The sequence below is a fragment of the Gossypium raimondii genome, chromosome 12 (genome assembly GCF_025698545.1).
Source record: "Gossypium raimondii isolate GPD5lz chromosome 12, ASM2569854v1, whole genome shotgun sequence".
Taxonomy (NCBI): Eukaryota; Viridiplantae; Streptophyta; class Magnoliopsida; order Malvales; family Malvaceae; genus Gossypium; species Gossypium raimondii.
In genome coordinates this window covers 41,756,024-41,828,112 of record NC_068576.1, presented here as the reverse complement: position 1 = coordinate 41,828,112, position 72,089 = coordinate 41,756,024, and the positions used below count along the sequence as shown (strand labels likewise).

The following is a 72,089-nucleotide window of genomic DNA, read 5'->3' as shown; positions in this document are numbered from 1 at the left end:
AAAGAGTGGTTTTAATGAAATTATATTGTAATCCCTTATAAAATCTTCTACTTTATAACATCATAGATATTTTATCTTTACAAAAGTACTGATGAACAATAATGGTAAACGCTATAAAAATTTTTAAAATTTCAATCTCAATGATGGACTGGCATTTAGTGACATTAAGTGTATTTTACCTAATTTTTTATTTATTAATTTATTGATTCTATTATAATTATAACAGACGAAGGTTTTTTTTAATTACAATTTGAAATCGACATCAAATATAAACTTGGAAAAAGAAAATCCATTTGAACCCCTATCAAATGTATCGAACAGATACTTGTTTTTGTTTAAAAATCCAATAAATTGAATAATATGAATATCAAAACCCAGAAGGTTGAATTCCAAATGATTTTAAACTCAAAACCACTTGAAATAAAGTGATTTAACTTAATTTGTTTCGTCCATTGAATTATAAGGGACCGTCAAATAATTTTCTAAAAGTTTTTACTTCATCGATTTCAAGTTCTGTTCTCGGAATAATTTTACCTTCTACCTTTTATAAAAGCAACCTCAAATGATTTCATTAAATTGGTTTTGCTAATGAGGTCTTGAGGTTATGGGAAAGTACCGAGGTCTTAAGTGATGGAGTATTCAAGTTCGAGTTTTTGGGTAAAGCTAAGAAATTGTTTAGGGAAGTCAAAAATGAATAAAAATTTTGGAGGATCAAAGTGTAATTTTATCATTATATTTACTTGTGATTTTTTAAAAACTAAAAGAGCTATATAAACAATTACTATGTGTGGGTCCCCAATCTCACCACGCATAGTTGCCGTGAGTGGGTTTTGTCTTATCATATTCTGATTCCTCATTAGGTTGTACTTTGTATTAATTTGATTTTATTTTGTTATTGCACAAACATATATTTGTAATTGTATTAGATTTGCACTTATAAGCTCTAAAAAAATTAGAATGGTTTTAATACGAATCGATCGACAATGAAAACTATTAAATTTCTATACTAAATCTCTCTATGGGAAAAAATTCTAACTCGAGTTCTCAATAAAAATAGAATTTACTTAAAAAGGAAATCTCTTTGAATTTCTTCAAAATAACTACTCTCAACAATAGTATGGTTACCTAACTCATAGTCTCTATTTATAGGAAAATTACAAGAGCTTTAGTTGAACAAGATGTAATAAAATACTAATATTTTAACAACAAAGGATTATAAGATAGGTGGCGTACACTTCTTTTCTAAAACTAATGTGTCACCCATCACATGATAAATGAGCTCATTTGTGTATTGAGTACAATTATATGCGTTATCTACACTTAAACTAACTAATATAATTTATTCAACCTAATAATCAAATTTCTATTTTCCAAATATTATTTATTTAATTAATTCACTCAATTAAATCATTTTCTCAACAAAATTTTAATTTCGTTAAAGTCATGTCAACTTTATTGTACTAGAATCTATAAGTAAATTATAAATTTAATTGTCTTGTTCAATAAAATCTATGGCGACTAATTAATTTAATTTTCACATTGAACTTTAATGATTTAATAACAATCAATTAAACAATAATTCAAAGAAATTAATTTAATCTCTAAGTCGACTCTTATTTTTAGCGAGAATATACATTTATTGTGGATAGTGTGTGGAAGTATGCCTCACATTTCAATCAAGCAGCATGTGATGTTGCAACGAGGAGAAACTCTTCGTCCCAACGAGTAGCAAACATAACGACAAGAAGAAAGTTCTCGTCCTAATGATGCGATCCTTCTTCGTCACAATAACCAAACTCCAAATCACGACGTGACAACGTGCACCTCAAGTTTCTCAGCTTTCTTCTCTTAGTTAAACTCTATTTCAGATTTCCACTTAAACTCTGATTAACCTAGGGATATTCTAGTCATATATGCTACGAATTTTAGCCTATAAATAAGCCTTAGTTACTCTAGGTTTTATATAACATAAATATTTAGATTGAGATAATTTTGTCCTTTGTTTTGAAGGGTTTTTCTTTCGGGGCTTTGGGTTTTCTTTTGATTCTCTCCATCTTTTGTACTCTTTTTTTATTATAGTGAAATCTCCTTTTTTGTAGCGATTTTTATCCTCTTTTGAGGAGTTTTTCCACGTAAATTTCATGTGTTTGATCTTTTCGATTTCTACTTTATTTATTTATTTATTTATTTCCCCATACAGTGATACATGTGATCTGTTTCTTTATTCATCATTTTCATTCATTCAACGTATCAGTTCACATGCAATTTGTAAAGGATTGTGTTGAAGTAGTGGAGAGGCCGATTGAACATAAATAATTATGGCTCAAACAATTTGTAATTAAGTTCTGACTCTTCATATATTAATTACAATATTATTTAATTATTGGGTCAATCCACTAAAAATACCATGACTTCACTCTCCCTTATTATATACTATTAAAAAAACAACTTAATTTATGTTCATCTAATGACATTGTCACATGTGCGTTACCATCATAGGGTATCTTTTATCTCTTTGGGTCAAATTCGTTCACCCAATATGATTATATTTTATCCCATGGTAACCATTATATCTTCTTTCATGAAAAATTTAATTACTAACACATAGTAATTACCTTATTAATCTTAGACAAATTACCTATGGCCACGTTACTTTTCCATTAATCATGTAGTGCTGATGAGAGGATATTACTTACCCTTTATTGGACTATGTATTCCATTGTTGTAAATGAATTCATGACATGCAGAAGTTGTATACCCAACATACCAACTTTCAACTTTATTACTAATTGAACTTAGACTTTCAGTATATCAAAGTATACGAGTCACACATGCATGGTCAGTCACTTACTCAGTATTGAGGTAAGTCACACCATGAACATCACAAGCAATAACTCCATAAACAAATCTAGGAAATATTCAACTTGAATCCCGTCTTGTAACAGCCCAATTTTGACCCTAATTGGAACGGTGGTTTCAGAGCCACGAATCCGAGTCCAAAGAACATTTTTAAAATTATTTTCTGTGTTTATTATGTGTGAATTTGTTTGTGCTAAATTTTCATTTAAAAATTTAATCGTTTGGATGCCGATTTAATAAAAAGAGCTTAATCGTGTAAAATAAAAATTTGATAGTTAAATGTGTGAATGCCTAATTGAACTTGTCTTTATAATACGATGCAGTTATATTGAAATTATGCCATAGCTAATATTAGTGGACGACATTGGCATTAATGTATAATAGTTATATATTGTTTTATAAGGTTAAAATAGTAAAACATGAAATAACTTATGTTAAATAAAATAAAAACAAAATGTTCATGCATGAAACTTTGTTCTTGCCGAAATAGAAAGATAAAAGAAAAAGAAGCTAGGGTTCGGCTTTGTGTTTCTTCAATTGAGGTATGTTTTTGCTTCAGTTTTTGATAAATTTTATGTTTTTGTGATCGTTGTTTTGAGTACTACAAAGCCCATGTCTTATTTTTTTTTAATTTGATGATTATTTTGTGAATTGCCATTGATTATAGCTTGTTGTTTTAGTGGTTGATGATGAAATATTAAAGATATGTGAAAGCTTATAATGTTTTGTTTTTGAATTTTTGATGAATTTGATTATTTTGGGTTAAATTGTAAAAAAAATAAATTGAGAGACTAAAATGTGAAATAAATGACATGCATGGACTTATATGAGTCTATGGAATATTCGGCCAAGCTATAGTGTGGTCAAATTTGGAATATTTTGTATTTTGTGAAATAGAGACTAATTTGTGAAAAATGCGAAATGTCAGGGGCAAGAGTGAAATTTACTTATTTATGCATTTTTGAACTGAATTGAATGAAATTATGTTTGAATGAGTTTAATTTGAATATGTTTAGATCAAGAATTAAAGAAATTGGACTTGGATCTGGGGAAAACAAAAGTCGTCGATTAATCATTTCGTTTCGGTTTATCGCTGTCCGAGGTAAGTTTATAAGCAAATAGATGTTATAAATTCTAAATAAATATTAGATATATATGCTGAAATGAAAATATGCAAATATATATATATATATATATATATATATATGTAGCTGAATATGTTAAAGTTCGGGAAGCAGAAATAGACATGGATGTGATTTATCGATATTTAGCACTGAGTGTGCGAGTATGGAATAGCTAAGGCTATAGGAATGACACTAAGTGTGCGAAACTAAAATGACGATGTTGAATAACGGGCACTAAGTGTGCGAAATTAAAATGACAATGTTGAATAATAGGCACTAGGTGTGCGATACCGAGATCAATTTGGTTAAATGAGAGAGAGAGCACTAATTGTGCAACTTTATTATGGCCTCGACAAATTATTTAGCACAAATTATGCGGATTCAATGAATGGTAAATGTGACATATAAGTTCATGATAGTACAAGTATTTAATAATTGAATAATATATGATATCAAGGTAAGTTGGTTACTTCAATTGTAATACAAATTATTTGATGCAAATGAAAGTATGTGTGTGTGTGAAAAGCTTATATTCGGCCAAAGGGTAAGTGTATGTGAAATCATAATTATGTTTTATATGCTTTTATATATGAATGAATACATTTGTTAAATAATGTGTTTATGACTTAAAGGTGAAAATAACTATAATGTTATTTACTTATACGTTGGATATTTACATTTTGCAAGCTCAACTGTATATATATATATATATATGAATATGAATTGAATAATTCGGTTATGTGATATTGAATTATTAATGACATTGAATTGTTTACTTGCTTATAACTTACTAAGCTTTGATGGCTTACCGTGCATATGTGTTTGCCTCGATTTTATAGATTTTGGAAGCTAGTTACGGGCTCGGGGATCGTCAACGAAATCAATCACACTATCATCCATTATCGGTATCCATAATAGTCAAATTTAAACCTATGGCATGTATAGACGATACCACCTTTTTGAATATATTTTGAATGATGTATATATATAATAAGCAATGCGAAAATGGCTTGTTTATTTTGATATGATATGATATTTTTGTGAGCTAAGTTTGAGATCATGGGTGGATATATATTTACATTCGGTAATTGAGATTGATTGTGGATTATCATTTGAGATGCGAAAGTTATATAATGATTTTCCATGAATATATGATAGTTGGAATTGGTAATTTGCATAATGAGTCTTGTTTATGTAATGGGTCTTATAGATGATATTTGACATTGAGGATAAATAGTATTAGTATATATATATATATATATATACAGGATCGACTTTTGGTATGTTATGCATGAAAATGTTGAGTATTAATGAATTTGACATTGGTTAAAGCATAATTGTATTCGACTAAAGCTTGAGAAATTGACCATATGAATAGTAACTTTATTTATAAGATGAATAAATATTTGTATGCAATTTTGATAAATGGTTTTAGTATTTGATTACTAGTGAGTGAATATACCATGAAGGTATACAAATGCTTATGACATATTCGACCCAATGTTTATAATTGTTTGTATTTATAAGGTTTGGTATATGTACATATGTTAAAATATAATGGTTACATGTAAAATAGGTAAATTTTAAATGTGAGTTTTATATACATATTTGTATCATTGTTGTTTATATTTGGTTTGTTAGTCGATTAGGCGAAATGAGGTATGACCGAATGTGGTGTTTGAATTATTTGCCTAAAAACAATGATGATATTCTGGATATTTTTATTTATGAGTTATGTGATTACGAATATGTTCGATGTATGATATGAAATGACTCGTAATAAGTTTATATTATTTTATTTATTTTTTTCCTTTTGATTTAAGACTTGGTTGGTTTAGTAGTTTGAACATGCGTATATCTATGATTGTTCGAATTTAAGTTTGGTCCGGTAATACCTCGTATCCCTATTCCGACGACGGTTACGGGTTAGGGGTGTTACAAGTCTGATGTATTTTTAGTCTAGACAATCACACCTATGTCTATCTTCTAGAAGTCATCCGCTTTGATATCTGAGACAATGTATCTCCCTAATTGGACTTGATAGATGACATAATAGTCCATTAAATTGATGTACTCAAATTTGATTCTTTAGATTATGTATCATTTAGATTACCTACTAATATAAGTTATCTTCTCGCATCATGATCCGACCACATGATGAACTTGATATTAATTAAACATAAGGTAACTAGTGAGCTAATATTTGCTTATACATTTTGTTTGTGTGCAAAAACCATTGAGGACAAATACAAAAGTTAATCATAAAATTATATTAAATCAAACTGTTTGAAAAATTACAAACATATATGATGAAAAGCCTACACTAAGGGCATTAGATCCCAACAAGATGATGGTGATCTTCTATGACATTGGAAAGTAGTCCTCATGGTATGTTAGCTTTACTATGAAAGAGGATGTGATGTTGAATCTAAAGTTGCTCATGGGCATTGGTTAGTGTTGATGCAAGGTGTGTGGTGGAATTATGCCAGTACAAAGGTGATGTTGAAGAACTTTCAAGGGCATTGGTTAGATTTTTAGACATTAATTTTGCTACGTAAAAGTGTGAGTTAGAAATTGAATCAATAAAATTTCTAATTAGAATTAGGAGATGTATTAAATTGTAAAATAAGTTATAAATTTTATATAATAAGGACCAAAATTGCAAGAATTCCGAAATTAGGAATTTATGATAAAAATTAGATAGTTAAGTTGTTTAGTTGAAATTGAGTAGAAATGAGGTATGAATTGAGATAGAAAAATAAATGAATCTATTTAGGGATTAAATTGAAATTGGGATGAAAGTAAAATAGAAATTCAAGTATGAGATGAAAAATTTATATTGTATTAATGATTATGGAAATTATCTTAATTTTTCGTAGCTAATATCGCACCCGAGGCATCCACGAAGAAAGGAAAAGAAAACAGTGGACAAGGAGTAGACACGAGAAGCACAGCTTATATTATTATAATTCAAATTATTTATTATTAAATGCTATATTTAAATTTATATGCATGGTAAGTGAAATATAAGGTAAATATTATTATTAAGTTGAAAGAAATTCAATCGAATGATGAATATATGTCTGGAATTGAATTGAATATAATGACTTGAAAAATGGAAAAGTGAATTTTGAATTGAATTGTGATTGAAAGTGAAAAAGTGAAATTGAATTGAAATGTGAATTTGGAGACCCTATTAACTAGTCGGGTTGAGTCGGATATAGTTGGCATGCTATAGGAATGGAAGAGTTAAGGGATACTTCGACCTCGAGTCGATGAGACACTGGGTGTCACTATATTTCTTCGGATAGATTCGATGAGGTACTGGGTACTAACTTTCTTCGGCTTTGCCAATGAGACACTGGGTGTCAACTATTGCTTCGAACTATCCGATGAGGCACTGGGTGCCATACTGGAGTGTTTGATTGGATCCGTGTATCCGTCAAAGTCTAAGTTTTGTTAATAGGGTAAATAATGAAATGATAAACCGAATGAGTTGATCAATAAAGCTACTAAAATGAGAAGAAAAAGTTAAATTTTGAATTGAAATGTGATATGAGATTGAGGAATGAACCTAAGGTTCATGATGTGTCCAAGTTCAAATTGTGGATATATGATATTAATTGATGATTTGTTATTGTTGAAATATGAAATATGAAATTTGAATTTAAATTTATATGTATGATTTTTTCATTACATGTTTATTATTGTTATAATTTGAATTATGGTAATACCACTGAGTATAAAATACTCAGCGTATAGTTGTTTCCGTGCGCAGGTCAGTAGAAGTTATGAGTCCCAGTCCAGCATCCGAACGATCCCGACTCCAACATAAAGATTTTGGTGATGTTTTGTTCCTTTAAATGAAAGTGGCATGTACATAGGGATTATAATGGTTATTTTGGTAAGTTATATAATTTTGTTGTAAAGAAAGATATTTGGTGTTTTGATGACATTAGTAAAATGGTAGAAATTGTTTATGGCATTGGTATTGAATTGGAATGGCTTGAATAGCTTATGAACTAATTAGAAATGATAATAGGGTTTTCATTAATTAAGTTTTTAAGTCAACATGTCAAGTATTATTTAAGTATATTTGAGTATATAAATGCATTGGTTGAAATACTGGAATTGGTTAGGTTGCGATTTGAAATTTGCAGGGAAGGTTCAATATGAAGCCAATTAGTATAAATTTGTATGAATTTATGATTCTTTTATATATGTTCGTTATTTATCTAAGAATTATTTGTAAATTGTCCGAGATCTTCGGTAATGTCTCGTAACCCTGTTTCAACGACGGTTTGGGGTTAGGGGATGTTACACTATTTAAGTAAAAATTTGTCCCTCACATTGTCAAAGAAATTGGCGAGCTTTAAAAACGAAAGCCGCAATATTAAACCAAGCAAAATGTTAGAATATCGAAGGTCACGATCTTAAATCAAGTCAACCGAAAAAATGACAGTTGCGATGTTAAATCAATCGAACTGTTAGAATATCAAACATCGCGATCTTAAATCAATTGAACCGTAAAAATGACAGTCGCGATTTTAAATCTAGCGAGTGTTTGGAGTAGCAATAATAAATCAGTTGAGGATTAATGAGAAAATATACGACACACCACATGAACCACTAGAGATCCAAAACCAACAATAGAGCTATAATAGAACATGCAAAGTCAACCGTGAAATTACCAGTGGTGTATAATGGCACTAAATGTGTTAAAAAACCACTCGTAACAACCACCCAACGTGTGTGTAGTCGTAGAACAAGCAACTTCGCTTTTTCTAGAGTATTATAATCTGAACCATTTATATTTTTCACTGGTGCAAGCTCTTCATCTTGCAATACCTCAAAAAAAGCAGTTGAAGGAGCATAGAGAAATGCATCAAATATGAACTGCTCTAGTTTCAAACCCATTTTCTATTGGGGCCAGAGGAACCTTTGGAGGAATAGGATATTTAATCATATGATATTGATGCTTAAGAAAATGTTTGAATAAAAGGATTTGCTTCTTTAACTTCAGCCTTATATAATAGACCTTGAAAAGAATTAGCATTTTCCTCTTCCAGCTTTTGCCATACTAAAGTTGTGAATCTAAGGTCTATCCTTGCTCAAGTTAAGAGGGTTTTGACAACCTCATCTCTGTTCATATGGAGTTGTAAACATCGTTCAATTAAATTTTGGACAAGTTCTATATCTTGGTGTGAAACTTTTTTGTCATCATTGCTTGAAGTAGATAAAGCCAAAACCTGCTAAGGGGCCATCTGTTGTTTGATTGTTTTGTGGTTCTGTTTTTGGTTCATGTGAAACTTGAGTTGAGGGTTTTTTTTATCTTGTGTGCTATGTATGTTCTTCATTACTACTAAAAACCAACTGTCTGTATCTATTTGCTCAGCGCAGAGCTTCACACTCTCCATCAAAGGTCACATAATTCACCAATATCAAATGTTGGAATCTGAGAATGTCATATCCTACTTAAAAGGGATTAAAACTGGAAAACCATAAAACCATAAAATTGCATTCGATGTACGTCTTTTCTGCTGATGCCACTCGCTTCCTTTCGACATCCCCCATCACCAATAAGTACTGCTGCTTCTCAGCTACTATTTTTGAACCAGAGCTGGAGAACCCAAAGAGTTTACCAGTATTGGAGAAGATGATGACAGGAACTTTAGTATCATAGAGAACGACGAACTCTTTTGGCAGGTTCATTCCACACTCACCGCATTATTGTTGATACACAGTATCAACGGTAGTAATTGATAAAGGGAAAAGGGTGCTCTAGTGATAGACTAAAGGAGAAGAAATAATAAAAATGGGGAATCTGAAGTCCTGTCCCCAAAGAGGGTCTTTAGAATTTTATTATATAGGGAAGTTAACCGAGTCGGACCTCGGGTTGGATTATTATATATTTTATTATAATTGTATAACATGTAGCACACTATATCCATGTTATCATAACTTGATACTCAACCAAATAATGCAAGATTGGAGGAGACACCAACATAGGCCTTCAGGCGCTGATGGGGGAAGGGTTACTAGCAAACAACACCTTCACAAATTCCCACCCATCACATTTGATACATCAATCAATTTACTTTTGTCTGAATTAGAAAAAAATATAAAATTATTTACTTTTAAATAGATTTTAAGAATTAAAAATTTAAAAGCAAAATTGGTTCTCTTAAACGAAATTCTAGGACATAAAATTAGCTTCATCAACAAATTTTATTTCGAACAAAATAATTACATATTGATACTTTTTTATTTGTTATTGTTTAAACCTAGTTTCATGGGCCACAGATCAAAGCCCATGACTATTGCATACAAAAATCCTATAGAAGTCAACTTATTAAATGGGGCTCATTTGACCCACATGAACCGGCCTGATTTAGGGAACCCATAGAGAAACTTATTTACTTGAAGCATTTGTGGCCCAGTGAAGCACTCTAGCAAAATACTTGGTTTGCACTATTTTTCTGTGGCTTTTTGTTCTCTCGTAGCTTTTTTTTCTCTTTTGAGTTTGCTTCCGTTTTGCCTCGGTGCCTTAGAGAATTTTTGCAAAAATTCTTATTTTCGAGAGTAGATCCACAGATGCGAGACGAGGTAGTACTGCAATTGAGACTTGGGAGGAGTTCCTTCCTGTAGTATGTCGAGGAGGCTCGGGTTAAGTTGTGTCGACTTACACAACACAATACTGTTCTGGAGTATGTTAAAGACTTTAGTGGATTGATACTTCAAATCTCTAACCTGAGTGAGAAATAATCTTTCTATTGGTTCAAAGACGAGTTGAAGCCTTGGGTGAAGCAATAGTTGTGTCGACAAGGTATCACTGAGCTTACTTTAGCTATGGTTTAGGTGAAATCATTTATCGAGCTTGGTTTGAGGGGAGACAAGTTTAAGTCTTCCGAGCTTAAAGAGATGAATAATGGTGGGGGAGACCATGAGGAAAATGGAGATGGCAACGGTGGAAATGGTAAGAATGGTGGAAATAGAAGACCGCATAATGGGAAAGAGATGCCCAACAATAGACCGAAAGGGCTAGTGAAATGCTTCCTTTGTGATGGTTCGTATGTGGTGAAGAACTATCCAAAAAAAATTGTGTCTTATGCTATCGAAGGAGACGATGAGTCAAATAGAGCATTGTTGAGAATTGATTCGATTGTTGTAGTTCGCATAAGATGCGAGACTGTTTAGAGTGATCTAAGCTGTCCGCGAGCAGTGAAGAAATTGAAGCAAAGCCAAAAAAAAGAGGCTTTAAAGCTTATTGGTTAATGTATGTAGAAATCAACATCGTAGGTCAGATGAAGAGTGCTCTTATTGGTTAGGGGGCATCAAATCTATTCATATCAGAAAAAACCATGAGTAAACTTGGTTTTTTAGTTAGCGAATTAACCAAGAAGATCAAGACTGTTAATTCCAAATAGGTCTCAACTGTGGGAGTAGCACAATGAGTTGAGCTGCAGATCGATTAATGGAAAAGAAAGGAAGACTTTGAGGTACTTCACTTAGATGATTATGACTTCATGCTTGTCTTGAATTCTCTTGACAAGGTTGATGTTTTTATTATTCCTTTTGCCGACTGTATATGCATCATGAATACTCGACAACAACAATGTGTTGTGCCGGTAGGTCGAGACATAAAGGGTGAAACAAAAGTATTGTCGGTAATCCAACTAGCCAATGATATTCCTTATGAGAGGAATATTGACTTGGTAGATGAGAGTGACATGTGGACTCCCTTAGAAATGCTAGAGGGGCGAGAAATTGATATGAAGGTTGTTGAGTTATCAGTGGGGCTACCACCTAAGAGAGAGGTGGGTTGTGCATTAGACTTCAGAGGAAAATTAGTGATGCAAATTGGACAATTGAAGTGAGTAAATGCTACGAGCAAAGTACATCGCAAACACTTTGGTAGTGTTTTACATTTTGACTTACCATTGGCTCGACAAATACATAAGGGCTATTTTATAGTTTGAAACGGGCAAGTTGAGGGGCTTACAAACTAGAATTAGTGGTAAGAGTCAAGGTTAACCCGATGTTCAATGTGAGCGTGTCGAAGTCTATTTGTGTGAATCAAGAAGATCCTGATTGAGGCAAGTCAAAATAGGGGCAAGTAAGAGTGGTGGCCTCTTACGATCGAGATGTGCAAGAGGGAAATGCAGTGCAAGTTAGGCGACGACAGAGATATAAGCCAAAGCAAATGTTCTGAGAGGCGAGACGACCCGAGAGAGAGAGAAGTTGGGAATCAGTCGAGGTATCGAGATCGTTTTGAGACGAGTTAAACTACTGCCCTTCTAAAGATGCGACGAGGGTGTCGCGAGATTGGGTGAGGGAGAATGTCACAGGCCGCGTCAAAGCCCATGACCATTGCACACAAAACGCCCCATAGAGGTCAATTTGTTAAATGAGACTTATTTGACCCACATGAACTGCCTGATTGGGGAAACCAATAAAGAAGCCCATCTACTTGAAGCTGTGGTGGTCTAATGAAGCACTCAAGTAAAACTAGAGTTACTAGGGTAAATCCTAAAGGAATACAATTTTATAGAGTTTAAATCCCTTAGGACTTTTAATTGTAGATAAATTCTAATATCAACCATTGGTGTAACTCAGCCTGTACCATTGGTTTTAGGGAAGCTCAACTATAAATAAAGGCCTCCCCCCTCATTTGTATTCACTCAGTTGTAATCCTTCATAGTAATTGAATACTATTGAGAGCATTTACTCAAACATTTGGTGTGTACTATTTTTCTGTGGCTTTTTGTTCGTTCATAGCTTCTTTTGTCTTTCGAGTTTGCTTCTGCTTTGCCTCAATGCCTTAGAGAATTTCTGCAAAATTTCTCATTTTCCGAGAGTAGATTGACTTAAGCAGGATTTGAACCCAAAAAATCACCTAAGGCCGCACAAAAAATCACCTAAGCAGGATTTGCCAGACTAAAGATCTAGCCCCGTGACAACCTAGAATGATGTTGACTGACATGTGAAATAAAATCATTTTTTTTGTTTTTGTTAAATTAATTTCTCTCTCCTCATATTAAATTTATATTGATTTAGTAAATAATGTAAAAGGTGTATTTTTTTTTGTATTATTGGGATAAATAACTTCAAGAGGACGAATATGCATGTATAATTATTTATGATTTGATTGATTATATGTATATGATAGGATATGCAAATCTAATTTTAAGAAATAACAAGAATTTGGCTTGGAGTGCAATTGTTTGTTCTCCTTAACTTCATAATAGTAATACAAGACAAAGATGAAAGTGATGGAGAGGAGTGGTGGACCGCCTGAATGGTTTCCCTTGTGGTGATGGAAGTCTCGGGTAGGTGTCTGTCAACCAGGACCACCAACTTTGTACTACTGTTTCATGTTTCACGCCAAACCAACCCAATTATTGTACAAATTACGGCTCAACCAATTAATACTCCAAAGTCTATTTCATGCCACACACCCTGCCCTCATTTCCGTTTAAAAATTAACCCAACCAAATATATGTTGCCAGTATAAAATTCATTTTAAAAATTTAAAAATATATCAAAACTAACAAATCATAAAAAACCCAAAAATCTAAAATCTAAAATTGTTAAAAAATTTAAAAATCATAATCTAATTTTAAAATTATATATATATATTAAAATGTTTAAGTATGCACAATTTCAAGAATTAAGAAAATCATAAAATTTGTTTGTTTGGAATTTTAGGTTTTTTTACAAAATTTATAATTTTATGAAACCTTTTAATAATTTTATAGTATTTTACTAGAAAATAAAAATTTGTTAAAATATTTAAAAATCATAAAAATTTAAAAATAAAACCATTAAATTCTTAAATTTTTTAGTAAAATTCTAAAATTTTCTAACAACCTTAAATTCGGAACAAACTAATTTTTAAAAATTTATGAAATTCTTTTTCAAAGTTTCATATACTTATAATTTTAAAATATATTTTTTTAATTTTCAAATATAGATTATGATTTTTAAAATTTTATAAAGTTCATTTTTATTATTTAAGTATTTTCAACACGTGGTAGGTGTTATTAATTGATTTAATTTTTGACAAAAATTGGATTAAGGTAACGAGCTATACAAAAAGAAAGTACAAGGGCTAAACTGATAAAAACATAGTATATGTACCAAAGTGATAATTTAGTTATAGTATCGGGGCCAAAAGAAGTATTAAGCCAAATTTTAAAGATTAAAAATAAAGATGATAATTAAAAAAAGTAACTTTTTATATGAAAAATAAAATAAAACTCCCAAAGATAATTTATATATATATATATATATATATACCAAAACCCAAAATATTACATGTACATTCTCGTGGTTATTTGTCTTTGGGCACTTTTTTTATGTTGACTTTTATGTGATTCCTTCATAGCTTAGGAACGCCAAAGTTATCGATTTGGATCGCATATTGGCAGGGTGAATGGCGATTTTGGTAACATTGATCAAGCTTTCTTGCCATCGGTACGCCGTCAATCTTGCTAGAGAAATAGCATAAATTGGATCACCGACTTTGCCTTCAATATTCCAACATGCTTTTGCAATAATGCTTCTAAGAGGAAGACTATTTGCACATATTTTCCACTGAAAGAGTATGGTTTCATTAGGGACTCGGAGTTTCCAAAGTATGCTCCAGAACTTCTCGAGTCTCACGTCAGAAAAAAAGGGGAAAATTAAACAAGAAAAATAAAATAATGTTACTAAAATATGATGGTTTTGAAGCCTATAAAATATTTTTCTTAAGATTTTAATGTCTTCTAATTATAGTAAAATTCTCAGCATTATAAGTATAATAGTGACAATGACTAATAGAAAAGCTCTATATTTCTAATAGGCGTATCTTTTCGTAAGACATCATTTCATAAATTTGTGTTGCTTTACATGACAACTTTACATAAATTTGTATCTTTAAACAAATATCATGCATACAAGTTGATATCTCTCGATTTGAACCACCAATTAGCGGATATTTCATACTTCTAATGAAATTTTTGGTGTCCGAAGATTGAACCACAACTCTAAGTATTAGAAGTGGAAATATATTACACATAATATTTATTTATATTTCTATCTATGGTTCTTTACTTTTAGCACTATTATGGTTATATGCGTATGTTGTTCATAATCAACATTAAAAGAGAGACTCCACCTCTACTTGTTAAGTTTATATAGGTAGAGTTCCTTTAATGTTTCCATTGCTTTAGACATTTAAACATTAGACTATAAATTTCAATAACAAGCAAGATCGATTTACTAGAATTGAATAAGGTTGTAATGGAATAAGGCTGTAATAGGACTATAATGAAATGAAATAGAGTCCAAATATTACATAGTTTGGTTGAATAGAATAATAACAATGAATAGATCAGGAATATATCACAAATGACAACTTTACCTGGAAAATTAAAAATAGTTTATTTATATTATCAATATATAATAAAATTATTTAAATTAAATTAAATAATTTCTAATAAAAATATATTAACCACCGTTCATCATATCTCAATGAACAGGTCAGAATTACTGTTTATTTTTCCAGAAAACCACCGGTTCTTGAAGCATTTTTTTAAGTTTTTCTAAAATTATTGTTCATCATTTATATTATTTATAAAGTTTTCTTTTAAGTTTTCGTTTCTACGTTATTTGATTCTACAATTCCAAAATTTTCAGATCTATTTTTCTTGAAGCTTTTTTTATGGAAATTTTGAATTTGTCTTTTTTGAAAATTCTCTAGAAATCAGAAACTTCCCTAAAAAATGCATGCCAGTTTGATTTGAAAGGAGGTATTTTTTATTGAAAAAAAAGAATGTTATCTACAAGAACAGGTTGTGGGTTCCCTGTCCATTTTGGTCATCCTCCTCCCTAATTTTGGATCTTTAAATCTCAATATAATAGCTTGACCCAAAATTGAGATAGAAAATGTTGTCTTTTCTTTAAGCTATTGTTGCAAATTTTGAGATTTTTCTCTTTTTTTTCTTTTTGTCAAAAAAATCTAACCATATTGTTCTTGGAACCATTGGAGATCATCTGTATTATTGTTAAATTCAATTTGACACAAAATTCATTAAGAAGAAGAACTGTAAAAAAAACGATGGACATAATTGGGAATGAAAAAGTTGCTATTACTAGCGTTGCTGAATTGTCTATTCCTATCCCTGTCCACCGAATATGGATTCAACAAATTTATTGAATAAACAAGGAATGGCATTCCATGAAATGGCTCATTCAGTTAACTATACTAGTGTTTTATTGTTCATTAAAAAATAATTCTATTCCCTCAAACCAAACGTGCTATAAGAGTATTCAAACTTATTTTCTATACACAATGGATTGTACTAATTTTCATTAAACTTATTTTAGGCTCTGTTTGTTTGGCATGAAAACATTTTTCGGAAAATTTTTTTAGCCTTTTCCAGTGTTTGTTTGGCTGAAAATAATTTCCTAACATAAAATGAATTACAAAATACGGGAAAGGATGTCTTACCGTTTTTATTTTGGTAAGACATTTTCAGGAAAAGAAGCCAAGAACTCTCAACACCCCGATCTTCCCTTTCTCTTCCCCTTCCCCTTCCCTTTCCCCTTCCCCTTCCCCCATCCTTAACATCCCAATCTTCTGCTTGCCGTCAGCCAACAATGATTCTCAACACCAGATGCTGGCGTTCATCTTTAATTTTCCTCATCTTCGCCTTTTGTTGTCAAAATCTGCACTGTACCACCAGTCGGCATATATACTTGGAGTCACCCTCCCTATCTGCATCCATCTTTTCCATTTCACTGAAAATTAAACCCTAGAATTTTGATTTGAATCACTCCTAGACAGCCAAGGTGATAATCTTAACTCGTTTTAATCTTTTTTTTGTTCTTTTTAACTTGGTTTAGATTTGTATTTGACTTAAATTAGGCGTCGTTCACTTCGAAAGGCTCACTTAATCTGTTTCAATTCTTCTTTGATTTTTTTTGTTGTTTTAATTTGCTGTGAATTTGATTCGGAATTGAAGTTGCATTCCTTTTTTTTCAATGTTTGTGTGGTTGTTATTATAGATTATAAATTTGAGAAAACCTTTTTGTTGTGGTTAGTACTACCTGATACAAGTTTTAATGAAAAAATTTCAGTTTAGGTCTTTTTCCAATTGCAGTTAGTTTTGAAATTAGAATTGCTAGTTGCTTAAGACTTTGCATTTCTGTGAGAAGCAATGTTCAATGCTTGACTATCTTGTGGATGTTGATAACGAAAATTTATGGTTCTATAATTTATAAATCGAGAGGCTTCTAGAGATGTCCATGGGCGGGGCGGCCCAGCCCGGCCCGACGACCCGTCCGAAATATGGGAGGGTTCGGGTAAAAATATAGGCCCGAAATATGGGTTTGGGCAAAAAATAAGGCCCGTTTAGAAAACGGGCCGGGCCTCTGGCAAAATTTTTTTGGCCCAAGCCCGGCCCAACCCGAAAATATATTAAATATATATATTTTTATTTTAAAAATATACTAGTTTTAGTTTTATTTTAAGTTTTAAGTTACAAAATGTTAGATTTTGTTACAACAATTAATACAATTAACAATTAATAATTTTACTAACAAAATGTTAGTAACAATTAATAATTAATAATTTGATATAATTTGATAATTTTAGTAACAATTATTACAATTAACAATTAATAATTTTACTAACAAAATGTTAGATTTTACAAAATGTTGACTAGTACAAAAAAAATATAATTTGATAGAATTTTAATAACAATTAATTTTGATAACAATTAATTTTAATAACAATTAGTTTTAATTTTAATAAAAATATAATTTTAATTATAATTAAAAACGGGCCGGGCCGGGCTCTGGTTCCATATTTTTCCCGGGCCGGGCCCAAGCCTAGGAAGCGGCTGAAAAAAATTTTGGGCCCGGCCTGGCCCGGCCCATGGACAGCTCTAGAGGCTTATGTTATTGTGTGTTTTAAGGGGGCAGATTGATGGTGCTTGTTTATAAGGCAGGCTCATTTTATTGCATCCGTAGTGATATAACCCGGGGTAGAACCGGGCAGAATGTGGCTTTTGGTGTGGTAAACAATGTTGAGGCTTCTATAATGAGGGAAAAATGGGTCAATTTTACTTCTTTAACATGCAAAAATGCCAGGGTAGCGCAGTTCTTTCCTCTAGAAACTATGGGATTTCGAAGCAAAAGAAGGAATAGTGTGATTGTTGCAGCAACCCCTCCCACAGAGGATGCTTTGATTGCTACAGAACCATTGACGAAACAGGATCTTATTGGATACCTTGCATCTGGATGTAAGTCTAAGGAAAAATGGAGGAAAGAGTTCCCCTTCTTTGTTTTGTTTAGATTAAAGTGCATTTTATCTTGTCCATTTTATGTTTTTTGACTTGTATAATATATTACTAGTCTCACACGTGATATTTTAAAAACCTTTCGTTGCATTTATAATTTCTTGATGTCAATAGCTTGCCATATCTGGTCCTTGATGTGTATTTTATATGCATTTTTGTGTGGATGCATATTAACAGATGCATTGTAGTGTCAGGAATTCAGTTTTGTTCTTGCTTTTATTTCTTGGAGGTTCTTTTAGAGTTTTCTCATCAGGCTATCGGCTTGAAGGATAAAAACTTTAGGGTAACTAGCAATGATAGGGGTGGAAAAAGTTTTAACAGTAAAATTTTGGATCAAGCTGGAACTCTGAAATTCATTGACTTGAGATTGTAGCTGGGCTGCGAATTTTACATTTATACAATGCGAGAATCATAAAGGTCCCAATAATGAATATTTGAAGGTACTAATCATGTGCATCCTACTTTTTTTAAAATTTATGTCTTAGAGTATTCATTGCCAATGCTTAAATATTCCAAAACTTTGTTTCCTTCATTTTACCCCACTTATTTTGCCTTCGTCCTTTATAAGCAATCTGGCTTTTCTACCTTTCCATCTTCCATCCCTTTCGTTAAGAAAATATCTTCTATTTTAGGAGAAATTCAATGTAATAGAAACCAAGATATTTTATTGTGAAATTATGACGTTTGAAGTCCTGAACAAACAAAAAACTGTTTGAAAATGAAAAAGAAAATCTATTTTTACTCCAAAATATGTAATGAGTTACCGATGCTTTGGTGGTGAATTTCTTTCACAGTGATTTCAATATCCTTTCAATGTCTTATGGAGCACTTTTTCTTGTTTCTAGGAAAATTTTTAAATTTGATGTATGGTTTTGTTTCACCTTCATCTTACGTATGACATTGACTAACAGCATGATTTTCAATGATGTCATTGATGTTAATCCCCCTTTCCTGAAAAAAAATAATCGATGCTAATTGTGCTGCAAATGCTACTGAACACAAATATAGTGATTCTATTTAAATTATGATCTAACTGGACATTGATTAATGCATTGCTTCTGAAGTCCAAAACTATTGATTTGGTTCTTACACACAAGTTATAAATTTGCTCTTTCAGATTGCATATTCCACTGCTGAGGTTGACATAGTAAAAATTTGTCAGTGAAGAATGGTTGGATTCGATGAAACCTTGGTTAGTATGTCTGGATTAATTGAAGGTCTTCCAGATGCTGTTGCCCTTAGATGCCTAGCACCTACCTATATCCTAAGTTGGAGCTTGTTTCCCTTTCATGGAGAGCTGCCATTCATGGCTCTGAGCTGTTCAAAGCTCGACAGGAGGTTGACCCAGCAGATCAGGAACTTCTTTGTGTGTGTGCATACGATCCTTGTTTCTAGTATAATTTGGATAATATTATTAATTTCTAGTATTAATTGTGGTTTGAAAGCTAATTTATAATTATTCAACCCTTGTTTTTTGTTTTTTATAACACTATTAGAAATAATTTATTTGACTTTGATTTAATTTATGACGGTTAATATTTTAGCTTAATAATTAAGAATTATTATATATTTAATTTGATTTATAATTAAATCATTGCAATATATGTAAAATAATTTAAAATATAAATTTATTAATATATATATATATAATAAACTCAATTAAACAATGAAAAGATAATAAATTCTTAAATATATATTTGTTTAATTTAAAACCGCTTTTATGAAATATTTTAGGAAATCGCCAAACAATGAAAAATATTTTACATGATTCATACAAACACCAGAAAAATAAATCATTTCTAGAAAAGTAAATCATTTTCCGAAATTATTTTCCGGAAAATATTTTACTAGCAAATAAACGGAGCCTTAGATAGAATTTCACTAGAGCATCACAAACATACAACAACTTGTTTTTACCAATTGAACATTAAAATTAGAGGTTACTAATTAAAAGTTGGGTTCCCATTATCACTGTGTAATAATAAGGCTGAAACTCATTCTAATTATAATTCTACTAGTCAAGAAAAATTATTTGCTCTCACATTCATTACCTTAAATTAGAGATGAATATCTAATTTTTACTAAATTCATAGGTTAACATATCCAAACTTCTATTTTACAACATGTTTTTGGACATTGTTTCTTTTTCCAGGAAATAGTTAGTATTGATTGTGACCACAATTCTAATTCTCATTAAATTAAATTTTAACATTTCTATTTCCATAACTTTAATTTAGACTTGACCATGGATCGAATTCAGGTCAAGCCAATGCAAAATCTTGAAACCCTATGTCGAAACCATTTTTATTTTTGGAAAAAACAAAAATTAGTTGTCAATGAAAATTTGGAGTCGCCACCAATCTTTTATTAAGTTGTGATTGGACCACCTAAAAACGACTTTGGTCTACGAGTTTTAGAAAAACAATAATGGCATAGAAATAATGTAAACATATAAATAAACGAAACTAACATACATAAAAGAAATAACCAACGACATGCAAGAATATCAAATAAATGAACAAAATATAAATAAAAACATAAGTCAATAAACAAATGAAAGAAATAATAAAGAATAAACAACACATAATATATACATTGAAATTAAAAGATATTCACATAACCTACATATGAAATTTTGGGTTAAAATTTATAGAAACAAAATATAAGGCATTTGTGAAAATAAAGGAAAAAAATTATACATTATAAAGTATGTAAAAAAATAAAACATGCATTCGCGTTTTAAAAAATAAATATATCCATATATATATAAATATATAAAAAATTGGTTAAAAATATTAATATGTATACATACATATATATATACAAGAATAAATATATATACATAGATAGATTATAAAATAATTACATAAAATAAAAATAATTACATTACATTAAAAATAAATATGCGTATGTATATATAAATATGTACAAAAAATACATATATACATAAATTTAAATAAAATAATTAAATATGAAAAATAAAAAAATACAAAATGAAAATGAAAATTAATAAATAAATAAAAGACTAATTTGAACTGTAAATAAAAAATCTGGGGCAAATCTGCAAATAATTGAAGGTAAAAGGACTAAATTGAACGCGCGAATTCCATAGAGGGGCTGGAAGGGAAATTTTCCCTTCTCCTCTAAAACGGTATCGTTCAAGTAGGGTTAAATTGAAATTCTAAATAAATTAAAGGGCGAAATTAAACAATAAAATAAACCAAATTGTAAAATATTAAAAAGGCGGAGGGGCTAAAAGCGCAATTTTCCCCTCCGCTCAAAAACACGCGGATCCTAGGCCGGGTCGGGTCGGAGTCGGGTCAGCCTCCCCAAAACGACGCCGTTTTGGCATCTGGGGAGACTTGGTGAAACGACGTCGTTTCACTAGGCTATTTAAGCCAAAAATCAATTTAAAAAATCCATTTTTTCATTCTTTAAAAAAAACTTCAAAAAACTTCAAAAAAGCTCTCCCCTTCCTCAATCCTCCGGCCAGGGTCTGGTCATCGGATGGTCATTGGCCACACACACGGCCACGATCTTTGGCACGGCACCACCGTCTGCATGTGGTAGGAAAGGAAAAACCCTTACTCTCTCTTTTAAACTCCTCTAAGTCCGAATCTGGGCTTAAAATCTTCAAAAAATAAACAACATGCCCCAAATACTCAAGAAACTCTTCGGCTTCCGATTGTCATTCCTCGGAGACGAGCCTCGACCGCTTCAACAGTGTTTCAGAAGTGAATAAAGATAAGTTTTTTTTTACCTTTTATTTTGTTTTATTTTAATAACAAAAAATAAAAGAAAGAAAATAACAAAACAGAACAAAAAACCAACCTTTTAATCTTGTTTGATCTTTGCTTTTTGATATTCTGCTCTTTTTTTTGCTGTAAAAGTATTTGTTTTTTGTACAGACCCAATTTTACCCGGGCCTAATGCCAAAAATATTAACCCGGGGCCCAATTACAAAAACAAATACCTAATAGCCCAAGGCCCAAAATCTAAAACGGCCCATTGGGGCCCAAAATTAAACAACCTGAGGAACCCTAGGGTTGCTCGCCTTGCTCTCATGCCATTGCTCCCATGTGCATTGTCAAGACGCCCACCGCCCGAGGTCTGTTCTTCCTGTACGGCCTTGCACCAATGCAACAAGTTGACTTTGCCGAACACGCAACACAAGAAAAGCAGCAAGGACAAACAGAGCAAAAAGCAACAAAGAAGAAATAAGAAAAAAGCAGATAGGACCTTGTAGTTTCGGCTATAAAGCCATTTCTCCAAAACGATTGTAAAGGGGGGATTTTTGTAAAAAAAAAAACACATTAGCAGAAAGAAATAAAAGCAAAAACTGATTCAATGTTGTTTTTTACATCGAATTCGCATTTTCTTTTTTTATTTTCTTTATTTTGTAAATCAAATAGAAAATAAAAAGGGAGGGAGGGCTCACCGGACGCTCTACGACCACGTCGTCGGAGGGATCCTCCGTCTTGGCCGTCGAATCCGCGCGAAGGCCGGGGTTCTCCTTTGTTTTGGCCGTCTGGGGGGTTCGTCCCTCAACGGCGCTGCGCGATAAGGGCCGAGTAGCCCATTTCCCTCGCCGTCGGCCTAGGGCCACGATGGCGGTGCGCCAGAGGCCGAAAAGGGCCTTAATGGCCGGAGTTTTGAGAGAAGGGAGGGGAGGGGTCGTCGTTTTTTTAAAAAAAATAGAGAAAAAAATTGTTTTGAAAACTTTTTTTATCTTCAACTGAAAAAATGAATTTTTGAAAAAAAAAATTAGTTTTAATGAGTTAACAAAACGGCGCCGTTTTGAGACCCCTTTACCCGCGCGGTGACCAGGCCCAGGGGGAAGGATCCGCGCGTTTTGCCTTAGGGGGATATTTGCGCCATAGGTCCTCCCTCCTTTGCGGCGTATTCAATGCGGTTTTTTTTATATTTGCAATTTTGGCCATGAAATTTCTCGTCTGTTTCGTTTCGGTCCCTCGACCATGTGCGTGCGTTTCACTGGAACGGCGTCGTTTGGTCAGCGAGGGAATATTTCCATTTTGGTCCCTCCTCTTTCCACGCGTGTCACAATTTAGTCATTTTAGTCTTTTTCTTATTTCGAATCTGCCCAGTATTTTTTATTTTACTTCGATTAGTCCTCTTTTTAGTACTTTTGCTATTTTGTTCGTTATTTTAGTATTATGATAATTTTTATTATTGTCATTATTATTATTATTATTACTATTAAATATTATCAGTTTATTTTCCTTATACGTATTCGTTACTATTTTGTTTGTTAATTAGTCGCATATTATTAGCTTTATTTTATTCTCTATATATACCTATACATGCACATATACATGATGCATTTACATGTCTTTATAGTAACTTATTTTATATACATACGAACATATATATAAATATTTTTATATTCTATAATTTATATACATATATATTTGCACACCTATATATACCTATACACATTTAAAAAAAAATACATGTATATAAAATATGCTTTCATACACCTTTATAATATATATATATACTTACTTATACTTCATACTTTCAAAATATATATTTTGTTTATATACTTTATATTTTATAATATATTTTATACATAGGTATTATATATATATATATTATAATTCACATATGCATACATATTTTAATTTATATCTATATACATATATATCCCTTTATATTTTTAATTGTATTCACCTTTTATTTATTTCATTTTCATTATTATCTTGAATGAATGTTTTAATTTTATTCATTTATATACGTTGTTATTTGGTATGATGTAAATTTGATCTTTTATTTATCTTATATTGTGCTATTGCTCGTATCATTTTTATACTTTCGTATTCATTATGGTTCTACCATGCATAACAATAATGTAATTTGTTTTCACATTCTTTACTATGACTTCGTGTTTTGTTTCCCTCGATATAACCAAATTTGTTTTAAAAAATAGAATTTTGTGTTTAGATTCGAGAAGATCGTACCCCAACTTACTGGGTTTCGATTTTCACAATAAATCTAAATGCACGAATCTTTTCAAACTCAAAGTTTTAAATGATCTCGGGATTAAAAATCGCGTCCTAACTTACTGGTCGTGATCTCCTTTTTAATCCAAGGTAACTAAAATATCTTTTAAGTAAGCATTTTTCACGTATCGGGAATCCGAGACATTGTGTCCTAACTTACTGGATACGATTCGATTAACGTGAAATATGCCTCCTTTTCCCGAAAATTTTCAACATTTTAATACATGGATTGTATTTTTAAAATTCTTCAAAATTTTCAATTTTCGACATTAAGACATTAACTAATCAACTAGGTACCAATTTTGGGCGTTACGAGGGTGCTAACCCTTCCTCGTACGTAACCGACTCCCGAACCCATTTTTCTGAATTTTGTAGACCAAAATCATTGTTTTAATAAAATCAAATTATTTATTAAAAACAACCACTATTCGAGGTGTCCCGATCTCACCTCATTAAAAAGATCGGTGGCGACTCCTGTTTCGTTTTCATTTTTCAAAACCCAAGTCGACCCCGTTTTTCATCCAAAAAATGGTGTCAACATTTTTTATTGATTCTCCAATCGACCCTATTATAGTGTTACAATGGCCATCTTATAGCCATAATGAGAAGAGTAAAAAGAAATAAAAATCTGTTTATATTTGATTTGATTTTGCAAAAATCTGATTTTGTTTCATTTCCTGTGTTTATTCCTTGCAGGTGAAGATTCGGCTCTTGGCTGCGGCGCGAGCGGGCTAGGTGGCTACGGCGCTGATGAACTCCATAGAAACCTTAGGGTTTCTTCATTTGTTTTGGGCCACTTGTATTTAAGCCTCTGAAAAAATCAGGTCTGGATTTGGGTCACTGCTTTTATATTCTGGGCCGACTGAAACTTATATTGCATTTGGACATTTGGTTTTAATGGTCCCGGAGAAAAATTAGGTATTACAGCTGCCCCTCTTTGCTCGTTATCGTGTAACAAGGACGAAGCAAAGACTTTAAAAAAAACTTAATTTTGCCTGGTCGTGCTGGGCTCTGGTACTCTTCCTCTTCAAGTAGCCTTATTCCTTCCTACTGCACCTTTAGAGGTATAAGAATTAGTGCTTCAATCTACTCCACTGTATCTTTAGGGAGATAAGACTTATAGCTTCAACTTGATCTGCTGCCACTTAAAGACGAATTTGATGCAATCTGCTCTATTTCTTGGGTCTACTCCACTGCAACTTCAAGGAGAAAAGACTAGATGCAATCTGATCTCTGCAATTAGATGCGATCTGCTCTCTGCAACTCTAGAGAGGTAAGATCTAAGGTTTTAACCCGCTTCACTGCAACTTCAGGGAGATAGAATTATCGGCTTTAATCTGCTCCACTGCAACTTCAGGGAGATAGGATTATTGGTTTTAATCTGCTCCACTGCAACTTCAGGTAGATAAGATTTGCCATCTTCAGTCTGTCTCACTGTAACTTCAGGAGGATAAGACTTACTTACTTAGTCTACTCCACTACAATTTCAGGGAGATAAGACCCGATGTGATCTACTCTACTGCAACTTTAGAGAGATAAGATCTGTGGTTTTAATCTGCTCCACTGCAACTTCAGGGAGATAGGATTATTGGCTTTAATCTACTCCACTGCAACTTCAGGGAGATAAGATTCGCCATCTTCAGTCTGCCTCACTGCAACGTCGGGAAGATAAGACTTGATTACTTAGTCTGCTCCACTGTAACTTCAGAGAGATAAGACTAGATGCGATCTGCTCTCTGTAACTTCAGAGAGATAAGATCTGTGATTTTAATCCGCTCCACTGCAACCTCAGGGAGATAGGATTATCGGCTTTAATCTGCTCCACTGCAATTTCAGGGAGATAAGATTTGCTATCTTTAGTCTGCCTCACTGCAACTTCAGGAGGATAAGACTTGCTTACTTAGTCTGCTCCACTGCAACTTCAGGGAGATAAGACTAGATGCGATCTGCTCTCTGCAACTTCAGAGAGATAAGATCTAAGGTTTTAATCCGCTCCACTGCAACCTCAGGGGGATAGGATTATCGGCTCTAATCTGCTCCACTGCAACTTCAGGGAGATAAGATTTACCATCTTTAGCCTGCCTTACTGCAACTTCAGGAGGATAAGACTTGCTTACTTAGTCTACTCCACTGCAACTTCAGGGAGATAAGACTAGATGCGATCTGCTCTCTGTAACTTCAGAGATATAAGATTTAAGGTTTTAATCCTCTCTATTGCAACCTCAGGGTGATAGGATTATTGGCCACTGATCTGTTCTCTAGGGAACATGACCTTTAAAAATTCATTCTATGAACTTAATTATGCCTAGTGATTAGGATGTTATGATCAAAATGAATTCAATACTCCTAACTAGACAAGTATGACTGACATTTGAAAGAATGCAGGATGTTATTTTTCGAGAATTATCACTCAAGTTATCATTTCTCAAAGTTTATTAAGGTTTTATCACTGACGCCTTTTGCTTGGCTGATATCTTCAAAGAAACGCTTAATCAAATTGCCCCCATTGTGAACTTCAAAGCTCAGTCCACTAGGATGCAGAATTTGTACTACCTTCCTTCCACCATGACCCAAGGGTAGGAATATTTGACTCTTCTCAATCCTCTCCTATCGTAATTCAAGGATGCAGATCATGAAACTCTTTTACACTATTCCCAGGGTGTCATACCAAATGCTCATGCACCAATGAAGAGTTTTCTTTCCAGAGGGAACTTCTTCCTATTCCTGGGTAATTGAAGCTTTGTCACCAATCAAGACTTCTTGCCATCCCTTTCGATATAATAAAATCTGAAAGACCAGTCTTAATTTAGATTTTTCCCTTCTCAGACTTTTAAACTTTTAAACTTGGTGTGTTCTAGACAATAGTCTTGTTTTAGGTTTAGAAATTCTCATAGTAATATGCAAAACTTTTTTTGTGAAAGTTTATTAGTCCATCAATCATTATTCTAATACGACATGCTTCCACAAAGATAAAAAAAATACTTAGTAAGAGATGAATTAATTCAGGTCATAACTCGAATAATAGAAAAGAAATTTATTAATAGCAAGTGTCTTGAAAAGAAAAAGTATTTAAGAACAGCAAAGAATGAAGTATTTACAAGAACAAACAAACTCTGTATAAGTAATATTAAGACTAGGTGCCTTGGATATCGCAGCTTGACCTTCTCCGTGCAAACTAAGAACCATTTTGAATTTAACATGTGTTTAGGGGATCTACAGTACTTTGTCGATGCCCCAAGGCATCGTATATCCTTTTCTTGTTGACTTAGGTGTAGCAAGATCACCACATGCCCCATTCTGACAATGTTTGAGCTGTCCTTTTCGGGTTTTCAACTCAAATCCCCTTTGGTCTCAAGACGCCCTTTTCGGGTTTTCACCTTGGCCTCTCCATTTTTTTTGAAAATCATGGCTCCCTTCACGGGTTTTCACTTTGATTCCTCCTTTCCTTCAAGTGAAATATTTCTTAACTGAATCTAAATTCACAAGATTCGGAAAATTTTTACCTTCCATCTCACTCAAAATCAAAGCACCTCCAGAAAAAGTCTTTTTTACAACATAAGGTCCTTCCCAGTTTGGCATCCATTTCCCTCTGAAATCCTTTTATAGAGGGAGGATTTTCTTCAACACCAAGTCTCCCTCATGAAATTCTCTAGGACGGACCTTTTTGTTATATGCTCTCATCATTCGTTTCTGGTACATTTGACCGTGATGAATAGCTTTTAGTCTTCTCTCTTCTATCAGGTTTAACTGATCATACCGAGATTGGATCTATTCGGCCTCCTCCAATTTTAATTCAGCTAATACCCAGAGAGAAGGAATTTCGACTTCAATGGGTAGGACTGCTTCCATCCTATAAACCAAAGAAAAAGGTGTTGCCCCAGTAGAAGTCCTGACAATTTTCTTGATATTTTTGTTGGCTGCCTTTACTGCACCATTCATTTTTGGGCGATACAATGATGAATTATGGTGTCTAATGTTGAACTGACTGCAGACTTTCGCTATTGTGCTGTTATTCAAATTCAGTGCATTGTCAGATATGATTCTTTCAGGCATTCCATATCGACATATGATCCATTTCTTCAAAAACTTACTAACTGCTGACTTCGTAACATTAGCATATGAGGCTGCTTCTACCCACTTAGTGAAGTAGTCAATAACCACAAAAATGAAACGATGTCTATTAGAAGTCTTCGATGATATTGGTCCAATAACGTCCATACCCCATATAGAGAAAGACCATGGAGAAGTCATAACATGAAGAGGTGAAGGAGGCGCATGCATTTTATCCCCATAAATTTGGGATTTGTGGCACTTCTTGGCATAGTTGATGCAATCTCCTTCCATGGAGGACCAGTGATATCCGAATCTCATGATCTGTCTAGCCATGGTGAATCCATTGGCATGTGTTCCACAAATACCCTCATGGACTTCTTCTAAAATTTCCTTAGCCTCCACAACATCTATGCATCTAAACAGTACTCGATCCTTTCCCTTTTTATATAGAATCTCTCCATCTAGGACATAGTCAATAGCTAACCTCCTCAATGTCCTCTTATCATTCTCCGTTGCCTGATCAGGATATTCGCGATTCTTCACATATAGCAATATATCTTGGTACCAGAGACGATCATCATTTTCCACTTCTTCAATACTGTAGCAGTAGGCCGAGATCTCATAAATACAAATTTGAATGGGCTTCATGTCCTCTAATCTGTTCACTTTAATCATGGAGGCTAAAGTGGCCAGAGCATCAACATCTGATTTTCTTCCCGTGGGAGATAACAGAATGTAATGTTGTCAAATTCTTCGATCAATTTTAGAACCAATCTCTGATAACGGATCAACTTAAGGTCTTTTGTCTCTCATTCCCCTCTCAGTTGGTATATTACCAATGCTGAGTCTCCGTATACTTCTAGTGTTTTAATTTTCGCTCTATGGCTGCCTGGATACCCATGATGCAAGCTTCGTACTCAGTCATGTTATTAGTGCAATCAAAGTCTAATTTACTGGTGAAAGGATGATAATATCCATTTGGAGATACCAAGACTACCCCAATCCTATTGCCTAACGCATTCGATGCTCTGTCAAATTTTAATCTCCAAGAATGATTTTCTTGAAGATTTTCTTCAGCATTTGCCACATACATCAAATCTTCATTCGGGAAATTAAAGTCTAGAGGCTCATAATCTTCTAAAGCTCTGCTAGTTAAGAAATCTGCTATCGCACTCTCATTGATGGCCTTCTGACTTACATATACTATATCAAACTCGGAGAGCAAGATTTGCCATCTGGCCATTCTTCCAGTCAACACCGTTGACTCTATCATATACTTTAAAGGGTCTAATTTTGAAATTAGCCAAGTCGTATGATAGAGTAAGTATTGCCTCAACCTCCTTGTCGTCCAAATCAAAGCACAACATAATTTTTCAATAGGCGAATATCTCATTTCACAATCAGTAAATTTCTTACTGAGATAGTATATCACATTTTCTTTCTTTCCAGTCGCATCATGTTGACCCAGCACGCATCCCATTGAGTTGTCGAACACCGTTAAATAAAAAATCAAGGGTCTATCTGGGCTAGGTGGTGACAGCACTGGAGTATTGGATAAGTATTCCTTTATCTTCTCAAAAACTCCCCGGCATTCTTCATTCCAAACCCCTGGATTATGTTTCTTCAAAAGACGAAATATGGGGTCACATTTCTCGGACAACTGTGAAATGAACCGCGCAATATAATTCAGTCTTCCTTAGAAACCTCGAACTTCTTTCTGAGTACGTGGTAGTGGTAAATCTCATAATGCCTTGACTTTGTCTGGGTCAATCTCGATTCCTCTTTCACTGACTATGAAGCCCAATAACTTTCCTGACCTGGTTCCAAAAGTGCATTTTGTCGGATTGAGCTTGAGTTGAGACTTTCTTAGTCTTAAGAACAATTTTCTTAGGACCTGTACATGCTTCTCCTCTGTTCTGGATTTGGCGATCATATCATCAACATACACCTCAATTTCTTTGTGCATCATGTCATGAAACAAGGCGACCATGGCTTTCTGATATGTTGCTCCCGCATTCTTTAATCTGAATGGCATCACTTTATAGCAAAATGTTCCCTACAAGGTAATGAATGTAGTTTTTCCCATATCTTCTGGATGTATCTTTATCTGATTATATCTTGAGAACCCATCCATGAAAGAAAACAGCAAATATCCCGCTGTATTATCCACCAGAGTATCAATATGTGGCAATGAGAAATTGTCTTTTGGGCTTGCTTTGTTCAAATCTCTGTAATCCATGCACATTCGTACTTTTCCATCTTTTTTAGAGACTGGAACGATATTGGCTACCCATTCAGAATATTTGACCTGCTGTAAAAACTCAGCATCAAACTGCTTCTTGACCTCCTCTTTTATTTTAAGCACAATATCAGGCCTCATTCCTCTGAGCTTCTGTTAAACTGGCTTGCAATCCTCCCTTATAGGTAAGTGATGCACTACAATGTCAGTACTCAATCCGGGCATATCTTGATATGACCATGCGAAGACATCTTTGAATTTTTGGAGTAATTCAATAAGGTCTCGTCTTGTCTTTGCGGAAATCTCTGTTCCAATTTTCACCTTTTTTCCTTCTTCCAAGCTCACAATTTCTACTGATTCTTTGTGATGTAGGATTTGTTTTTCTTCTTGTTCTACCATCCTCAACAAGTCCAGAGATAAACCACAATCTTTATCACCTTCAAAGTCGTGCTATCCCTCTAAACACATGTTTTGTTCAAAAGGACACTCTGAGTTCGTAGTGGCGTCATTCACATCGTTGATATACAGGGACCTAATATGATTACAAAAGAATGTATGAATTTATGTACAATTACTTGTGCAATGTGATTATGAAAGAATATATTTACTTGTATGGAAAGAATGAAAGAATATTTGCTCGAAACAATTACAAAGATGTATTTTATTAAAATAATGATATTTAAACATAAGCCTATTTCACAAAAGAGTTTTTGTTATTTCTAGGCTGAAACAACAAGTTTGTTCTGAATATTACTCTGAGACAGTTCTAAAAACTTTAGGTATTTCTTCCGCAGTCCAATTATTTGAACACTCCCAGGTTCATAAGGACAAATGTCTAACCAGCTCCTCTCTTCATTCGCATGCTCATGAATGGCATTGATGTGCATATTTCCCAACGTCTCTTCAATGCTTTCCTCAACCGGCATCTTTCTCTCAGCATGAATAACTCCTCCAGATACAAAAGTTTTAGATACGTGTGGAATTATCATTGTCTCCTATTTGGTTTCCTCCCCACTTAGACGCGCCCTTCTTCTTTCCTGTCTTTTTTCTAACTCCTTGTTTCTTTATCCTTTGTCTGGCTTGTATCCTAAGCCAAAGTGATCTTGCTTTTCTTTCAGCACTGGAACCTCAGTTCTCCCTTGAAGATATCTCCCCAGCCCTCTTTCGGGTAAAGCTCCTTCTCTTACCAACAACTGCAAACCCATCTCTGTAGTTTTGGATAATTTAGGCACCAAAATTTTGCTCCCTTCAGGAACAAATGATGCATTTAAAAACTCCAAAGATCGAAATGAGCATTCTACTGACTCATCATTAGTCTCCACGTACGACATCTCATTGGATACAGCTGCTATTATATCCTCTTCAGCGTTTACTGTCACTAGCCGACCTTCTAACACTAACTTCAGCTTCTGATGTAATGATGACGGTACTGCCCCCGCCGAATGTATCCATGGTCTTCCTAATAAACAATTTTAGGAAGGTTTGATATCCATCACAATAAAATCTACCTCATAAACTGTTGGGCCAATCAGTAGGGGTATGTTAATTCTTCCCATGACCTTTCTTTCTGTACCGTCAAACGCCCTTACTATATTTTAGCATGTTTTCATGTGCGAACTGTCTATGGGAAGCATGTTAAGTGTGAATAATGGCAACACGTTCAAAGCTGATCCATTGTCAATCAATACTCCTGGCAAAATATGCCCCTTGCATCGTGTAGTGATATGCAAAGCCTTAGTAGATCCCACGTCCCCAGGAGGTATTTCATCATCATTGAAGAATATGAAATTATCAGCACTGATATTATTGACCAACCAATCTAACTTACCGACAAAAATATCATTGGCCACATAGGTCTCGTTTAGCATCTTCATCAACGTATTTCGATGTACTTCTGAGTTCAAGAGTAGGGCTAGTACAGATATGCGAGCCGGTTGTTTATGCAACTGCTCAACGACATTATACTCACTATGCTTCAAGAATTTGAGGAATTCTACAGCTTCTTCCTCCTTCACTGGCTTATTGATAGATAGCACAGGCTCGACTATTTTCCTTTTTTGTTCCACTATTACTGCCTACTTCACAGGTTCTAGATTGACACTCACATCCTGATCATTTGAAGTTTCCTTTCCAGGGACAGTTTTATTGCACTTATAGTTCCACGGAACCTTCCTACTATCTTGTTAAGAAAAGGCTGCAAGTTTCTTTATTATGATCCTTGGCATTACTGGCATTCTCGCTTCATCATTCTTTGGTCGCGAGATGATGACCACGGGCTGCGCTACTCTTGGAACCTTCGCGGATTCAGATGTGTAGATACTCCTCTCCTCTTTAACTTCTTCATAAAACTCAATTTCCTTGTTATCCATCAGGCCTTGAACCAAGGCTCTGAATTCTTTGCATTCTTGAATTTCATGTCCTTCCTCATGATGGAACTCATACTAATTTTCCACCCTTTCAAAGTTTCTCTCTGAATCCAAAACAAACAACCTTCTTTCTACCATCTTCTTCCAAATCCATCTCAAAGGAATCTTTACTTCTGTAATATTTTCCTTGATTTTTCTACCCATGTTCCCTCCTATCATATTCACTCCATTTTCATTATGATTAGGTAACGGATTCTCTGTACTGGGCGAATCATCCAATTTAACAACGCCCATGCTTATGAGTCTTTCTACTAGCTTCTTGAACGCTGTACAATGTTCTATAGAATGCCCCACGATTCCCGCGTGACAATCGCATTATGCGTTTGCATCGTACCACTTGGGGTATGGAGGCTACAGAGGTTTCAAGTGGTAAGGGGAAACCACATGTGCATTGAATAGATTCTGATATAGCTCCTTATACGATATTAGAATTGGTGTAAATTGAAGCTTCTCCGTATTTTCTCTTGTGTCAAATCCTTGTTTTGATAATCCTTACTGGTTGACAGCCATTTTTCCCGGTTGATTCACCGTAATCATTTTTGAATATGAACTTATGTTGTTGACCCCGTTCTATTTCTTCTTCGAGGACGACCTTCTGCTACTTTCTCCAGTATCTATTTTCCCGCTTCTATAGCATTTTCTATCATCTCAGCATTCATAATTATGTTGGAAAAGCTTTTAGAAGCACTTCCTAACATATGTGTAATGAATGGAGCCTTCAATGTGTTAACGAAAAGCATCATCATTTCTCTTTCTAGAAGAGATAGCTGAACTTGGACGGCAACCTCCCTCCATCTCTGTGCATGTTGCCTAAAACTTTCACCAGGCTTCTTTTCCAAGTTCTGTAGAGTGATTCTATTAGGTACCATGTCAGTTACGTGATTATACTGCTTTATGAATGCCTGTGCAAGATCTCTCCATGAATTAATCTGAGTACGGCTCAATTGATTGTACCACTTGGATGCAGCCCCTGTGAGGCTATCCTGGAAGTAATGTATCAGCAACTGGTCGTTATTAACATACCCAGTCATCCGTCTGCAGAACATAGTAATATGGGCTTCGGGGCTACTAGTTATGTTGTACTTCTCAAACTCTGCCATTTTGATTTTGTGATGGAGTACTAAACCCGGAACCAAGCTCAATTCTCTTGCGTCAATTCCATGGTAGCTCTCAGTACTTTCCATTACTCTAAGTTTTTCCTCCAACCATTTATACTTTTCTTCGAGCTGTTTTGGCAATTCATCCTTCATTTTCTCAACTGTTTCGTCGAACTCTGGGATAGCGGGATTAGCAAGGTTGTCTCCGGGGTTAGAGTCTGATCTAGCTTGAAAGTTCATTGGTGTTACAGCACCGTCTTGAGACTGCTGAGGCATGATGGTGACAGAGGATTGGCGCGGATAAACAGGTCCCTCGCTGTCTCCTTCTTCATTATTGAGCATAGAGCCCTTCCCTTTATCAACTCCTCCAGTCAACAATTGAGTCAACCTAGCCATAATACTCCCCTGAGATTCCATCATTTTATCCATCATTTTTTGTTGAATCTTCTCAAGCTGCTTATTCATTTGTTGTTGAAGTTCATCTTGCATTTCCTTCTGGAACTGTTCTAACATTTGATCCATGTCTTTAGTTTTCGAAAGAGTACCGTAGCAGTGTTTGGTAGGTTGATTGGTTTCCAGATTAAATGAGGAGTGATTTAAATTAATTAGAATCTTTTGATGTATTTTTTAATGCATATGAAGCAATGCAATGCATGAAATGAATGCAAAAAGGCGTCAATTTTGATCCAATTCCATTTAAGAAAACTTTACTAGAAATTAAGTTCCTTTACATCAAGTGAACTATAAATAAGACTTTGCCCTAGTACCCAGAACTCTAATCTTTCTAAGTAACAAAGCTAATTCTTACCCCCGATCTGATTCTAATTCATACTTCACATTCAGCATGTCAGCCTTTACTGCCAAAGTCTGTATATGATTAGCTACTTCTCGAATCTGGACCACAGCTTCCTCCATAAGATGATCTCTACTCCTAACTTGAATCTGAAAGTAGTGGAGCTGCTCATTATTATGACTTGCATTTGCTTTCAAGTACTTGATCTGGATCTCATAATTTTGCAGCACCGTTTCTAGCTCTTCGATTCTTTTTTTCATTTCTTCAATCTTGCTCAAGCTTGCTTTCAACACTTTCACGAGGTTTCGATTTCGATACTGACGAAGACATCCTTCCAACACGATCACCCTATCATTTAACTCGTCCTTTTCCTTTTGGCTTTCTGACAAACTCTTTTCTAAAGCCTCGTTTTGCCTCTGCATCTCTTAGAATTTCTATTCCCATCTATCGGCTTTGTCCTTTTCTTCTTGAATTTCTGCTTGCCACTGTTCTGAAGTTTTTCCCAACCCGGCAGTTCTCATTTACAGACGCAACTTTTTATAATCCGTCTTCAGACTACCCAGCTCCTCATCAGCCTTGTTTTTCTCCTTCTTTAATTTCTCAGTTTCAAGCTTCTGAACGTCTATGTCCAATCTCAAGTTCGTCTTTTCCTCCTCCATTTGCTCTATCTTCTTTTCTAAATCCGCATTTCTTCTCTCAAAATCTTGTCTTACGATTTACAACTCAGAAGGGATGACTCATAAATGCTCTTCTATTGACTGGCGACTTTCCTGACATATTTTGGGTATATTGTCGTTGATTCTCCTACCCCACCATTCATTATACTCAGGAGTTGTCATCAGACTCACAGCTAACCCCTTCATTCGGTGAGTCTGTTTCCACGCATTAGACATCTCTTGAATTTTCTTTCTATATCCATCATCTCTATACGAAAATTCACAATCAACTATCCCTTGGGTCGCAGGTATAAATTGCCTTGACCTATATTGCCTTGGCACCAATAATGGGGCATATCCAATATCTCCCCAAACTCTAAGCAATGGAACCCAATCGAACCACACCTATACAAGATCTCATCTGGTAACAACCAATGGGCTCTCCACTCAACATCCTCCTCCTGAAGATTCTTAAGAATTACCATTCATTTCTCTTTCGAAATGTCATCTCTCCTGGGCGTAGCTACTATCTCCTTTAGTGGTGAATAATTTTCAGAGAAAACCCGATACGAAACTTTATCCACCTTCCAAAAGTGACAGTGAAACCATGTGAGTAGAAGCTGTGCACATCTAATAAATCTACCATCACCCGTTTTTCGGCATGCACTCAATGACCTAAAGGTTTCTGCCAAAATTACCGGAATTGGTGTAACCTTCTTATCAAGCCGGTCGAATAAATCGGTGACTGCTTCGTCCACATACCCCAAGGCTTTAGGGAAGACAACCAAACCGTATATACTTAAAGTAAATACATCTAACCTATTTATCATGTCTGGGTGTGTTAGAATTGCATCTTTCAAACTTCTCCAATGAACGCATTTACTATCCCCCTTTTGCTTAATCCGTGCAACAACACACTGCTCACTCATTCCTGTTATACTCATCAGCTTCTTTGAAAAGGTTGGCACATTTACCACTCTTGAGTAGACCCTGTCCACTTGAAACTTTGAACATCAGAGTAAAGCCATATATTCATCTATCGTAGGCACCAAATCGACCTTCCCAAATGTAAAGCAGTTGTAAGCAGGATTCTAGAACTGGGTGAGGGCTTGAAACAAATCCTTGTCTACCTTTACATCAAGCAAATAAGGCAGATCCCCATAATTATTATAAAATAGCTGTCTAATCTCATCACTCAACTGACCCCAAATTTTCTTCAATTCTTGCAAATTGTTTTGAGTTACACTGATGTGCGTAAAGTCCCATAATTCCGATACATGCTCGTCAGCCAAACTATCACCCTTTTCTTGCTGTGTTGTTTCAGACCAAATTCGGACAGCCGCATTATCCTCCACTTTATCAAGAAACCCTTTTTTCATGATAAGTTTTTTATCTAGCAACTGAATATGAACCGACGCCTTTTATGATGAAATGAAATGCCATGTCATACAATCAAAATAAAATACAAAAAGTTAGTGTCATATAACAGCATAAAATATAATCAAGAAATAGTAAAGCACCTAATCGGATATTTACTAGGGTTCAGTATAGTTCTACCTGGGGTAGATTCCTAAGGTTCATTATATGAAGTTCGGCTTCTAGGGTAAAGGTACCCGAACCAGCAGATTCCTTAATCCTCACCCATTATAGGCTCATATAGATCAAGTTCAGTTCAGGGGAATACATTTCCCTATGGCTGCATCGAGATGAAAATCTCACGAAGACATAGGTACGAATGTATCTCGGAAGCGGTCCACTACCTTGTATGGAGGTGAAAACCTCACGAAGGACTAGTTTTTCGCTCCCACTTAAAAGGGTAAAATCATTCGACTCATGTAATGTGTAATGTAAACAACACTTAAATACATGAATGCGAAAAGATATCAAAAAATTTCTCGACCATAAGACAAAAATTAATCAACTTTGTGGCTCGACTCTCTTATTTTTTTTTTAAAAAAAACTCCCCAGTGGAGTCGCCAAGCTGTCGAAACCATTTTTATTTTTGGAAAAAAACAAAAATTAGTTGTCGATGAAAATTTGGAGTCGCCACCAATCTTTTATTAAGGTGTGATTGGACCACCTAAAAACGACTTTGGTCTACGAGTTTTAGAAAAACGAGTTTGGGAGTTAGTTACGTACAAGGAAGGATTAGCACCCCCGTATGCCCAAAAATTGGTACCAAGTTGATTAATAAATGTCTTAATGTCGAGAGTTAAAAAAATGCAATCCTTAATTAAATTAATTATTAAGACGCCCTCATTTTGAAACAGAAAACATCACACCCAATACGTTAGGGCACGATATTTTATTTCTTCAAAATGAGTTTATCCAAAAAAACTTGTGTGATAAAATTAAAGAAAATACTTAATTGTTTAAAATTTATGAAGAAATCGCAGCCCAAAACGTTAAGGCACAATGTCTTAAAATCCCAAACATTCAATATTTCCTTTATTATTTTAAAAAAAAATATTTATCTCGAGAAATCAACGTGTCACATCCAATACATTAGGACACAACATATTGAAATCCCGATGACAAGTTTTATTTTGTTTGATTAAAGAGCAATCCTCGATTGTTAGATTTTACGAAGAAAATCGGAACCCAATACGTTAGGGCTCAATCTTCTTGAAAATCCTAAATATGAGTCTTATCTCTATTTTGAAAAGTTCTATTTTTTAAATTCAAGTAAAAAGGTGACGTAATGTTATAATGAATGTATGTATAGATGTCGCAATAACAAATACAACAATAATAAATACAATAATGGCATAGAAATAATGTAAACATATAAATAAACGAAACTAACATACATAAAAGAAATAACCAACGACATGCAAGAATATCAAATAAATGAACAAAATATAAATGAAAGCATAAGTCAATAAACAAATGAAAGAAATAATAAAGAATAAACGGCACATAATATATACATTGAAATTAAAAGATATTCACATAACCTACATATGAAATTTTAGGTTAAAATTTATAGAAACAAAATATAAGGCATTTGTGAAAATAAAGGAAAAAAATTTATACATTATAAAGTATGTAAAAAAATAAAAACATGCATTCGCGTTTTAAAAAATAAATATATCCATATATATATAAATATATAAAAAAATTGGTTAAAAATATTAATATGTATACATACATATATATATACAAGAATAAATATATATACATATATAGATTATAAAAATAATTACATAAAATAAAAAATAACTACATTACATTAAAAATAAATATGCGTATGTATATATAAATATGTACAAAAATACATATATACATAGATTTAAATAAAATAATTAAATATGAAAAAGAAAAAAATACAAAATAAAAATGAAAATTAATTAATAAAAAAATTAAAAAAAAGACTAATTTGAACTGTAAATAAAAAATCTGGGGCAAATCAACAAATAATTGAAGTTAAAAGGACTAAATTGAACGTGCGAATTACATAGAGGGGCTGGAAGGGAAATTTTCCCTTCTCCTCTAAAACGGTGTTGTTCAAGTAGGGTTAAATTGAAACTCAAAATAAATTAAAGGGCAAAATTAAACAATAAAATAAACCTAATTGTAAAATATTAAAAAGGCGGAGGGGCTAAAAGCGTAATTTTCCCCTCTGCTCAAAAACACTCAGATCCTAGGCCGGGTTGGGTCGGAGTCGGGTCAGCCTCCCCAAAACGACGCCGTTTTGGCATCTGGGGAGACTTGGTGAAACGACGCCGTTTCACTAGGTTATTTAAGCCAAAAATCAATTTAAAAAATCCATTTTTTCATTCTTTAAAAAAAACTTCAAAAAAGCTCTCCCCTTCCTCAATCCTCCGGCCAGGGCCTGGTCATCGGATGGTCATTGGCCACCGCGCAGGCCGCCGATCTACGGCGCCAGCACCACCGTCTGCGATGGCCAGGAAAGGGAAAAAACCCCTACTCTCTCTTTTAAACTCCTCTAAGTCCGAATCCAGGCTTAAAATCTTCAAAAAAATAAACAACATGCCCCAAATACCCAAGAAACTCTTCGGCTTCCGATCGTCTATCCTCGGAGACAAGCCTCGACCGCCTCAACGGTGTTTTAGAAGCGAATAAAGATAAGTTTTTTTTACCTTTTATTTTGTTTTATCTTAATAACAAAAAATAAAAGAAAGAAAATAACAAAATGGAACAAAAAATCAACCTTTTAATCTTGTTTTATCTTTGCTCTTTGATATTCTTCTCTTTTTTTGCTGTAAAAGTATTTGTTTTTTATTGATTCTCCAATCGGCCCTATTACAGTGTTACAATGGCCATATTATAGCCATAATGAGAAGAGTAAAAAGAAATAAAAATCTGTTCATATTTGATTTGATTTTGCAAAAATCTGATTTTGTTTCCATTCTTGTGTTAATTCTTTGCAGGCGAAGATTCGGCTTTTGGCTGCGGCACGAGCGGGCTAGGTGGCTACAGCGCTGATGAACTCCATAGAAACCCTAGGGTTTCTTCATTTGTTTTGGGCCACTTGTAGTTGGGCCTCTGAAAAAATCGGGTCTGGATTTGGGTCACTGATTTTGTATTCTGGGCCTTGTATTCTGGGCCGACTGAAACTTGTATTGCATTTGGACCTTTGGTTTTAATGGTCCCGGGGCAAAATTAGGTATTACACCTTATATAAGTAAAAAAAACTTTCAAAAAAGATCATTTTAGCCCATTTTTTTTAAAAAATCCTGAAACCCTTTTTTTCCCTTCCTTGTGTTCGGCCTAAATCCGGCAAATTTTTGCTGCGATGGCCATCGATCGCCGGCGACGGCTCCATAGTTCCCGGTGGCCAAAAAAACCAAAAAAACCCCACTTTGGGCGTTTCGACTCCCAGAATCTAGATCTGTGGTCGGTGCTCATCAGAGACCCGCCGATGGCCGCAAAAATGCAAAGGACGCTTCGATTTCCGACGGCAAAATACCGAACACTAGGTGAGTTTTTTTCTTTTTCTTTTATTTTTTTATATATAGATAATAACATATTAAAAAAGAAAAAAAAAGGGAAAATAAATAAAAAGTTCACCTTTGAATTTTTTGATTGCTTTGTTTTTTTATTATTTCGATTTCTATTCCAAAAAAAAAACCTTTTCATATAGATTTGTTTAATGGCTTTTATAGCCATTCCATACAATTTTTATATATTTTTTTCACTGTTCTTGCCAGTGTTTATTGCGTGTGTTGTTTCTTCTTTCTTGCAAGGTGGTTGACAGAGCAATTGGTGGTAAGCGCTAGGAGCGGTGGCGGCTAGGCTAGGGTGCAGCGCGTGCTAGGGTTTTTTTCTGAAAAATTTTAGGCTTTTGGGCCATTTGGGCCATTAGGCTTTTGTTTTGATTTAGGCCATTGGCTCTAATATTGTAAATGGGCTGGACTGTTTTTTTTATTTGGCTTGGTTTGTTTGGTTTAGACCCGGACAGAATTGGACCCTTACAATATCAATTTGTGAACAAAACATTTACTTCATCTAATTCAAAACATGCCAAAATCATACCAAATAAGCTCAATACTCATTCAACTTTTCAACAAAACATTCATTACCTAAACATCAATTAAACTTAAGCATTTTAATGTCACTAGGGCATACCAACCAAATCATCCAAACATCAATCTTTACCATATTGAAACACACCATATCATTTCATTTACGCACACTTTGGCACATTATTCACATCAATGGCTTATAAACCTCAAACATAACCATCAACTATCCAAATTAGACCACATTTCTTCATCAATCATCATTTAAAACATATTTGATCCCAAGTATTCCGTTCAACCATGTCAATCATGTTTAGCCTAACTCACATTTGGATACATACACAATTCAACATCAAAACTTTCATGACTTCAACCATGAACTAAGATAACCATTCATTAATACATAACTCAAGCATGGAAATCAAACATACCATGTCCAACATTCAAAATCCTCATGTACCATATTCATCACAAGATATTAATTCATTAAGACTTTTATATATTTAAGTATATACCAAGACACCTATATCATCATGTACCATTTTAAGGTGATTTGACAATAAATACAAGTTCTAGGGATAAAAGAGATGAAAAATTAAATGAAGAGTTAAAATGACTTCTTCTTCTTCTTCTTCTTCTTCTTCTTCTTTTTAAATAAAATTGGAGGCTAACTAGAAAAAATTGGTGGCATTTCTATGTTTTTAAAAATTCTATCTAGTGACTTGAAAACTATTGTGACAGTATACACATATAATAGAAATCCATTATATAGATAAAAGAAATTTGTTGAAGATGGATCGGATCAAGTATATTAGTACGACCATAAATAAATTTATCAAAATAAATAAAACATCTAATAAGAAATAATAGGGACACAAGATTACAAATGTTTTAACGCTCAAAACACAACCCGAAAAATTTACAACTCACACTCAAAAAATAATCAAACTTTTATATAATTGCTATCAAATTATTCACTAACTAGTTCAATCTAAAAAATGATGTATCTCATGACATAAAATCAAGACCTACATATAGTAATTTGCATGGCGTTGAAGACAATAGCCATTTAACATAACATGGCTTGCAGCCCTCTGTGCCCACGATTGGTGCATGACTTTAAGGGATTTTAAAGCTTGAGAATTTAAGCCCGCTTCTCACAAAAATAGGTTTATATATAAAGATAGATATAAATTTTAAATTTATTAATAATGCTCGTTATTTTATTTTGAGTAAATTATTAAAATAGTCACTTTTGTTTACCTCAAATTATATTTTAGTCACTTATGTTTGAGATGTTACGTTTTAATTACTTACGTTATCATGTTGTAACATTTTAGTCAATGAGCCGTTCATGGTGTAACGGTAAGCTAACATGTCATGTTAAGTCATTATTTCAAACAAAATTTTAGGTTAATTAAATTTTACAATTGGTCCTCATATTTTTTTTGTTTTGAGTAATTTAATTTTTTTCTTTTATGTTCTTTTAATTTTTTTCTATTATCTGCTGATTTTCCTCTTTTTCTCTCTTCTCCATTTTTTTTAACGTATCAAATAACAAATAAATATCAAATAGGATGGTCTTAAGATATAAACTAAGCCTTCATAATGTAAGCAAAAGAAAAGAACTCTCTAAATCCTGAAATGAAATGTATCATAAACAATCTTAATAAAGAATCAATTATTGTGAAAACAAAGGTAACCCCAAAAAAATGGGTAATAAAAAAACCCAAGATATTATCTTCCTTTCCAAAATTAAACCAATTTTTTCCTTCCCATTTTCTCAAACGTTATCAGCATCCAAACACCCAAAAGAGTCCACGAAAAGAAATCACAAAAAAAAAAAACCCTTGTTGATAACTTTAGCAAGGGTTTTGATATAGCAATCAATCATTTCCTTCTTAATAGCTCCTTCTTCATTAGGCTTATCCCTAACGATAAGTCAATGCTCATAATCACAACCCGAAAATAGCCGGGCCATTTCATTCGGCAGTCGGTCGTTGAAGTTCGACCTAGAGTAAGCGGAGTTTTCAGAGCGATTGATGCGGCACCGAATAGAGGTGAAGCGTGTGGGGGGTGAGAGGGAGACATCGGACGAAGTGAGAAAGAGGGCGAGAGGAGAAGCGGAGGGAAGGGATAGGAGGAGGATGAGTGATGGATGTGGAGGATAGGAGGCGTTTGGGGAGGAGAAAGGATAGAGTAAGGTGGTGCGTGAGGGTGGATGTGGTGGCACGTCTAAGGGTTTGTGCCATGGTGAGTGAGAGATTGAATTTGATGAGAGTTGAGAGTTTAAGAGAGGATAAGAAGAGAGAGGGTTTGTGCCATCCTATTTGATAGGTTAAAAGAATTGAAGAAGGAGGAAAATGGAGAGAGAAGTAGAAGAAAATGCAAAACAAAGAAAAAATTAAATTGCTCAAAAAAGTATGACGACTAATTGTATGATTTAACCTACAATTTTTGTTTGAAATGTTGGTTTAACGTGTCAAGTCAACTTACCATTATACCGTTAGTAACAATTAACAGCTCAGTGACTCAAAATGTTACAACACGAGACTAAAGTGTAAAAGCGACTAAAATGTAACTTAAATTAAACAAAAGTAACCATTTTAATAAACGATGAGAGTGTTAGCGAAGAAAGATGCACTTTAAATTGTTAATTGAAAAAAGGAGGTCTGATAATACCGTAAATAATAAAAAAAATCTACAACATTGAAACAGTGTTCCACATTTGCATCTTATTAAAAGTTGGTATATTTACAATGGACTTCTTAATTATATATTATACAGTAGACAACTTTTGCTAAAACAAAACAAGCTCACCCATCAAAACTTAAATTTGGTTTTTTTTTATTCCGCCATCAAAAATCATGTTTCTCACTATCATTCACCACACGACTTCAACAGCAGTGTAATGCAAGGCAGGCAAATTCTCACGCAGATCAGAAGTTAACATGGAAGCCTTGGGCTTTTGCTGCCGGTCTGAATATCCGACGGCCAAGGGTGCTGGCGTTCTTCTCTCGTATGTTCCCAACCACTTGGCTTGCATGTACTTGTACTTCCTCCATGGAGCCAAGTGCATCTTTTTCTCTTTCATGCATTTTTTGGCTGCCAAGCATAATATCTTGGTCAGTGCTTTGAACCTCTCTGCTTTGCCCACCAATAGTTCCGGTAGCACAGCGATTAGCTTGTTGTAATCTTCGCTTGCCCTCGCCATTTCGAATTCGGCCCTGAAATTCAACTCGATCACCACCCTCACCTCCCCCTTTTTGGCCTTTGATTTGTCTACCACTTCTAAATACGTGTGCTCCCCCGACGGAATCTCGGGGGAGCTCCTCCACTTAGACTTGCATATGTAACAATTGAAATCTACGCTTTGGAGACGAATCGATAGTTCCCTTTGCAAACAGTTCCGGCATCCTCCGTCCTCCGGTCTCCGGCAAGTGCATTGCACTCCCACTGCATCTATTTCCCTCAATGCTTCTTTTGTAGCTTGTCGAATTCTTGATTCTAGAGAAGTCGTTCGGTACAATGTTGCCTGCGTCAACGAAAAATGTTTATCACCCAATCTTCAAAATTCTCCGAAACCTACGCCTAACACTTTATGTTTAATTTTCTATATTGAACATCGTTTACCTGAAGAAGCTTTTCTTGGGCTTCCCAGAAAATTTTCCTCTGTTCGATCTCACTAGGATCTTCATCATTGTTAGCATCCTCGTCATCGACAACAAAGTCCCTTAAATTTTCCTCGGAATCATTGCTTTCGTCGATGAACCCAAACATCATATCGGCAAAGCTCGCCGCTCCGTCAAGGAACTTGTCGATTTCATCGGAATTCTGTCGCGTCACTGGCGCCTTTTCCATTCCTCCGCCGACGGGGTTGGTTTAGGATTTTGCCAAAAAAAATTAGATGCTCAAGAGTTTGGTTGGTACCCATATTTATATAGCAAATCGCGTTGGATCCTACGTAGGACCCAACTCTCCCAAGTGGACGAACAAATCGCCGCGGCCAGAGAAAGGGTGGGGCCGATGCTATTGTGGCAAGTGATGATTGGTTGGTGAGTCAGAGCAACCTCATAATACAATTCAAGATGGGATGGGGGAGAAGCAGTATGGATATGCTTGAAAAACATACTCTTATTTCTTTTAAAACTGATTACTGTTTCTTAAACGATGATTAGAGCTGGAATTTGCTGTTGTTATCCTAATCCTAGTGGTGGGGCTAATGATTGAAATCAGGATCGACTAGTAAGTTACCACGTGGCAAAGAAATGTTGAAAAACACGTGGCCCTGACTGGGATGTTTGATGGAAACGCCTTTTTCTATTTTGAGTGGGGCCCACCACCTCTTAGAATATTCGAATTACCAAACAGACCCGATGCGGACTAGTCAATATTGTCTCTACAAAACAAATTTGTTAAAATGGATAAATTACGACTTAATTTTTGTTTGTTTTAATATATATTTCTTATTCACCCAAAGGTTCAAATTTATCAACTAACTATTTATAATTTTTTTTCGTTCAATTATAAAAAATTACAAAACGGTCACTTAATTATTCAATTTTGTCTTTTTGTCATTTTACTATCTTGAACTTTTTGGTATTTTCATTTTTACATTGGTCAATTGGTGACAAAAAAGATAAAATTGAATAGTTAGATAACCATTTTGTAACGTTTTATAGTTGGGTGGAAAAAAAAAAGCTTACTAATAGTTGAGTTACCATTTTGCAACTTGACTGACAAAAGTTGACCATAATTATCTTATCATATCTCAATAATTTAAAAAAAAAATTAGATTACAACTTTTTACTAGTTCAAATTTTGCTATCAATCGCTATTTTATACACCATGGAACTAGATTTTATATTTTAATTTGACGATGTTTTAGTCTTTATAATTTTTAATTTTTAAATTTTCAATCTTGATTAAAGGTATTTATGGCTGAGCCGGTTTAGATTTGGGTCGAGTCCAATCAAAATTTTATGTCCCTTTGTTAGGTTCGAGTTCGGTCTGGTCCGAAAAATAGATTTAAAATTTTGCTCAAGCCTGGCCTGAATAAAATTGCTAAGACCCGAGCCCAGCCCGACCTGCCCGTATTAATTTTTTTTAAAAAATATAATACATCAAAAGTACTAAAAACATTAAAATAAATGTTCCCAACAAATTAAAATAAATTAAAAAATATGTATACTTAAATAACACTAAGATAGGTGCAACTTAACAAACAAATGCCTCTAAAATAGTAACAAAATTAAAGAGTTATACAATATCTAAGCAATAACAACAAAATAGTAAAAACATAATAGTAAAATGGTAGCAAAATAGTGAAAAAAAGAAGAAGAAGAAAATAGTAATAAAAAAACAGCAGTTTTTGCCCAAACCTATTTTTCGGGCCTATATTTTTATCCAAACTCTCCCACTTTTCGGGCGGGCAAACAAATTTAATCTTGACCCAGACAATTACCCTTAAATTCATTAATTATTTTGTTATTACTAAAATTTTATGCATATTATCAGATATATAATGTCATGTTAGCATGTTATTTTCAGTTAATACTCTAACTAAAGTTTTGTTCATACTTTCATGGTTTTTATTTTGCCCACTCTATTTTCTTTGAAAGTAGTAATAGTTTTGGTTTTAGTTTTAGTTTTTAGCCATATTTCTGGTGTATCCATGAGATTTGTATTGGGAACCACTCTCGTAAAGCCTTATCATGATAGAGTAGAGTGATGTTTGTAAAATGAGAATCCAAGGTGATGAGAAAGATTAGCCATTTGAGATTTGGCCTTTTGTGCATCACCGATGTGATGGGTCTCTTGGAGCTCTTAATGGTGGTTTCTTAATTGACTGAACTTTATTGTCAAGATGGTCTGATGGTCGCGAGGCTAGATTCCAATTTTAATTAGTTTGTTGTGATTATTGCTTGTTTGTCTTTTTTCTTTTTAGGTATTTGGGCATCAGTTTGTAGTGTCTTATTTATCGATTGTGCTATGTGTCATGTCTTGTATTTTTATCGCTCATGATTCCTACAACTTATGCATAGTACAAGACTAAACTAACATCAAAGTTTGACTTAACAGATTTAATTAGTAATACTCGAGTTAAAATTAAAATTTTAAAATTCAAAAATACAAAAATTAAAACAAAGTTAATCTGTATTTAAAAAGTATAAATTTTAAAATTATTTATAGAATTTTCTTAAAAGAACTTCATCATTGGTATATAAAAACAAATTGGAGTTACAAATCACAACTCTTTTTCGTGACTTCATTGTAAAGTTCCCCCACAAACATCGCTGCAAAGATAAGGGACAAAGAATATACATTAAAACCCACTTTATTTTGTTGAAGAAAATATCCTAAAACCATCTTTGTAAAATTAGGTTAAAATATATTTAAGTAATTTTGTCATTCATAATTACATCGTGATGATCGTAGTTATATGGATGTGTTAAGAAAATTATGATTGGATTATTTTTTATTTTATACCACTAATTTAATTAAATCATTAATTTTTAATTTAACCAATTGATTCAATTAATCCAAATTTAACAATCGTGTTGTGATTGCGGCTGGTAAGAGTAGGTGTAGTGCAGAATTTGAAGGACAAAAACAAAAAGCATGTGAAAAGTGTGGTGACATTAATGAATGATAACTTCATTGGTGTATTTTAAATAAGCTTCAATCACATTTTTTAATTTCTCCTTTCTCACCAATGACTTTAATTTGGGATCCAATAAAGCTTCGGTTCTTTTTTCTTATTATTCATTTAATTTGATATTTATTTATTTTTTGAGCTAATTTTGACTTTTAATTTCTTAAAATAAGTCAAATTTGATCGTCAATTTTTAAATTATTTATTGATGTGACATATAAAATAAATAGTGTCATGTCAGTATGAAATACACATGGACTACCAAGCGGGTTGCCACACTACCATCGTTAAAAACTTAATTAGTCGTCATTTCTGCTTAAAAAACGATTTAACTATTTTAAAAAAGATTAATGAGCAATTTCTACTCAAAAAAAAGAATAAGGGTCAAATTGCCAAAAGATTTTAATGTTGAGGGTACATAGATTAAGGTACTAGAGTTTTTTTAAATTGTTTTTAGAAATTATAAAAAATATTAAAATTAAAAAATAAATTATAAAAGGTTATAGAAAATTTATTAAAAATAAAAATATATATATAGAATTTATAACAAGAGTAGCCGTTTTTATTTTTTATTTTTATAATATTTCATTACTTTTAATAATTTATATATTTTTCTATAACTTTCCACATTTTATAATTTTTTAAAATTTTAATAAAATATGAGTTCCAGCATAATAGTTAAGGGTATTCATTGTCTTAGGTGTGGCATGGGTTCAAGTCACACTAGTCGTGTTTGTTATTCGAGCTTTACCCTAATTCACCAAAAAAAAATAATTTCTAATATTTTTTAATACAAGTTTATTACACTTTTTTGTTTTCCCTCGGGCCGCGCCACATCATACTATAGCCTAATTTTTATCAACTTCCCTTGTATCGTCTCTAATTAACTAAAACCATTCCTTATCGTTTCCCTCAAACCACTTAGCAAACCCCTAACTTTTAACACCCATTTAAATATGATTATCATCACAACTCAAAACTCCCATTTCCTTTGCGGATGCACTTGCTAAAATGGGCTGCAATATTAGTAATAGTTGCAATTTTGCTACTAGGAAGTAGTAACTTATCGGATGTTGTCTATTTTTTTTCTTTAAATGATCTTATTATAAATTCTGATTATATCTGTTTTTTATACAATGCTTAGAACTATTCATAACCCATCTCCAACCCTTAAATAAAAGGATAATGCGCTTCAGTACACTCGAACCCATGTCCTCCTGCATTCTATTTTAAATACCCGATATTTTGAAAAAAAAATGAAAATAATTATCAAACACATTTAAAATATTAAATGTTGAAAATTTTCATTTCACTAAAAATGGAAATTTTGAATGATTTGTCAAAATCATATTTGTAACATATAATAGTTAAAATCCTATAAATAATGGTGAAGTAGAAAATTATATAATCCAAAGAAAAAAAGTATAATCATCTCATTTTGTCTTATTTTCTCTTTTGCTACTACAATTGAATATGAATGAAATTTTAAATACAGAGAGAGGGGGACAACAAGCTAGCAAATGGATTAGTTCAGGAAGACTTAGTATTGTTTTTATTGGATAAGTATGGTTTGGCACTTTAATGGCAACTTGAATTAGGAAATTGATGACAATCCAAGCAAAAGTGAAAAAGAAAAAGTGCCATTATTATTTAATTCTAGGTCGAAGGTTGTGAAGTAATATTTAAATTAATTAAAACTCAATCATCCTCTTTGGATGACATTGAAGGCCACTTAGCTTTTAATTGTATTAAACAAAGCTATTACATGCCTCCAATAATTAAAGAAATAATAACTTAATAAAAATTAGGGTAAATTATCTAGTTGGTCATCCAAAATAAAATCTTACGATTTCGTCACCAAACTTTTAGGTCACTTTCATTTTGATCATCCAAAAAAATACCATTTTTTTTAAGTATTGTTTGGGGTAAAAAAAAAGGGATTAAAGTGAAAAAGCGTAGAAACTAAAATAATGCATTAAAATTATCAAATTGCACTTATTTATCACATTGTCGAGAATTTTAAATTTCTCTTTTTTTTCAATCTGAAACTTTAAATTTTAAAATATAAAATCAATTAAATAAGTTTTTGAAAATTTTGTATCCCTTAAGTTAATCGATTTGGTAATGTAATATTAAAATTAATTAAATAAATCTCTTTCTAAATTTTAAAATTGTATTTTATGTTTCCATATTATTTGTAATGAAAACAAATTAATCTTTCATACTAAGTTAAAAGAATAACAATTACTTAAATTAATTGCTTGCTTTTCGTTTGGGTAAAGAAGTGATGAAAATTCTGGAATTTTGTTTGGCATGGAAGATAAAATTGATTAATTTAATTAACTATAATGATTTTTCTTTACTTTTAGCTTAGTATGAAATACTCGAGATCATATAATCAAAAGAAATTTGGGTTTCATGTACAATTATTAAAGATGATTTATTTGAGTTTATTCTAATTTGAAAATATAAAATAAAATTTTAAGATTTGAAAGGAGACTAAATTAATTAATTTTAATATTATAATAGTAAATCAGTTTACACTATCAAGGCTTTTTAAATTGATTTTGATATTTTGAAATTTAAAATTTCCATATTGAAAACAAAATTAGAACTTCCGTAATGGGGTAAACAAGTACAATTTGACAATTTTAAAGCATTATTCTACTTTCTACCACTTTTTCATTTTAATCCTTCATTTTTTTATCTAGATCAATATTTAAAAAAAAAAAGATACTTTTTGGGTTACCAAAATGAAAGTAACCTAGAAGATGGGTGACCAAAATAAAAGTGTGAATATGATGTGACGTGTACAAGTTAACTACCATTAGAGATTTAACGGTTGGGTGACTAAAATGAATGCACCCTAAAAATTGAGTGACGAAATTCTAAATATTTCATTCCGGGTACCAAATTGAAAACACCCTAAAAATTGGGTGACCAACTAGAGAATTTATCCAAAAAATTACAAGAGAATCTTGCTGGTAAGATCCAAGACAAAAGGATAGAAGTTAGCACAAAAAATATAGTAAACAAATGCGATTTCTAAACCTTAGCAAGAAATTATTAATTATATATTTTCTAGATGATGGTACACATAAGAAACCCATGTTTCTTTTTCTTTTCTTTATTATTGTTGAGAGAGAGAAAAAGGTAAAAAAGAAGAGGTGATGGCTTAAGATACAAACATTGCCAATATGTTGTGGCAATTAATTTGCTAAATATTCATGTTTACGTGAGAATTGTAAAAATTTGATATAAAACTTAAATGTTGAGATTTGAAAATTTTGTAGTTTTGATCTTCCCAATTAACACGTAAGTATTTTAGAGGAAGTGACTCATTTTTCTGAGGATAGGATGTCAAAAAGTTATATATGTATGTATAATTTGAAAACCATAATCCCGATATATATAACTTTTGCTTATTAACATTAATTCCTAATCAATCTATTATTAAATAGAAATTATAATTACTAGAGTATCTACACATATTTTGTTCATATTTTATTTAATAATTAAAATTTAATAAATTTTAATCAAATCAGATCACTTTTAATTTCGTAAACTTTTATAACATTAAATAATAACTTTTTTTTTATTTTTTATTATATATATAATGTGGATGTCCAATGAGTTTAACGTGGGTCTCTTGAACATATTAATGTAAATGTGATTGGGGATTTCTTGTCTTATTATGGTGCCTTAAGTGAGTCTTGATATAACCTGTTAAAGGTCTACATACTAAACATATAGGAGACAAGTGTTGGTAAAAGACGCGATGGAGTCACTATAACCATACGACATTGGATGAATTATTAATAATTTTTTTTAATCGCCCAATAAAATAATTACATTTTATATTTTTGTAACAAGTTGACAATTTTATTCATTATTTTCAAAATAATGGATGCAGATATCACTAACAATTCATCTAAAAATGACATACGATAATCCTTGGAAAATTCATCGTTAAAGAAAAAAAAAGAGATTGATTTATGGTTGAAATTAAATCTGCTTTCCTGGCTGCCTTATTAATCTACTACTAAAAATCCAAAAAGTGGATTGTCATTATGCTCTTACACAATAAGCTAAAGCATAAACATCAATAAATTAATGATGTACTTTAGGGGGTGAAATTACATGACATAATTTGGTAAGTAAATTGTCAATTCCAGAAACGGATATTGTAATGTTTAATACGTGGAATGAAGCCCAACTAAGGGTTGCAAGTGGCATTTTTTTATAGTACGGTAAATTAGTAAAGTATTAATCAACAAATGAGACTAACTCAATGAGGCAAATTTGGATAAGATTCAAAGTCATATGACAGTAACTGCTTTCACACTGAAAAAGCAAAACCCTTTTTGTTTGGATTTTGGAGAAGAAATGGGGAAAACAAAATCACAACCAAAACCATTAAGTTTTCAGTGCTATAAGTCATCATGAGTTAAAACAAGAGCCTAACTCATGTTATCGAGCATACTTTAGAGTTAAAACAAGAGCCTAACTCATGTTATCGAGCATACTTTAGACTACCAACATTGGTGGTAAAAGTACTATGAAAGTCTTTTCGTTAAGAGTTAGATCATCATTTAAAAAATGGGTTTGTTAATTTCTGCACATTAGATCAAAGAGTAAACTGATCTATTCTGTTAAAATTTTCATCTATTTCTACTATTAAAAACTGGTGTGGTTGATAAAATAAGTAAACAAATACATGTGACGTGTCATATGTACCATGCTGACGTATAGAAACCAATTTTTAACAAAAAGAATGGATGGAATTTTTAATAGAAAATTCACTTTTTAGTTTAATGTAAATAACTATTTGCTATTTTTAGTAAATAATATAAGTTATAGTAGAAGCACCTCCACCATAAGATGATTTAAATTTTTTAACGTTATTTTCAGTTTCCACTTTCTTTCTTTCTTTTTAATTATCTCACCTTTCTAAGGCAAGATTTTAACTCTTTTGTAGAACCAAAAGTCTAAAATTAAGTAGTTAAATTATTTACTCTAATAATAAATTAAAATTGATCTTTTATTTGGGTATTTGATGAATGCAGTAGATGAAAATATAAATTAATTATTCTTTATCTATTAGAGTTGTCTCCATGTGAGAAAAATCATTTTATTGTGGTCTTCTCTGTCTAATCCAATGATCTATTTCAATTCTACATCAATAGATGCCAAAATTATTGTTTATGCAATGTTAAATTTTTTACATTTAATACAAAATTTCTAACTTCACTCCTATCTGTAACCGTGTTGGATTGAACAATTACCAGATGAAAAAACTTGTTGTATTGTAATTTAATTGGCAAAAAGGATTGCTTTCAATGTTAAATAGCAGTGATGAGTTCAGGAAATGACAGACATGGAGATTATGAGTAAATTATAGTCATCGCGCGACTTTTATCAGTGCGTGGGACACTATCAAGGAATTCACAGCTTCCACGGCATGGCAAAAAAATCATTGAACATATACTTTTTCTTCACTTTTCTGTTCTTTTCTCATGTTTGAAGGTGATGTATAGGGTAAACCAAAGTACATGAATCCAAAATAGGCCGCTGTCTGAATAATTTAAGCCAAAGTTAAGAATGGAAAAAAGGGAATGGTGATGCATTTAGTTTGCATTCGTTTTGTATATGACAGTGGAAACCACTTGAACATAAATAAAACCTGACGTAACTTCAACTAAAATATTGCAGTCTGAGGTTTAAGAGCTGAATTTGAAAGAGACGAGACAATTAACTATCTATAATCTTAGCAACAAGAACAAGAAATAAGAAACAATTACTGTCGGTTCTAAGCCTGGTCCCGCCTCTCTTAGCCTTCGCCGTTCATTTTCATGGGAAATTAAGATTGGGATCTGTTAAAATAATAATCAAACTTAGAACTGGGGAAAGGACCACAACCAAGGTTCACCCAAATCAGCATTAGCTTAGACGAAAGATATGCGCTGATTTTGGTGGAGATCTGTATAAGAAGTACATGTTCCATCTCTTAAATATAATTGTTTCATGATGATGTTATGTCCCACTCAGCAACAAATTTGGTCCCAATACGAGGTTGGCTAACTTCACCAAATACATAACAAGTTGCAATTTCTTCTTCTTCTTCTCGTTTTACCCATAATTCTTCTTCAAATATCCTTAAATTGATGAAAATAATACTTAAACACATTTAAATTTATGTCTTCTTTATTGTTACAATAACAACAGTAAAACTAAACTAGGGCCCAATTTGAAAATCACAAATCACAAGTTAATTAACTGCATTATAAATAAGTAATGTCCTGCTAAAATCCAATGCATATGCATTCTTATGAGACTCACATGAATATAAAGATAGGTTAGAGATAAGGTGTAAAACCACAAAAATTACAATATCATTGTATTTTAATAAGATTTAACATTTAATATACCCTCAAACCGAATTCAAACTTTTGTTTTATTTTCATTCTCGCTTTTTTAATCTGTTTTGTAGTTTTTTAAACTACAATTAAGACACTAGATCCAACAGATACAATAAGAGAAAAGGATAAGGCAGAGCAAATAAGAGGTTATTAAGGTGAGGTAATAGAAGTCGGTTCACCTGTAAAGACTGAGAGTCACGACAAGGATAAGAGGACAAACTGATTGAGAAGACAAAGTGCTTAGAGTAATTTCAAGGTGCAAAAAGTTGATTCCTTTTATTCATCGTTTCTCTGGCATTTATATGAGAGGTCCCTTTGCCCGCAAGTATAACAAATCACAACATACATTCAATCTTGTAAAATGCGTAATAGATAATCATTGGCAAATATGATGGGGCTTCATTAGTATGAGGTAGTAAAGTTTAAACAGACTCCTTATTGTGTTGGAATTGTGTTTACATTAGGATAACATTCATCCTTAGGCTCGGGTGAATGGTTCCATTTGAGGTAGAATAATTGGTCATGCTAAAGAAGTCAATGTGAAATCAATGGTGCCTTGTGGGTTGACATGTATCGGCTAGGCGGAGGGATATGCGAATACTTAAAGTAAATTTTAAAATTTATCATTATACTTTATTTTTATTTTTATTTATTATTGTACTTTTAAACTAAAGATAAATTTACCCTTATATTTTAAAACTTTTATTTGATTAAATATGTTACTAGAAATTTGTATTTATTAATTTTTTTCTAATCGAGTTTAACTTAAAATATTTCGAGAACAAAATTTAATTGAAAAATATTTTAATATTTAATAAAGAGTAAATTAATATAATATTTAAAATTACTAAAATAGATGTTGTATACAAAAATAAACATAGAAAGATATATATGTTTTTATTTATCAAGGCTTTCTTTTATTAAATAAAATTTGAAGTTAAATTATTAATATAATTTTTTTATATTTGTGATTCAAACTCAAACCATTCATAAATAAAATAAACATCCGATCAAGAGATCACAACTTAGGGTTTATAAATTAACTTATTATTAACTACTAAAATAAAGCAACTGAAAGAATTTTCTTATAAACTTTTTACAAAAAAAAAATCAAAGTTGATGGTAAAAACTGGATCACATAAACATAAAAATTAGGATGCGGGAAAATTTGATTAGTTGAAGTTTAACTCTTCTGTTTAATGTATTAGGCCAAAAAAAGTTACTAGAGAAGCAGGGATTGGGTTTGAACTTGAACTTGAACTGATGGAATCATTTACCCAGTTTCGTAGACAGGCACAACACCATTGGAGCCTGGAGGGGTCTCATTCAATGGATAATAATGGGCCTTCGGCACATTGGGAAGCAAAGATGCGGATGCCTCACAAAAAGTAATAAATACAAAAATGAATTACACCAGCCGGGAATCGAACCCGGGTCTGTATCGTGGCAGGGTACTATTCTACCACTAGACCACTGGTGCAAGCCATTAGACCCTAGTTGTTAGATGTATATAACCATATCAACGAATTAAGAATTTATTTTAAATTCCTGTCTATTTCTTTATGGAACTTGTTAGCATGCAAAGCAAAGACAGAATATCTACAATCATGAATTGATAAACCAAGCTAACCAAGTGCTCCCTATGTGGTTCCAAAATAGTTTTTTAAGCCACTTGGGCCCATGCGGATTGCTATAGTAGCTTTATCCTAGATTTAAGTATTCTTTGTTCCAATGCCTAAATTAGAAAACTAGTGAAATAAACATGTACCCAATGACCTCATCTCCTCTGTTGTATTTCTCTCTTAATTTTTTTTCCCTAAAACATTAAGCTGATAAATGCCTTTGAGTAAGTCATTATTGTTTGGAAATGGGAGCTAATTCCCTATTAGCTAAGCAAACGCAATTGAAGAAAGGTCTAAAAACCCCTCTAATTGAGATGGCTCTAATTTATACCTTTACTAGTTCGTTTATCCACCTCCTAATACTAGTCTAGCTTTTGAATACAATGTTGTGCAAAGTAATTTTAGAAACTTATTCCATGTAACTTTACATGTAACTCTACAAACTAGGGATGGAGGGCCAAGTGAAAGCGCACTTCCGACAAATGCAAATGGCGATAAAACCCCCTCCCATCCATCGTAACGTTGCTTGTCCCATATGATCTTCTTAATGGAACTAAGAACTGATACTTATAGTAAGAAGGCTTGAGGCATTGGAATAGCAACATGGCAGTAATCTCCTCCATATTGGTGGTACATTACCGTTCTTCACCTTCCACTAGAGCACCATTTGCTTGAAATCTCGAAGAATTAGTGTCCATTTTAAAAGATGAGAAATTAAAAGCAAAAAGATAAAAGAGCAATGTTTTGAAGAAAAACAGTGAATTTTGAAAGAAAAAAAAACAATCAAAGGCAAACAAGTGTCCTAAAGCAATTAAAACAAAGAAACAATTATCATGGCAATAATCATGACATTTTATTCAGTCATTAGAACTCGTAAGAGCTCCACCAGATATTTCACTCAATCCAAATCACTTATAACCTACATTTCATTTAGGGGTAATTGTTATTCCCACACCATCTCATCCCTTGCCAAACCACCCGACACCTACATCTAAGAGGAAAAACTCAATGAAGCTCAACCTTGTAGCCTCATTGGGAAAATAGTCATAATCTTGCATTGCCAAAGCTCCACGCCACATAAGGTGTGTTGGGAAATGTATTCATATTGTAATAAACATGTAATTATTTTTTATGTATTTGAACGATGAATAAATAAATTTCACATTTCACTGTTATATCTTTTGTATTTTTGTCTTTCATATTTCGCTATTTTGCATGCATAGCGAAATTATGACAAATAAATATTAGCTGATTGATTGTATAAGTTCAAACTGATGATAAGTAGCATTGTAAGAACATTTACATTGCGAGAAAGACAACTTACTTCAGTAGATAATCTATACAAGTCCGTAACCCGTAAAAGATTCAAAGTGAACCGTAACCCGTAAAAGATTCAAAGTGAACATTTGATTCAAATACTGAAAAGGATTATTATGTCGTCTACAATTATAATTGAAACCATCTTGGCTATCGAAGCAGTTGACTCTACGGGTAGAGACATAGATATATTCATTGGCAGAATGATATATCGGACTGAACCCACAATTAATTCATTTTGAATTCGTTTGTGAATTAATTCACTTGTGACATTTATGGTGTGATTTTACTTAAATCTTGAATTAGTCACTGACCATACGTATGTAACTTATGTGTTTTGATATAATTGGAGGCTTATGCTCTAAAGATGATCGAGCCAATAACTAGTATATTGGGTACATGACTTGTGTATGGCATGGTTTTATTAGCAATAGTGGAATTCAAAGCTCAATTAAAGAGTTAACAGTATCCTATCATTGGCATTGTATGGATTGATAAATATGGAACATGGTCACGGGTTGCTTGTTCTTAAATGAGCAATTTATTACAGTCCTTTGTTGATAGTGGTCATATTAATCATTAAGAAGATACAATGGTGACAATCAGATAAAATAGGATTGTATTGAGTGAACGAATTTAACTCAAAAAAATCAATGATATCATATCAGTGTAATATACACATGATGAGGTCATTGGACAAAGCAGTTAGATGAATTGCTTTCGTAAAGAGTATACAATAAGGAGGTTTCAATCATGGTACTTCTTATGGACTGACTCCATAATTAAGTAATTGTGAATTATTGGAACGATACTTCTGGACATAATTGCAATTACTAGAGCCTAATTGTATATGTCTGATTCATCCCTCCACTAGCTCAACAAAAGCTTGAACGGGCTGCATTTGAATTAGAAGTAAATTTTATGACTTTGGAAATAATTTAATTGAGTCAATTTATTCAATGTGGAATTAAATTAGACAGTCGTAAAGAATTGTTCAACAAGAGAATTTGATTAAAGAATTTTCATGAAAAATTAATTTGGAAAATTTAAGTGATTTTTGGGAAATTTAATTTTGATTAAGTAAAATTGAATTCATCAAATTAATTAAAATTAATATGATATTCTTGGAAATTAATTTTTAAGTCAAACAATTGGCCCAATGGGTAATTGAACTTGAAAATTGGACCTAAGATCGTAAATTGGATTCGGGAGGTAAAAATCGAGACCAAGATCCAAAAATTGGTCGAACCGGGTTGACGGTCCAACCAGTGGCTGGATTGGACCGGTCGGGCTATCATTGGCCCAGACTGAATTAGCAAAAATCAAACTAGCTCGAGGTGTCGGAAGCTGCGACAACGACATTCTGGTGCCCGAAAATTGGTCAGTTGCGGTGGGTCTTCAGTGGTTGAGCAGTAGAAGAATTATACTTCTATTGGGACTCAATTAGAAATTTTGATTTTAGGGTCCGTTTGATTGGCAGTAAAATGTTTTCCGTAAAATGATTTCTGGAAAATGTTTTACTTTTCTGTAAAATGATTTACTGGAAAATATTTTCTGGTGTTTGATTGAATCTGTGTAAAATATTTTCTCATTGCTTTGGCGATTTCTGAAAATATTTTCCGGAAAAGTTGTTTTACATATATTAATATATATTAATAAATTTTATATTTTAAATTATTTTTACATATATTGCAATGATTTATTTATAAATAAATAAATCAAATTAAATATATAATAATACTCAATTATTAAAATATAAAAGCATTGCAAACTACTTCCGAAATTTACTATTTAGTAGTGAATCAATTGTAGTGATCTCCTGATGAAATTACACTCAGCATAAAAGCAATTTTTTTGTTGTCTTTCAAACAACACAGATAGCATCATTATCAAATTTCAGCCTCTCTCAAGTATAACCAATTCCTTAGCCAACCAATCTACATTGTAACACAAAGCTATCTCCTATAAAATTTATCCCAATGCACACATTTACAGACATAAATATGTATATATGTATGCATTCAACAAATACATAACCATATGCATGCAATCAACTATGTTCTAGGATAGAATTGTGGGTGTGATAGGACCCACAAACTTCTTCCCATACAAAAACGACATTGGCAGATACACCATTCGACAATGACACCACATTCTTCCTACAAAATTATACAAAAGTATTGTCTAGAGTAGAATAATGTAGAACCTTTGGAACAGATATAAGACCTGTAAAAGGGAGACTATTTACTAACAAACTTTTGAAAGGAACCATGTTCTAGGATCCACTCACGTGCTTTCTCAATTGCCCCTTCTCCACCTTCAGCACCTTCACCAAGCAGCCTCAAGCTAACATAATTTAACACAGTACCAAACATGGTGCTTGGACCTTTAATGTGTAGACCCCAACCACTATCTCTATTCTGCAAGAAAACAAACAACTCGCAGAACAGAGCAATTTTCTTCATTTATATATATGGTAATGACAATGCCAAATGACATCGAATAGTTAGTAAAAGGCAGTTGACTTAAGTGGGTTGGTTTTCCTTTCATCCAGATAGCACTATGCTTGCTTAGAACAAGCTCAACTGATGTGAGAAACATTCCAGAGAGCTAGCAGACAATAATAACATAATTATGTCATAATTAGTTCATAACATAATATCTACTCAACAAGTGGAAATCATAAAATCTTAAACACACACAGTGCACATTACTTGCCTGATGATTGTACAGATATTAACGCATCCATTCAAAATGTAATTCAAGCATCTTACATCCATGAAACAGACTCATACTCACAGGGAACCTGAAAAATATCGTCACTAGCATACCTCAAAAGCACCAGAGAAAGTCCAGCGTAGTTGATTTGTCTTTAGCCGAGGAATGACAATAGATATCACAGGCATTGTTGGCCTGTACTTTGCAATCAGCCTGCACTAGTACAAAAACGTATAAAGTTACATTTAGCAACAATTAGCAAAGAAAGAAGTATAAGCATAATGTTTGCATGCCATGCAGGATGATCAATGTGCAATAACCATGTAGGAAACCACCGACCATAAGCATTTGCATTAATTATAAAAACACAAACTACAGGCACTGATATAGACTCTTTCTCTCATACACACAACAAAAAAAAGTGGACGCAAAATAATAAATGTAACCTTGCAGCTCTTCCAGATGAAGTGAAGCAAATAATTGCAGGGGCTTTGACTTTGATAGCTGCACGTACCTGTGGTACATTAAATTCAATTAAGGGGCTTAAAATTTTGAGATCCAAATGCTTTAGTCAGAAAATTAGAAGGCAATACCATAACTATGTAAACATATTCCTAATAGATTGACCATAAAATAGCTTATCCAAATTACAAGAATTCCCATAGAAGGCATAAGTGTGGAATTTACACCTTCCAAATTTGTATTTGGTTGGATTTCTTACCATTTTCTTATCCTACAAGGACCATAAATCAATTAGATGGCCAAAGATAGGATAGAGAATCCTTTGATGAATCAACCTGCCTCTGAGGGAACTATTCAGTTCTTACTATAATACATTGTTCTGATTGTATTGCATAGAAAGACAGAAATAGAAAGTTAAAACGAGGAAGCATCTAAGGTAAATACCGCAGAGGAAGCAATGGATTCCAGATGACTCATTGGTTCTCCAACATTTTTGACAGTTTTCTTGAAGTATTCGAAATGAAAAAAAAAACAACAAAGAAACAAATTTGCGGGTGCTAATGTGGTCCCATAAATTAAAAACAATAAAGAAACTCGGAAATCAGTCTTATGAAAAATCCATTTCAGATGTAGGGATGCACGATTTTACCTACAATTTACTAGCTAATATTTGATTAAAATCAGACAAGTGAATATATGCTTTCACTCAAGTAATAAAACTCAACAGACACAAAACTATATGGAAATCAATCATAGAAGTAAAATTTCCCTGCAATGGAAAGACTAAAGAGAACTATATGGAAATCCCAACAGCAGAGAACCAATTCTTCCAAAATTGGAAAACAAATTACATGAACAACTAATTAACAAAAACCCCAAATCCCAATTTCAAACCAGATTAACTCAATTCTCATGAGAAGATCGAATCGTGTTTTTTATGGAAACGGTTATCCCGAAAACTCGATGAGCCATTTCCACCTTAGAAAGCTCTTCCGGTTTCGATTCAGTATGTAATTCCTGACTTGATGAACGCCGTGTGCTGGGTGTTAAGAATCGGTGTTGGCTGATGGCAAGCGTAAGATTAGTGTCAAGGATAGGGAAAGGGAAGGGAAGGAAAGGAAAATTTTCTGAAAATGTCTTACCAAGTAGAAACGGTAAGACATTTTCCAAAACTAAAGGCTTCTTTTTCCCGTGTTTGTAATTGATTTTACATGAGGAGAATATTTTCCAACAAACAAACACCGGAAAATGTGGAAAACCAATTCCTGAAAATATTTCCCCTATCAAACAGACCCTTAGATTAACTATTCCAAAATAAAATTATTTTAATAGATTTAATATTAAATTTAATTTAATATTTATCTTTTAGATAAATATTCTATTAATTTAATAAGATTTAATATTAAATTTAATATTAGATTAAATTTAATATTAAAGTGATTAAGTTTAATCATAGTTGAACTCTCTAAACTCTCCTATATAAAGAGAGAGTAGTGGGTCATTATTTAAAACACACTTGAATTCAAGAGAAAATTCTCGAAAAATTATTATTTTAAAGATATTTTTCTTTTTTACATCTTGACTCATAAGTTTAGAGAAATTATGAAATTACTCCACTGATAATTTTTATGAAAAATTTTCTGATTTGAAGTTAGTCCACACTCGGCAGACGTGAGTTTGAGGATAGCGGAGAAGACTACTCAATTGAAGTGTTCATCCTAAACGAATCGAAAATGTACAATTTTATTAAGTGTTGATTACTTTAGATATCACAATTAAATTATTGTTTTGAAAAAAAATATTTAAAACTCTAATTTTTTTCTAAATTGATTTTCTGCTGTATTATCCAAACTCCAAATAATCTCTAGAAAATATACGGGGAAGAGTTCTTGTCAAGACCTGTCAATCTATAACCCTAGGTTTGACAATCATTTATTTATCTCACATAGTTCCCTCACATCAATTCTAATAATATTCTTAGTTGACATCTATAACTCTACCCTTTACACAAATGGAGTGGAGTACAAGATGGATAGGATCCATGCCAAACTAACCCCTCTCCATAAATAGGGTTTTTTACTAAAATATTACAAAATAAAAATAAAAAAATACCAAAATAATATAGATAAAAGTTTATTTACCAAAATAATACCAAAAAAAAAAGACAGCTGAATGGAGGGTCTGTCACAGGCGGCACCAACATGTTTGTATTTCAGCCTTTTGTTCGTATTTTTTTCTCAGATTTTATTACTTTTAAAAAATATACTATTTTCTAATTTTATTATTTTACATTATTTTAGTAGATTATGTTTGAAATGTATTCATTTAGTGTGTTTTTATTTAAATTTAAAAAAACTTATTTCGCCCTTTGTTCGTATTTTTTCCGGATTTTATTACTTTTAAAAATATACTATTTTCTAATTTTCTAATTTTGCATTATTTTAGTACATTATGCAATGTATTAATTTACTGTGTTTTCAAATAAATTTAAAAACCCTTATTTGCCTTTATTAGTATTTTTCCCCAAATTTTATTACTTTAAAAATATACTATTTTCTAATTTTCTAATTTTATATTATTTTAGTACATTATGTTTGAAATGTATTCATTTAGTGTGTTTTTAAATAAATTTAAAAAAATCTTATTTTGGCCTTTGTTAGTATTTTTTCCCAGATTTTATTCCTTTAAAATATAATATTTTCTAATTTTATTATTTTATATTATTTTAGTACATTATGCTTGAAATATATTCATTTAGTGTGATTTTTATTGAAAGTAATAAAATCTAGAGAAAAATACGAATAAAGGGTCAAATAAGGGTTTTTTAAAATTTATTTAAAAACACACTAAATGAATACATTTCAAACATAATGTACTAAAATAATGTAAAATAATAAAATTATAAAATAATATATTTTATTGAAAGTAATAAAATATAAAAAAATACTAACAAATGGTCAAATAAGGATTTTTAAATTTATTTAAAAATAAACTAAATGAATACATTTCAAACATAATGTGCTAAAATAACGTAAAATAATAAAATTAGAAAATAGTATATTTTTAAAAGTAATAAAATTGGGAAAGAAATACAAACAAAGGCCAAAATAATGGTTTTAATTTATTTAAAAATACAGTAAATTAATACATTTCAAGCATAATGTACTAAAATAATCTAAAATAATAAAATTATAAAATAGTATATTTTTAAAGTAATAAAATCTGAGAAAAATACAAATAAAAGGCCAAAATAATGGGTTTTTAAATTTATTTAAAAACACACTACATGAATACATTTCAAACATAATGTACTAAAATAATGTAAAATAATAAAATTAGAAAATATTATATTTTTAAAGTAATAAAATATGGGGAAAAATACGTACAAAGGGCGAAATAATGGTTTTTTTAAAATTTATTTAAAAACACACTAAATGAATACATTTCAAACATAATGTACTAAAATAATTTAAAATAATAAAATTAGAAAATAATATATTTTATTGAAAGTAATAAAATCTAGAAAAAAAATACGAACAAATGGTTGAAATAAGGATTTTTAAATTTATTTAAAAACACACTAAATGAATACATTTCAAACATAATGTACTAAAATAATGTAAAATAATAAAATTAGAAAATAGTATATTTTTTAAAAGTAATAAAATTCGGAAAAAATACGAACAAATGGCCAAAATAAGAGTTTTTAATTTATTTAAAAATACAGTAAATTAATAAATTTCAAGCATAATGTACTAAAATAATCTAAAATAATAAAATTAGAAAATAGTATATTTTTTAAAGTAATAAAATCCAAAAAAATACGAACAAAGGGCGAAATAAAGTTTTTTTAATTTAAATAAAAACACACTAAATGAATACATTTCAAACATAATCTACTAAAATAATGTAAAATTAGAAAATTAAAAAATAGTATATTTTTTAAAGTAATAAAATTCGGGGAAAAATACGAACAAATGGCTCAAATATAAACATGTTGGTGCCGCCTCTGCCACAGGCACCATTGGTGCGGGCTGTGGCAGGCCCTTCATTCAGCTGTCTTTTTTTTGTATTATTTTGATAAATAAACTTTTTTTTGTATATTATTTTGGTATCTTTTTTATTTTTATAATATTTTAGTAAAAAAACACCAAGAAAGGAGGAGAGATAAAATTTAAAGCCTAGACATTGCTGGAACGCCTTCCCAACTCACGAACTGCCATCTTTAATGGCTCTCTCACCACTATAAATGTTAGTGAGTATCAACAATATCTACCCAACACCCTCTATGAGTATCAAAATCAAATACCACCAACACCAATTAGGTTAAATTTGTAAACTAAAAGAAGTGCAATTACACATTAGAATTTTGAATTTTTATTTTCAAGCAACCCTTACAATCTATTCTGACTTTGTTATTCATTTAACTTAGATATAAATTTACTAACACAGTTTTTTTTACTTTTTAAAGTTGACAATATTTTTATTTTTTATATAAAATTTAGAAAAAATATATCATTGTTTATAAATAAAATAAATTATATTATTATAAAACTTTTATATAAACTCGAAAAAATTTCAATCATAATAATATTTAAATCTATAATAAGATGAATTCTAAACATTTAAATTTATCTTCTCAACCAAAAATTCATTTAATTTTTATTTAAAATTTTAATAAAATATTTATTATATAACTTTTTTCGGTCAGCATAATCTAATATTTACAATCAAACTAAGAAAAATTTAAAAGCATAATTTAAACTTAAACTAAAATAAAATATAAAATAATACCCATAAATGAAATTAAAGCAGGAACTGATAAAACTTGGATGAGGCACAAAAATTTGGTAATTTAAACCGCTAAAAGCACACAACCCAAGGAACCCCACAGCTCAGAGTTTGGTAATTTAATCCCAATTCCAGATCAGATTCTCTTCATTCAACTTTTTTTCTTTGATCCTTGCCTCTTTGTAATTTATTTCCACTTTTTCGGGTTGTTCACTTGAGGAACATCACTGGGTCATTATCTGAGGATCGAGGTTTTTCCCTTGGTGTGTACGTCTGCAGGTTTCATGGTTTATTTTTATTCTCATTGTCATAAATTTTGTTGACCCCTTTTTGTAAATTTCGTTTCTGTTCAGGGCTTCCTTGGCTGGATTCCTTTGCTTTTCTATTATTGCTGTGATCAGCTCTTAATATTGGCCTTATAAAATATGTATCTTTTCTTGAATCTTCATTAGATAGTTGTTGTGAAGACAATGGGAAGAAGATCCACGCAAGGAATGGTTTATATAGACAATCGAGTACAATGGGTTTGTCCATGTTCTTTGTAATCTGCATTCTCCACTCCGTGATTGCCATAACGAGTGGATCCTTAATAATGTTCTATCTCCACGAGATCTATATACTCGGCCACGGTGTTGAAACGGCTCAAAAGCTTTTAGGGTCAACCCCACATGATCAATTGTTAATTCAGACATCCAATTCATTTGTTGGGTTGCTTCTGTTTGTAGTTGGGTTCTTGGTGTTCATGGTAGCCTTTATCAAAGACAACCTGTTCCGGAGCTTTTTCGCCAAAGGATGTGTACTCCTTCACTTATCAATGGCTGTGTGGAGGGTTAATTTTGAGAGGAGGTTAGAGGATCTGGCTTGGGATTGGCCGAGACAAGTGATGGGTGATATTCTGCTGGCTCTATCTTGGGTCTTCTTTTTACTCTATACTTGGAAGGCGAAGTATGACTAGCTTGCACTGCCAAGTTCCAATCTCACTCACATTTTGTTCGACAATGTGGAGTTAGTATCTGGATATTCAGCGGAAAAAAGAGAGCTCGGAATCTGTGAATGAAAGGTTACCATGTGCCTAAGTCTAACAAGCTTGATTATTGTCGCAATAAGAAGTAGATTGCTGCCAAACCTTCCATATTAGGGTGGAAAAAACTATGGGCCTTTGCTTAAGGCAAATTTTTTACCAACACATTTTGAGAAGCCACTACAACATCCGTTAGCAGTGACCCTAATTTTGAGCTTTATACTATTTGTTTGTTTAACTCTCATTGGTGCTGTGAATGTGATCTAGCTTAAGTGTTCATCAAGTTGTTCTAATTACATGCGCATGAGCCAAGAGGTAATATAAGATAATATTGGATTTTTTTTTTTAAGATCTGTTGCATATACAAAAAAGGAAAAAAAAAGAAAAAAAAAGTCAAAAGCTGAAATTAAATTTAGCTAGCTTTTGAAAAATATAGAATTATTATTAATTTTAAAAAATAGTAACACTTATGCATTGTTATTTCAAGACATAAAATTATTATGAGTTAAATTTTTTTAGAAAAAAGCCAACATATAACAATTCTTTTAGTAATTAATACTACTTGAAGGCAGTTTTGTTACCTGAGCATTTGATAAGTGTGGCAACAACGAAACGCGGTGACGGCATCAACATAAGTAGCGGAAGGGTTGTGTTGAGTGTTAGTCTGCCAATGGTCGGCACTCAGTACAATTTAAAATTTTTTTTTCGTGTCAGAATCAGATATCAGTATACGAAAAAAATAAAAAAAAATTTGGGTGCTGGCCTGTCAATGGTCGGCACCCAGTACAATTTAAAAAAATTCTTTTTTTCGTGTCAGAATCAGATATCAGTATACGAAAAAAAAAATTTGGGACAGGCCGGCACCCAGTACAATTTAATTTTTTTTTGTGTCAGAATCAAATATCAGCATACAAAAAATAAAAAAAATTGTTTCTATACTGATTAAAAAAAAAGTGTTAGATGGATGGGATAAAAATTGGATAGAAACAATTTTTTTTTATTTTTTTCGTATACTGATATCTGATTCTGACACGAAAAAAAAAGAATTTTTTTAAAATTATACTGGGTGCCGGCTATTGACAGGCCAACACCAAAAAAATTTTTTTTTTCGGATTCCGGCCATTACAGGCCAAAACCCAAAAAATTAATTTTTTAAAAGTCTTAACTCAATTATTAGGCAATCATGGGTGTAAAATACGAGTGGATTGCGGCCATTAACAAACCACAACCCAATTTTATTGTTCCTTTTAAGCTATTTTGGTGATTGTTTTTAAACTTGGGTTTTTTTTGTAAATATAATATTTTTTTGGACTAGTTTGGTAAAATAGCCTTATAATTACATTTTAAAATTGACATATAATTGTTAAATTAAGTTATTGAATCTAATTAATAATTTTAAAACTTATATTTGCATATATAAATATATTTATACACATGTAATTAAGAGTTATTTATATGTATATTATATATAATATATAATGTAATAAAAAATAAAAAATTACTATAAATATATATGTCAAAGAATTGCAACAATATATTGAAACACATTGATAGTGATAAGACAAAAACAGTATGGTCACTGAATTTGAAGACAGTGGATGAATACAGAAAAAAATGTGAGATTTTAAAATCCATATCCAAATATATGATTTATTGAATATCCAAATAAAATATTAGTAACAGACTCAAAATATTACGATGGCATAGGCATAGATTGATTAGACGAAACCAACCAACCCAATTTGTGATACTAGCAAAATCAAAGTAAACCTATATAATGGATCAAGTTGGATGAAAAAAATTCTGCATGGCGTTAAAGAAGAGGCTGGAAATACTTAAAAGAAAGATAGCTAGATTCCGCATCTTCCATATGCCCCCACATGGTTCGTGAATGCCATTCCATAAGGATGAGCTTAGCTTAAACTCTAATTTGACTTGGAAACCCAATATTACTCCACAAAAGGTCTTTAAACTCGGTCATTCACTTTCACTATATAAACGTCAGATGTATGTTGTAGGCGCAGGCATAGGAGTACTTTGAAGATAATCATATTGTGGTTAGGCAATTTTTGCAAAGAATGTCGCCTATGCACTACAGACTGATGATACTGAGGAAAATACAAAATATAGGAGCAGTGAACTGCCTTTTTTTCCCTGCTACTAGTAGACTGCTTATGTCATGAACTAACAGGACAATGAACTCGAGTGTTAGTCAACCTGAAATCCATCGGAAACAAGAACCAATACTAAGAAATATTCAGAACACCATCTCGCATCTAAGGATTGCCTATATACTACATCCACATGCAGTACATCCTTTAGATCTCCTAATCAAGTCATTTGGCCAACTATGGATCGGTTAAATATGTATCATTCATTTGTCCTCAGATTATCAGGTTAATTCTCCTCTGCTTTTGCTAATATACCCAAGAAATTAAAAAAATAAAATTAACTAAGCTCCAATTGAGTCCATCTAAACTCAAGGGTCTTAGTGAGTAATCATGTCTATTTTCTAGCAATTGCTATTTTCAATAAAAAGATATAATTTTCAGAAAAGAAATCTTATTTTTCATTGATTTGTAAATATATGGAAAAGTAAAAGTCAGTATAGACAGAGATGTTGAATAATTATTAGGAAACCCGAAATCCCAATGTCATGCTCCCTTCAAAAGTGGGAGCCGTAAGGTCAGCCCGTCAGGGGAGGGTAACTAACCATTTCGATGGGAATGGAACTTGGAATGACTATTGGCCCCTTAGTTTTTGAAGGAAATATGGATCCGATCCAGATAGAATGTCCAGCAAGTAAGGCGTGTAGCACTCACAACTCAATACCAGGCTAGGAGCCAGTCTGATGGTGCAACAGTCTCCCATACCACGAAACAAGTCAGCATCAATAGCCTTTCCTAAATCAACTTGGGTCAACACCATAGGAAGGTAGAGTTTTCAAAATAATATCTGCAAATTTTATGCAATCAAGGACCTTTACGAACTACCAGATATGTCAATTAGATGCCTAACCAAAGTACAGAGACTAATCAAGAAACAACAATAGCAGATAATTAATGCGGGGTAAAGCGTGTAACAATCGTTTTGCCAGGTCAACTAGATATAAAGGTCAGCTGCTAGCCTCAATTTGACCTTCATGAGTCCTTGTACTTTCCTCATCAAGAGTTTCACTGCCTCCTTTTGTCTGGTCAAGGGCACTGACATCCACGTTTCCGTCCAAAATATTCTTAACTAATCCATTATAAACATCATTTGACAAATGGCCTCTGACCTGAAGCAACTGCAACAGCTCTTTAGCTGCTTCTAAGTTATCCTCTCCTTCCAAGAATTTGAGACAAGCAGCCAAAGTACAGAGGTTAGGTTTCCATCCCGAACTGCTAGACAAGATTGCAGCCTTCATGGTTTCCACTGCCTTTGACATCTGCCCATCCATTTGGTATCCAGTAGCCAAACTATTCAAAATAAATGCATCAGGCTCTTTAATCACACCTCTTTCTATCAGACTGACTGTATATGCTTCAGCCTTTTTGATAAAACCCCTTCTACAATAGGCACTGATCATCACATTTGGAATCCGAGCATCATAATATGAGTATCCAGACTCCCACTCTGCCAAAATCCTCTCAGCACCATCCAAATCATCCAACTTTACCAATGAGCTTATCATACATAAATAGCCAGAGTTAAAGAATTTCCCCAAGTTCCCATACAACCTCCATATACGATATACATCATCTTTTCTCCCTAGATTAGTATACAGTGTGAGGAATATTTCATAAGCATGCTTTCTTGATGCCTGAGTAACTAGTTGCTCTGCTCTACTCAACATTTCTAAAGCCTTTTCAGTTAACCTGGCTTTCAAGTATGCACTTGCAGCAGCAACATAAGCATGCCAATCCACAGAGACTTCAACATCATTTTCAATTGTGGTCAGGAATTTCTCCATCCCCTCAATATCAGAAGAGGATGCATAGGCATTCAGCCGAATATTGTTGGTGAAAGCATCATGCTTGATTCCCTTTTCTTTCATCTCTTGCATTAGGACATCCAACTTATCATGTTTTCCTAGGCGACTGTAGAGATTTAACATCACATTATAGGAGACTGCATTACTAAGATGCCCCGATTCCCTCATAATTTGCAAAGTGGCCTCTGCTTTTTCTAAACATTTGTGGTGCGCATAGCAATTTAAAAGGGCGCCATATACCTGGAAAGTTCTCATAGTGTCAGGAAGACTATCAAAGTATTTCTCAGCTTGTTCAATGCCGTGAACTTTCGAGATCAAATCCAGCCTCACAGCCATGTCGCCAACTGAAATACCATACCTCATTTCTTCGCTCATAAACTCGGACACCTGCCAAAATATTACTTTTGAATATCCAGGGGTGACATGAATATGGGGCAATCTTAGAATACTCGGCAAAAATTTTAAGAAGAAGAAAAAAAGGTTTCCTATTGCTTCATGTTACATAGGAGTGTACCTCGAGGGCTTGCTTGAAGCGTCCGAAACTGCGGAGATGTCTGATTATAGTGTGGAGCATGGATTGCTTGATGGCTTTGCCCTCTTCGAGCCATTGGTTGAGGACAGGGACGATGGAGGCTTTGGGATGTCCGGATCGAGAGACGCGGATGGGCAGAGTGTCTGGTGGCTTTGAAGGGGAGGCGTTGGGGCTAAGGGTGTTAGTGGAGTAGGCGACAACTCTCAGAATCCTAGAAATGCAAGAATAGGTCCATGGATTTGATCCAATAACAAGCTTCATCGCTACGCTGAAAGAAGGATCGGTCTGAAAACTTGGAGAGAAGGCTGTTTCAATGAGAATAGGGTTTAGGGGAAAACCGATAGTTAAAATTAGGGTTTAGGAGAGATGAATAACAGAGTGTATAATATGGGTCTGGCGGGCCTCACTCTGCCCTCTAGTTGGCTCTGCTTATGTTTTTTTCTTTAGATATGCTGGGTACAATTGAAATTGGGATAATGTAATTTTTGACCGGAAAAAAGAAAGATAATATAACTTTTGGCCTCTAAATTTGATGGTAGGTCCACTTTGACCCTTAAATTTGATAACTAGGTTCACTTTGATACCTATACTTTTTATGGTTTATTTTGAGCTTGACTCAGAGTTGTGTGACCCAAATCTCGTCACTTGTTAGAGAAATAAAATAAAGAGGTAAAATAGAGGGATCTGTGGAGGTGAAGGACCAAGGGCCGAAAAAGACTATAACAGTATCATGCCGCACAAGTTGAATACGTATAGGACTATACTTCTTCTATTAGAAATTGATTATAACAGGGTTGTTTAACCCTTAAAATATGTGTAGTCGATCTCCTCTTGTATTGTGGTTTTTTCAGCATTAGTGAATTTTTGCTACTCTGCCTGTGGTTTTTCTCGAAAAGAGTTTTCCACGTAAAATTTGTATGTTCTTATTTTTCTTTCTTATTGCTTTGCGATAATTCTTAGTACCATTATCGACGTATAGCATAACATTGACAATTAGGTCCATTTTGATCTTTAAACTTGAAAAATCTAAAAGTTTGATGATATGACACTCTGAATTTGAAAAATAAAAGTTCTTAGATGATGATACGGTACAATATCAAAATATTTTTCTCATATTTTTATGAATTTTTATTTATTTATTGTTAGTCCAACAATCGAACTGGTTGAATCGAGAACCAATGGACTAACTTGTTCAACCATTGATTCGATTATTAAAACACTGAATATAACATTTTGAGATTATACCACACCGTCATCTAAAAAATTGTTATTTTTCAAGTGATGCTGTGGGACAATCTCAAAGTATTACATCATCAAACTTTAAAAATTTTCAAGTTCAAGAATCGAAGCGAACCTAGTTGTCAAGTTCAAAATGAACAAAAAAAAAAGCACAAGTATCAAAATGAATCTAGTTCTCAAGTGAGGGACAATGTGCATCTACTTATCAAGTTCATGGGACAAAGGTTATATTATCCTTT

The 72,089-nt window shown here is 32.8% G+C and overlaps 4 protein-coding genes, 1 long non-coding RNA gene and 1 other non-coding gene across 6 annotated transcripts; 2 read left to right on the top strand and 4 right to left on the bottom strand.

Moving 5' to 3' along the window:
- The first annotated feature begins 17,828 nt into the window (after positions 1 to 17,828).
- On the top strand, positions 17,829 to 19,922 carry LOC128035616 (glutamate--cysteine ligase, chloroplastic-like). The gene is made up of 2 exons (XM_052625854.1): positions 17,829 to 18,274; positions 19,449 to 19,922. Exons 1-2 carry the CDS (start codon positions 17,959 to 17,961, stop codon positions 19,466 to 19,468), a joined length of 336 nt encoding a protein of 111 aa, XP_052481814.1. The 5' UTR covers positions 17,829 to 17,958; the 3' UTR covers positions 19,469 to 19,922.
- A 23,881-nt stretch (positions 19,923 to 43,803) lies between these two features.
- LOC105764211 (uncharacterized) lies at positions 43,804 to 45,021 on the bottom strand. The gene is made up of 2 exons (XM_012582716.2): positions 44,735 to 45,021; positions 43,804 to 44,636 (listed from the first exon to the last, which is right to left on the bottom strand). The coding sequence occupies exons 1-2, from the start codon at positions 44,960 to 44,962 to the stop codon at positions 43,986 to 43,988; spliced, it is 879 nt and encodes a 292-aa protein (XP_012438170.1). The 5' UTR covers positions 44,963 to 45,021; the 3' UTR covers positions 43,804 to 43,985.
- Positions 45,022 to 55,584: 10,563 nt separating this feature from the next.
- Positions 55,585 to 55,655, bottom strand: TRNAG-GCC (transfer RNA glycine (anticodon GCC)). Its single transcript has one exon. It is a non-coding gene; the product is annotated as a tRNA-Gly (tRNA).
- A 4,289-nt stretch (positions 55,656 to 59,944) lies between these two features.
- Positions 59,945 to 60,808, bottom strand: LOC105762480 (uncharacterized). The gene is made up of 3 exons (XR_008191822.1): positions 60,739 to 60,808; positions 60,279 to 60,346; positions 59,945 to 60,045 (listed from the first exon to the last, which is right to left on the bottom strand). It is a non-coding gene; the product is annotated as an uncharacterized LOC105762480 (long non-coding RNA).
- A 4,360-nt stretch (positions 60,809 to 65,168) lies between these two features.
- Positions 65,169 to 66,342, top strand: LOC105764209 (uncharacterized). The gene is made up of 2 exons (XM_012582715.2): positions 65,169 to 65,348; positions 65,439 to 66,342. Exon 2 carries the CDS (start codon positions 65,606 to 65,608, stop codon positions 66,038 to 66,040), a length of 435 nt encoding a protein of 144 aa, XP_012438169.1. The 5' UTR covers positions 65,169 to 65,348; positions 65,439 to 65,605; the 3' UTR covers positions 66,041 to 66,342.
- A 2,309-nt stretch (positions 66,343 to 68,651) lies between these two features.
- LOC105764208 (pentatricopeptide repeat-containing protein At2g20710, mitochondrial) lies at positions 68,652 to 71,035 on the bottom strand. The gene is made up of 2 exons (XM_012582714.2): positions 70,594 to 71,035; positions 68,652 to 70,466 (listed from the first exon to the last, which is right to left on the bottom strand). The coding sequence occupies exons 1-2, from the start codon at positions 70,870 to 70,872 to the stop codon at positions 69,222 to 69,224; spliced, it is 1,524 nt and encodes a 507-aa protein (XP_012438168.1). The 5' UTR covers positions 70,873 to 71,035; the 3' UTR covers positions 68,652 to 69,221.
- Between the last annotated feature and the right edge of the window lie 1,054 nt (positions 71,036 to 72,089).

Coding starts and splice junctions, on each gene's coding strand:
- LOC105764211 (XM_012582716.2), bottom strand. CDS start 44,962: ATGGAAAAGGCGCCAGTGACGCGACAGAATTCCGATGAAATCGACAAG. Junction 44,637..44,734: donor CCCAAGAAAAGCTTCTTCAG/GTAAACGATGTT, acceptor TCGTTGACGCAG/GCAACATTGTACCGAACGAC.
- LOC105764208 (XM_012582714.2), bottom strand. CDS start 70,872: ATGAAGCTTGTTATTGGATCAAATCCATGGACCTATTCTTGCATTTCT. Junction 70,467..70,593: donor GCTTCAAGCAAGCCCTCGAG/GTACACTCCTAT, acceptor ATATTTTGGCAG/GTGTCCGAGTTTATGAGCGA.
- LOC128035616 (XM_052625854.1), top strand. CDS start 17,959: ATGGTGCTTGTTTATAAGGCAGGCTCATTTTATTGCATCCGTAGTGAT. Junction 18,275..19,448: donor TGGATACCTTGCATCTGGAT/GTAAGTCTAAGG, acceptor TTGCTCTTTCAG/ATTGCATATTCCACTGCTGA.
- LOC105764209 (XM_012582715.2), top strand. CDS start 65,606: ATGGGTTTGTCCATGTTCTTTGTAATCTGCATTCTCCACTCCGTGATT.